At 31.7% G+C, this 58,550-nt stretch overlaps 3 protein-coding genes and 1 pseudogene across 5 annotated transcripts; 1 reads left to right on the forward strand and 3 right to left on the reverse strand.

Annotated features, from left to right (window-relative positions):
* Positions 1–2,999: 2,999 nt before the first annotated feature.
* LOC123217417 (lipase) lies at positions 3,000–6,288 on the reverse strand. 2 transcript variants are annotated; one of them, XM_044638448.1, is made up of 8 exons: positions 5,759–6,280; positions 5,573–5,667; positions 5,372–5,475; positions 5,133–5,233; positions 4,930–5,033; positions 4,151–4,588; positions 3,776–3,907; positions 3,000–3,523 (listed from the first exon to the last, which is right to left on the reverse strand). In XM_044638448.1, the coding sequence occupies exons 1-8, from the start codon at positions 6,017–6,019 to the stop codon at positions 3,364–3,366; spliced, it is 1,395 nt and encodes a 464-aa protein (XP_044494383.1). In that variant the 5' UTR covers positions 6,020–6,280; the 3' UTR covers positions 3,000–3,363. The 2 variants fall into 2 exon arrangements, with proteins under 2 accessions (XP_044494383.1, XP_044494384.1); XM_044638449.1 differs by lacking the exon at positions 3,000–3,523 and having other exon boundaries at positions 3,892–3,923; positions 5,759–6,288.
* A 4,467-nt stretch (positions 6,289–10,755) lies between these two features.
* Positions 10,756–15,328, forward strand: LOC123215542 (annotated as a pseudogene).
* A 3,949-nt stretch (positions 15,329–19,277) lies between these two features.
* On the reverse strand, positions 19,278–23,220 carry LOC123215872. The gene is made up of 7 exons (XM_044636143.1): positions 22,354–23,220; positions 22,185–22,271; positions 21,885–22,097; positions 20,984–21,148; positions 20,645–20,698; positions 20,375–20,521; positions 19,278–19,730 (listed from the first exon to the last, which is right to left on the reverse strand). Exons 1-7 carry the CDS (start codon positions 22,717–22,719, stop codon positions 19,356–19,358), a joined length of 1,407 nt encoding a protein of 468 aa, XP_044492078.1. The 5' UTR covers positions 22,720–23,220; the 3' UTR covers positions 19,278–19,355.
* Positions 23,221–39,410: 16,190 nt separating this feature from the next.
* LOC123215760 (alpha-glucan water dikinase, chloroplastic) lies at positions 39,411–52,021 on the reverse strand. 2 transcript variants are annotated; one of them, XM_044635984.1, is made up of 34 exons: positions 51,792–52,021; positions 51,125–51,423; positions 50,311–50,352; positions 50,079–50,188; positions 49,844–49,922; positions 49,638–49,729; positions 49,398–49,551; positions 48,558–48,782; positions 48,040–48,381; positions 47,835–47,942; positions 47,611–47,709; positions 47,344–47,484; positions 47,158–47,246; positions 46,746–46,880; positions 46,307–46,469; positions 46,114–46,203; positions 45,849–46,034; positions 45,378–45,440; positions 45,236–45,298; positions 45,072–45,131; positions 44,825–44,977; positions 44,616–44,699; positions 43,432–43,608; positions 43,137–43,243; positions 42,738–42,951; positions 42,547–42,650; positions 42,230–42,368; positions 41,947–42,072; positions 41,459–41,569; positions 40,794–40,892; positions 40,521–40,694; positions 40,331–40,423; positions 39,988–40,103; positions 39,411–39,821 (listed from the first exon to the last, which is right to left on the reverse strand). In XM_044635984.1, exons 2-34 carry the CDS (start codon positions 51,392–51,394, stop codon positions 39,617–39,619), a joined length of 4,413 nt encoding a protein of 1,470 aa, XP_044491919.1. In that variant the 5' UTR covers positions 51,395–51,423; positions 51,792–52,021; the 3' UTR covers positions 39,411–39,616. The 2 variants fall into 2 exon arrangements, with proteins under 2 accessions (XP_044491919.1, XP_044491918.1); XM_044635983.1 differs by having other exon boundaries at positions 50,311–50,355.
* Positions 52,022–58,550: the final 6,529 nt, after the last annotated feature.

Below are 58,550 nucleotides of genomic sequence, written 5' to 3' on the forward strand. Positions count from 1 at the left end.
TCATCTAAAATAATTGGCACTTTTGTTCAGTGAAGCTCATAAAGTAAATAAAATCTCAAATTTCTGCACTCAAAACTCTATAACATAAATAAAAGATAAAAAATTGCACCTCCAACTATGTTCCAGTAGCTGCCAAAGAAGAGAGTAAGCCAACGAAAAACATAGTGTCCTTTCCCTAAAACACATTTGCTACAAGAATTCCCTTCTGCATTGCACTGTTCACATGATCAACAATGCCCCTAAAAACTCCAGGAAAGCCACTATTATAACGGCTTGTCTCAGAGTCCAGGGTTCAAGGCACCTGATCTCACCGAAGTCCCCATAGCATTAGCTACATCATTGGTTCCAACATTCCTAGCCATATTAAAACCAACTAATAGTGTAGTATTTGATAAAACTTTGTTCTTCAAGTCTAGCCCTGGACCTAAAGACTTCATAAAAACAAGAGTTAGAGCTGCAGAGGCTATGCATATAGAAACAACAGAGGCAATGCTTGAAGATATGTTAAAGGCTTGAACCATTCCTGGCAAGTAAGCATTTTTTTCTGTTGTTGCATTTCCATGATGATGGTTTTGAACTTGAAGCTCTTCTTTTTATTCTTCACCTCTAGCAAAAGAGGAAATAATTGCAAAAGAGTGTCTGAGTCTGGAGTTCTTAAGGCAAAAACGCGAAAGAGATGATTTTGAAAGTGATAAATTGGGATTGAAATGAAGAGTCTCTCTCTTGAAGAAGTGGGTGTCATTGTTAGCAAAAGAAGAAGGATATTTAGGTAGATAAAAATAAGATTTGGTGTAGAGAAGTACTTCTGGTGAAACAATAGAAAGTGTTTCATCTCAAAACATAACATTGGTGATTAATTCTTATTCAATTGGCATACATCACCAAACATTGGCATGCATCACCAAACATAACATTGGTGATTAATTCTTATTCATTATATTCCGTAGGGATCATCCAGTTAATAGAAATAGCTCTTGTTTGAAGAGGTTCATATATATAATGTTTTGAAATAAATTTAGGATGGAGTAGGGATGTGCATAGTTAGATTTAGTACGGTTTGAGAGCTTTTTTAAACAAAATTGAAAAGAATGGTTTGAAATATTTTCAAATTAAACTAAATCATTTTAAGCTTCAAATCAAACAAAAAATACAGTTTGATCCAGTTTGAAATACAATTTAAACCTATTTAAATCATTCGCTTATATATGTTATTTAATAAAATTAATTGAATTATAATTTTCTAAAACATAATATAAACATGTAAAATAAATATAAAATATATGTACAATATACATATAAAGAAAATAACAAAATAAATATTAAAAAACAAGTTGCATACCTAATTTCTTATTGGAAAATTTTGTCAAATATGTTAATATATATGGATTTTTTTAAAAAATACGTTTTACATTTAGTTTAGTTTGAAAATCACCTAAACTATAATCTAAACTGAAAACTGTTTTTTTTTTTAATTTATCAACCCAATCTAAACCATTTTATAAATTAAGTTATAATTTTAAATGATTTATTTCGATTTTACGGTTTAAACCGAATTATATACACCTCGAGGATGGAGAATCAATTTATTTGAAATAGAAATTTTACCTCAATTGTCAACAATAAGTTCAACAAAACATTTATTACACAACCCCATATGTCTCATTTGGTGGCATATGAGCAATTTTTTCTATTGCATTTGCACTTGTATCATCAAGCCTTTACTAGAAATGGTAATTCAACTCGTGAAACCAAGCTTTGGTATGCTCTTTCCCATTTGAAGAGAGAATTCTCTGATAAAAATTGAGATAAAAATGACTGAAAGTTTTATAGTTGAGATATGATAGGAATGACTAAAAGCCCTTCATTGGAGATGAGTGTGAGGACGGAGATATATTTATCCTCAACCTGTCCCCTCACAACAGGTCCATTTTTCTAGTTTGTTTGTTCCTTTATATATTTTTTGAACTCTTATATATTCTTTGAATCTTTACATATTGAATTATCCTTTAAGAGGGTGTTTTAAAGATTATTATAACAATTTTTCTTTTATCACTACATTAATTTGTCTAATTTATAGATGGTAAAAAATTTCGATAATTTTCTATTATCATAACATGAAGAAAATAAGGATTTCTCATTATCTTCCTATCAGAATAGCGTGAAGATAAGAAAATATTTATCTTACAAAGATAAAAATCAAGATTAAAATATTCGCTCATTTATCTCTAACCTTCACCCATTAATACAACGTCAACATTATTTGATTCCAAACTCCTGGAATTATACGCCAACAGAACTGGAATAGTGATGGATCTGTCTCTAGAAGTTGGCTTCCAAGTTCTGGTCAAAGTCATACTTTGAATTAAAACCTCCGGACAAAGTCAAACTTTCAAGGCATAAAAAATGGTAAAAGTCCTGGGTCTGTCGGCTTAAAAAACGTTTGGCTCGCCACTCTTCGTCGAACAATTAACAGTTAGCTGGTAATGGTGGCGTTGGGGTAATTACAGGTGTGCTTCATTAAATCCCAATGTTGGTTTCAATAAAACTATATATGCGTATTTTTATTATACAATTTATATATACAAATAATATAATATCACATAACTTCATAATTTTGATTTAAAAATAATATGATATTTAATCATATAATAATATTAAAATTATATATATATATATATATATATATATATATATATATATATGTATGAAATTACTCATCGGTCTTTTATTCTCAGCCATACGTTGCTTTAGAACCAAGTCTTATTTCGTGCACGTTATCTTCTTTTGTCACTCCTATTCACACAGCACTTTCCAAATTGCATGGCTTAATCATACCATACCCTACCCATTTCTTATAAATAGGATACATGCGTGCAAGTCAAACCAAAAACCCCATTGATACCGCATACGATCACAACAAATCTTTAAAGGTGAAATGCCATGAACACTTGCAAAAAGAGGCAAAGAAAGTTTTGAAGTCATAAAGAATTATATGCACATGATCAAATTAAATTCAATGTATTCATGTGCAAAAATCCCCTTTCCAAAGGCATCACCTAACATTGGTATGGAAAAAATAAAGAAACTGCTACCCCTCAGTTCTAAAATCTACACAGGTTGACCAATGGAGACGAAATTAAGAGCAAAATGTAGATGACCGCAATTATTTACATCATTAAAACTATGTGCGCCTATAATATATTCTAATTTGAGCACAAATGATGATGTCACATTATCATTAATGCCCAAATTGTTTCTCACTATAAGTGTACACAAAAAGACAAATACGGTAAATTTAACTCTGTTTTCCTCAGAATTTCCTCTTCAAGTTATAGGGTATGTGTGAGAGAAAAAGATCCTACATTAATGGTGGGTTTGGTTGGGTAAAGTTGGTGGAGTCCTCCTAAACACATGCTTTCTGCATCTTTCAAAAATACTATCATATATCATATCAAATTGAACACCTGCTCTTTCCCGATTCACTATAAACAATATGTGATCAGCTTCAACAATCTTGTAGTACCTGCATTCAGTAACACAAGTCTCATTGTAAGCTAACATCACAACACATCCTCAATGCTAAATTCCACAAGCAGAAAGGGTAAAGATTTTCAAATTAGTATAAATTTGAATGCTTATGAGTGTGTGTGTGTACACTGACAAAAATGATGAAGATCCCATTTAGAACATATAACTTATTGGAAAATGTAAATTCAAATGTGAACATGTTTTATCAAATTCCAGCAATTTGTGCATTAAGCGAAGGTGAACTAACCAGATGCCCGGCTGTAAAGGGTGACAGTCTTTATCATTTACTACAAATTGGCTGGGGTGTTCAACCGGGAGACGTGGATGAGTCATTGATATGGTGTTCAGTGCTCCGTCATTTTCCCACCATTCCTCATCCCTGCACATGATTCACGCTTCAATTTATTTTAGTTCCGTAATCTCCAGAAATTGAAAACGTGTTATGCACTCTTTTAAGAAACGGTCAAAATTTTGAACATCTAGAGACTTCTATAAGAATTACCTTGGAAAAAAAATAGTAAAAGATTTCAAAGAGTTGAATTTAGTCACCGTCCAATAAAACTTTACACGATTATATATTTATCTTTGTTTACAGGATATTGAATGTTGTTTAAAAGCATACCTGTAGCCTTTGTAAGGTGGACTAACATCTGGAGGATGACGCCATTGACTCATCTGCAACACTCTGATAAAGAGCAATGGATGGATTCCAAGTATACTAGAAGGAACTGTGACACCCATAATCTTTCTTGTACGCTTGGTAGCGTAACTGAAATAGTATGTGTTGGGAAAGGTACGTAGATGAGAGTTGAGCTGCAATGAACCTTGAATTGTAAGATCAGGGAGAATCCAGTCTCCTGAAGCAAACGGACCAGCATTTCCCATAAGGCAGTCAACAAGACCCCGAATACCCATTTTCTTCCATGTGATATTATAATGATCAAACCCAAAATTGTAATATGCCTTAAGCCAGGGAATATCAAGCCAATCATAAATTATAACTCCTATGCGGCACAGCTGAAGCAGACATATGGGTTTCATGGTTCTCCCATCTTCTGGTCTGTAAAGAATGAAACGACACCACAGCAGCATTAGGAATTAGACATTTTTAGCTGTGGTGAATGACTTAAAATAAATACTATTCAACAATATCTTTTATCATGATCTTCAGAAGTTATCAAAACTCATTAACGAGTAAAGATTGTTGACATATAACCTTACAACTAAATACAGTTTAAATGTAGTCTTCAATCGTGATCCTCAAGCAAAATTTTTCTTTTACTAATTTAACGACATTGTACTTCATTTACAAGTTGCAGGTCTCACACTCAAAATTATTATCCTACGTTCAGAAGGCAGGAAATTCAATGTAATATTCTAAGGAGTTTGAAACAAACTCACTGTATCCCATCAAAGTAGGTTCTCGTCGTCCCATTAAATGCACCAGATAAGGATGTTATGCTCACTACCCAATTCTCTGTAGTATTTTCATACCCTTTGAATGCCTAAAAAAATTATGAACAGATAACTCAATACATCAGCCAAAAGCATTAAAATAAACAATTATTTAATATTGTATTATAACATGAACACATTGAACCAACCTTATCAGCAAGCATTTGCTGCAAAACACGAGCAACCTGGGCACCGGCTGAGTGCCCAACAAAATGAATAGGATGATCCTCATCCCATTCAGGATATTGACCTGCACTCCCATTACAACCAAATCAGGGATGACAAAGTAAAAGGAAAGCATAAATTTGTCTAAAACAATATACGCCAGAAAACAAGCTGAGCCGATCAAAAAAAGAAAAAAATAGACAGAGAGAGAGAATTTGTTAACCTTGCTCGTAAATCCGTCCAAACTGCGAGTGGCCACAAGCCTCACTATGTTCTGCGCCATAATCAACTTGCCCGCCTTTCAAATAATAGAACAACTCACGAGCCCTGAAAAAAAAAAAAAAACGCTTCAGAGAAAAGGGGAACTTACATAAACAGACACAGAATAAAGACATCAATAATAAATGAATCAGAAACGACAAACCTATCGTATATGCTGGTTAAAGACCCCAAATCAGGCACAAGAACTCTCTCATCCTTTTTCTCCGCCCCAGCAAAGTACGATAAACCACCCAATCTCTGTTATCAGAGAATAAAACGCACCGTTTAGTAAATGAAATGAGATGAGTTTGGGCATGTATCATGTTTGAAAGAATGAATAACAACATACCCCTTTGCCAAATCCAAAGATTCCATGGACTAAAACAATAGGAGGCAGAGTATTAGGATCAATTGTTGAGTTTGAATCTTTTGTTTCTTCTTGTTTTAGCTCAAGAACATTGACTTTAGACTTGAAAAACCATTCATTCAAAGCCTGGGAAAGATCACCGGCCACGGCTGAGCTAAAAATATAAAACCCATACAGCAAATGCACAATAGAACTCACAAACAACTCCGTTAATTGCAAAGCAGATATCCACCATCTTATCATCTTCTTAAAATCAACCAGACTAAAAAAACGAAACAAAATACGATTACTATTAAGAAGAAGAAAAAGAGCCTTCTTTGAACCTGAAAACACAAACAAAGAAGGCTCTTATATGAACAAAAATCCGACCTAAAATCTTCTCATAAGAACCCTCCTATGACACTTCTCGTAGAAGAGAAAATAAAAAAGGATTTATTGTTTTTTGCTTTTCTCTGTTGTTGATCTGCTCTTCCGTCAAACTTTGAAAATGGTTTCCCACAAAATTCTAATTTCTACAGCCTTGAAGGTTACTGTTTATTCCATTCCAATTAAAGTTCGGCAGGAAACTGATGACATGTGTCCTTGCGTCTACCGCTCCCAGATTTCATAAAATCTGTCAAGGGACCCACTAAATATAGTTAATAAAATAAAAATATTAAAAAAATAATTGCACTTTTGGATAAATAAAATTTGAACAAAATAAGGTAACTGATGTTTCTAGGCGCTTCTTGGTCTTGACAGGCATTGTGTGCTGGATGTCAGCTGGAACGTTGTCCATCGGGCAAATTCTTATCCAATTAGTTTGTCCTCGCTGTCGTCTCCTATTAAATGCCAATTGATTTGATGCCCCAACAAAATATTAAAATTAAAATTGGCCCGCTGAGGAAATGTCGTCAATTTGTGGCACATGCGCATCCACCGTTGGCTCTACTTAGTAACCTGCGTTTGAAATTTGAGTGCTTTCCCTTCAATGCAACCAAAGCCGTTAACGTCTTCCTACCGACTTTTCACCTTGATTGTCACGTGTTTAACCCTTAAGCTTTCGAGTTTTATTGAAAATGTGATAAGAAATATCCACGTGTCATCTGATAAATAAAGAAAGAAATATAATTTTTATGTTGCATTGTAAATGACGTGTGAATAAATTATGGTTGTACAACCCAACATGATGTAGTATATTTATTAGTAAGCATATAAATTCTATTTTGCCCAAACCACCCAAGATTTGATGTAATTTAAATTGTCATTTGTCTAATTTTTAAAAACTTAAAATCTTATTCATGAGTTAAATTCTATTAAAATTTTCAATAATATTAAAAATTTCCCCTAGATTAATAACTTCATCCTTATTTAAAATTTTTCAATTTTAAAAAATCACATCTCTCCCCCTCAAAACCTAGAGTTTTTTATCTTCACTTTTTCGACTACTATCTCTAGTGCTCGTGACCTCCCATTTCCACTATAAACCATCGTTGTCTCTATCTCACCTCTTCAGCCACGATACTCGTTGACAATGACGATTTTCATCTAAATTCGATGAAGTGGTTGGAGATCTGGAAAGTGGTCTAGGTTGTCCATACGACACAATTAACCTAAAACAATCATGTTGATGTGACTTCCTAAGTGATAGAGGCTTGAACAGAGAGAGGCAGTTGGAGACAAAGGGAGGTGATGGCCGAAAGAAGGGTAGTTGACTAAAACTTCATGGGGAGGGGAGAAATTAACGTTTCAAAAAGTTTTGGGGGTAGTTGAAAAAATATAAACTTGAAAACTATGAATCCTTAGAGTTACAAGAGAAAATCATTTTTTAAAACTAAAAAATATGAAGTTAGAGTAAAATTATTAGTTTTCAAAATTAAGATGAAAAAATAAGATAAGATTCTAATTTTTTTTACTAAATGATGTTTTTATTTTTTTATTTAATAACAAATTTTAAACGGATAAATATTTAAGTTTTTAAATTTTACAAATAAAAGTTTAAAAATATAGTAAACCTTAGATAAAAATAACTTTTTGGCCTTCTATTTTTATCAAATTAAAATAAATAAATAAATAAAAGGAAATGCACATGGTTTATAGAGATGCGGCTACTTAATTTAGGAAAAAGAAATATGATAATGGACAAATTCCTAACGCCACGAACTTTAATTTCTAGACCGCCTCGCCTAACCGTTTGCGTTTACAATTTTCTTTGTAAATATTAATTGTTTTATTAAGAGACCCCCCAAAAAAAAAAAAAAAAAAAAGAGGGAAATGACATTATTGTGATGTACGTAAAGTCAAAAAACAGTGAGGCAATTTTAACCGTTGCAGAAGCTTTATTAAAAGAAAGACGACCTAAGCGACAAGCTCTCTACAGTTTGCTTTTTGTGCCACATTTTTCTCAACCATAGATGTCTTCAATGCCTACCTTTATCTGGCATATCTTCTGTCCAATTTTAGCCAGGATTTTGTGTGACAAGTTCTTTTACATTATAGATTACTATTTAAGGTTAAAAGCTATTATAAATATATGTTTTAATTTTTTACGGGGATACCAGATAACCTTACTCTGATTTAATAGTTATAAGATTGATCACTAGATCTAAGATTTATCTTATTCGATATAATTGATTTGATCCTGAAAGTGATGATTCGACTTTGGTGGGATTCTTAGTTACCACAAAAAAAAAGACTTTGTTTTCCTTTCCATATAAAAAACTAAATATTTTTACTACTCTTTATGCATTTCAGTAAATATTAAGCCCTATAATAACACTAAAATTAGATTCATTTTCAACATTTTTATAAATAGATTAATATTTAATCATTAAATATATTAGAATTTGTTCAACTATGAATCTAGTATTAATTTACTACAATATAATAATAATAATAATTATACATCAAGTCAAATATTGGTCCAACTTCTATAATTTAAAAACAATTATTTCTAAAAAAAAAAATTGTTTTATAATTTTAGTTTAATTTGATTCAATTCTCAATTTGAATAAGCATGATGGAGATAAATAGCAATAGTGTAGTTAATATACTGAAGTAATTAAATTTTTAAAAAAAATTATGAATTTTTTGAAGCAAAAATTGAAATATATAAGGTTTTATAAATATAAAAATTATTTTAAAATTTTCTAAATGGGTATATTGAAAATAATTTTTAACCCCATCTATTTTATGAGTATTTCCACTTTTAACTATATATTTTTAATTTTTAACATTTATGTTATATAAACCTTATCCCTATTTTTTCATAACCCTAAATTTTCACAATCATTAAAATCTTTTAATGTGTCCTTGTGATACGCCCCATCTCAACTCTTTTTCCGGCCTAAAATCAAGTAAATTCAAACAAATTTTATTTTATTTAAAAATTAAACTTTTTTTCCTTTATCTCTTATACTTTCCCAATCTTTTTAATTTTATCTTCTTTCTTAATCCTTTTAATTTTTTTGAAATTTATCTTAATAAACCAAACTTCTAAATTTATCCCATTAAAAATGTTTACTATATTTGAATGTCCCCATCCATTTAGAAAATAACCTTTTACCTATATATTTTTACTATTCATGCATAATTATCAATATTTATTTTATATGTATTTTTTTTTTTTAAATCTCTGTTTAACACATCCATTAGATATATAAGAAATTATGCATATTAATATCGTATGTGTTTTTTTTTTTAAATTATAAATTTTTCAAATGTTGAAATCATTAAAAAAATAAAAACAATAAAATATGATAAAATAAACTTTAAAGTAGCCTTTATAATTAGCACTATAAATGAGTCAAACTGTTTACGAACAACTTATAACTAGGATTGAGTTAGGCTTGCTAGCAAAGTTTGGGTTCGAATTTAATGTTGGCTAATTTGGAGAGTTCTCGAATTAAAATTCCATTAAAGTGAAATATCAATAAACTTTTAAAAATTTCAAATATTATACTTATATTTTTAAAATTTTATTTCCTAACTTTGAATTTAAGGTGATATTTGGATAATATATAACTATGAGGTTTAAATTAATTTTTTGAAAATTAATGGGTTAAAAAAATATAATTTTTAAGAGTCAAACTTGGATCAACCATTTGGTCTTTAGCTCGACTTTGAATCGAAATCTTATTGACTAGACGACCTTGAGTTGAAATCTTATTTTCTAGGCAAATTCAAGCTTAAACTTTGTATATAAATAATCAAACTGAACTCAGATGAAATATTATTTATCTCTACTTGATTGCACCCTCATTTTAAATCGTATTTTTTTTCTAGTACATGTTTCTAAATCATGAGCTTTTAAGAAATAAAAAAGTTAAAAAAAAAAAAAAAAGGAAATCAAGAAGTTGAAAAAGATTACAAAAGTTGAAAGAAATTTTAAAAAAAAAGTAAATTTCAAAAATATTATTTATTTGTTTATTTTAATTGATTTTGGGCTCAAAAATAAAGATGTGTATGGTATAGTTTGATGCGATTAAAGAGTTTTTTCAAATTAAATTGAAAAAACGATTTAAAATTTTTTTAAATCAAACTAAACTCTTTTAGGCTTCAAATTAAATCAAACCAAATTAAAAAGATACGGTTTGATTTAGTTTGAATTACGATTTAAATCTATAAAATCATTTACTTCTAAATATATATTATTTAATAAAATTAAATGAATCTTAGTTTTATAGAATATAATATAAATATGAAAAATAAATATGAAAAAAATAAGTTGTATATCCAATTAGTTATATATATATATATATATATAGAGAGAGAGAGAGAGAGAGAGAGAGAGAGAGAGAGAGAGAGAGAGAGAGAGAGAGAGGTTTGATTTAAAAATTACAACCTAAGCTAAACAATTTTACAAATCAAACTATAATTTTTAGTACGATTTGATAGTTCGAACCAAATTATGTCACCTGAATACTGAACAAATGAACATACCCTAAGGTTTTGACTTCTTTTAACTCTGTAGATCAAAGTAGATTGAAACTAGTTTTAAAATGGTGACACTGCAACAATATGGATGAACCAAAAACGTAGCAAAGAGGTCCAACAAGTACTTGGAAGAAGCGTTTTATAACATACTCTTTAAAGATGACAGCTTCGAGGTTAGTGTTTGACAGCAATTGAATATGTTTCTCAAGAGTTCCAAAAGTGTCTACAAATGGGAAGTTGGTGACACTATCAAGAAGCTTCACGATCATAAGCTCTATTACCCTGCCCTCAAGGTTTCATTTCTCTATTTTGTGTTCAAAAATAGTATGTAGGAAAAACCACTATTATATAACCCAATTGCAGAATTATAAAACTTGATTATTTTGCCCAATTTCAATTCAAACATAGTAGGTCATAAAATATTATAATTTGAAGATAAGGGACATAGACAAATCTGTTTTATGCCATTTTGTTGCAAAAAATTATTGCAAAAGGCTTGATTATCAATCCTTTGAGCAGGTCCTTGACGAAATCTCTAACTATCAAATATTTTATTTTCATATATTTTGATTTACTACTAATTTTGTTATTTTTAGAAAAGAATACAACTACATTATTATTACAATAAATCATCAAAAGGCCTAGAGATGAGATCAATTACCTGAAGCTCAACAATAAAATTCTTCTTTCAACCACATTGCTTGTATGGTTGCTTCATAGCAAACAACAAATTCTACATACATGGTTCAAGATATTATCAAAGTTTATTTTACACTTTTTCATGATGTGGCCCCACTAATGATCATGAAAATGAATCCCAAAGTAGACTTATAATCATCCACACAATCACCAAAGTCTGAATTAAAATACCTTATTACTTGAAGATTCTCAACCCTTCTATATACTAGCTTGAAATATTTTGTTTCATTGAATATTTCATGACTTTCTAAGCTACAATCTAGTGATCAGTACCTAAATTAGAAAGATAATGACCAAACACATTCACAATAAATGCAATGTTTGACATAATATAGACTTGAGCATACATTAAGCGCTCAATTGCACTAGCATAAGGAACATGAGACACAAATGCACTCTTAACATCAGTTTGAGGACATTGTTTAATACTAAATTTATCTCCTTTCATCACAAGTATCTCACCACTCTTACAATTGTGCATATTAAACCTTTTAAGGACCTGATTAATGTAAGTTTTTTTGTGATAATTTCAATAATCTATGATACTTGTCACTATGAATCTAAATACCGAGTAGAAAATATGCTTCTCCATGGTCTTTCATATCAAAGGCCTTAGACAAAAATTGCTTCGACTCATTAAACAAATTACCATCATTGCTAACCAACAAAATATCATCAACATAAAAAACTAGGAAGATGAATCTCCTCCCACTAATCTTGATATATACACACTAATCAATTTTTTTTTTAACAAACCTATATAAAGTTATTACCTAATCAAATTCCAAATATTACTGCCCATATGCCTATTTCAATTCATATATAGATTCTTTAGCTTGTATACCATATGCCTTTTTTCTTCAACTTTAAAACCTTCCGACTACTTCATATAGATTTCTTCATAAATACTTTCATTCAAATAAATTGTTTTCACATTCATTTGGTGAAGCTCTAAATTAGAATGAGTCATTAAAGTCATAATAATTATGAATGAATCTTTAATGAACACGGGAAAAAAAGTCTCATGAAGGTCTATACTTTCTTTTTGAGTAAAACCCTCAACAACCAATCTAGCTTTAGATTTATCAATCCTACCTTTAGAGTCTTTACTAGTCTTAAAAACCCATTTACAATCAATAGTTCTAACCTCATCAAGTAGCTTTACTAGATCTTATAAACCATTGTCACTCATATACTACATTTCTTCCTTCATAGTGGGCAAGAAATGACTTTTTTAAAATTCAAAGGATCTACAATCTGACTAATATCATAATCAAACTCAGTAAGATAGACATAATTAATCATCAAAATAGTTGGTCATCTTTATCTAGATGATTTTCTAATTGGAATTACAATTGCAAAACCACTATTATATAACCCAATTGCAAATTTATAAAACAATATTACTTGGCCCAATTTCAATTCAAACTCAATAGACTATAAAACACTGTAATTCGAAGAGAAGAGATATAGACAAACTTATTTGCATCATTTTGTTGCAAAAAATTGTTGCAGAAAGGCTTGATTATCAGTCCTTTGAGCAGGTCTTTCTTCCTAGTTTCTCTGTTACGAGACGCAAAAGGGGTGCCAAGAATAATTATGTAACTGGAGAAGAGGACCTAACTTCTTTTTTTAATTTAAAACTAAAATATATAAATTTGACTCTCCCATTAAAAACCTAACAACCTATATTAGTCCAAACTTATAATCCAAATTTGATAATCATAATATGAAATATATCAGCCTATTTATGCATAATCACATTAGACCCATAAAATAAATTCTTTTTAAAGTATACATTCATCCGATTTTATTAAATGATCAAAAAAAATGTAATCAATGTATGTACATATTATTCCAACATAACACTCTTCATTACTTGAGCAAATGTCAATAATTGCAGTCTCTGTTTCTAAAATTCAGTGGAAAGTGCTATTATTTAATGCATCAGTAGTTTTAGAGAGTCTCTGTATTCATTTGTAAATTGTAACTGAACTAGCAGCTTTTTGATTTACAAAACTTGGGATTCTTTCTAGAGTTGTTTAATGTATCAGAAGAAAGTTGAATTAGGTTTTTCAGAAGATTTTGAATCAGCAAAAGATACCAATGGACTAATACCCACGTCATCGATTACAAGGAGGGAATTCTAATAGAAGTGGTCTCAGGTTGTTAGATCGTACTGCTGATCCCATATTGTCTGTAGAATGCCGGCTACAGATCTTATTTTGTTGATATGTGTGTTATTGTGCAAAATAATCCACAGGACTTCTATTTTCACTCGGAAATTTGGTCGGTTTTTATAAAGCAGCTCTTAGTATGTGATAAAGCTTGGAGTGACAACTTTTAGACTTTGTATAGAAACAAAGCATTTAGAATAATACTGATATTGATGTTCATCTGGCAACCTCCTATATCCTTTATTTTTGACTAGCAATTAAAAAAATATTATCTTTTGTGAAACAGAAGCGTTGCCTCATTCCATGTTTGAGAACACGCTCATTTAGTTTTTCTGGCATCGTTGCTGCTTGTCTTAGAATTAATATCAACAATATACTTTAACCTGTCCTTATTGTTTGGGGAGTTGAGATGCCTGCATTTGCTTGAATCATTTCGTTTTGCGTCTGCTGGTTTTTTAATTTATTTTTTGAGTTTTTTTTTGGTAAGTAATTTATATTTTTGAGTTGCACATTGCTAAATTTTTTGATTCAGAGCTCTCAGAAACCATGGCATAAGGGGGCATGAACAAGACAGTCAGTGATGAAGCTATGCACCTTGATCTAGTTGCAAAAACTCGAGGCATTGATGCTGCAGAGAATTACTTTGTTGATCTTCCTGAAACATCAAAGAACCATCTAACTTATGGTGCTCGTCTCAACTGTTACTGCAAGGAATTGATGACTGAAAAAGCAGAAGTTCTCATGGAAAAGATGAAGGAACTCAACATCTGTTTAACTTCCATGCCCTGTAACAGTCTCATGACCTTTTACACGGAAATTGGCCAACCAGAAAAGATACCGGCCATTATATAAGAAATGAAAGCCAATGGAATAGAGCTAGATTGTTATACGCACAATGTCTGGATGAGGGCTCGGGCTGCTGCGAATGATATTTCTGGGGCTGAAAGAGTCATTGATGAGATGAAGAAGGATGGCTGAGTTGCTGCAGATTGGACAACATACAGTAACTTAGCAGCAATTTACGTTGATGATGGATATTTTGAGGAGGGGGAAAAGCTGCTTAAGGAATTGGAGAAGAAAAATGCTTGTCAAGAGCTTTCTGGTATTCAGCTTTAATTACGGTTTATGTCGGATGGGCAGCTTGCTTGAAGTTTATTGAATATGGTGTTCTCTGAGATCGGCATTTCCTAAAACTGCAAACATATCCTACCTAAATATGATACAGGTGTTAGTCAAACTGAAAGATTTACCAGGTGCAGAGAAATGTTTGAGGGAATGGGAATCTGGCTGCCTAACTTATATTTGAGTTGCAAATCTTCTCATTGGTGCTTATGCTGAGGAGGGTCTGTTTGAAAAGGCTGAAGAACTCAAGGAGAGGGCTTGCAGGAGAGGAGCAAAGCCTAATGCAAAAACTTGGGAGATCTTTTCAAAATATTATTTAAAGAATGGAGACATAAAATTAACAGTTGATTGTTTGGCCAAAGCAATAGATACTGGTAGAGGAAATGGTGACAGGTGGGTCCCATCATCTGAGACTATTAGGACTTTGATGGGGCATTTTGAAGAAGAAACGGATGTTGACAGTGCAGAACGATTTGAGGAGATTTTGAAGAAGGCTGGGGGTGGAGGTATTGGAATCATTGATAAGAACTTATGCAGCTGTTGGGAGGGCAAGTCCTATGATGCTCGACGTCTGAAGATGGAGAATCTGGAGGTTAATGAAGCAAGTAAGAAGTCGCTTGAGAAGATTTGTGAGGAGTAACCTAATCTTGGGATTCCAATTCCACGGGAGCCATTTTGAGTGATTTCTATCATGTTTTGGATATAAAATGGTCTTCATATGTTTTTCATACTGATGACATAGGTCAATCCAGGCTCTCCATTCTGATTTGGATATTCATATTAAAGATACATTGTCTAAGTCAATATAGGTGTTAAGAGGACTCTGCCAAGCCTCTTCCGCTTCTGCTTCTCTTCTTAAATCCGATCCAAATGATTTATTCACTACCATACCATACCAATGAATGAATGATAGTTTTGTTTCTAGAGCCTGTTTTAACGCAGAGATCTCTTAGCATACACAATAAATGAATAAATGTGACTTGCACAGAAGTTGATTAGATGGTTTAAAATCTTCATATGCTGTTGAACCATATGACTGAAAGTGAAGGTCCTGCTCCACACTTTTTAATATACTTATCCTCCTGCGAATAGTATCCTCAGAGTGTCATTGCCACCATTATTATCATATTCCCTCAGGGCCACCAAATTGTGAACTCATGAAACAGACAGCTTTCTGATACGTTGTCACCCGGGTTGGGGAAGTTATTGAAACAATTCTTCCTATATGTTCAGGTTTGTGCGGAAATCAGGTAGAGGATTACCTCCACTGCTGGTGTTGAACCACCACGGTTTCAACTCATGCTCATCAAGACTTGAAGCTCTGAGCTGTCCAATCTCCTAAAGAATTTTGTTATTTTAGTTAGAAGTATGTCAGTTTCCAAGTTACCATGCTGATCAATCACAATTAGAGGCATTAGAGGGTCGTGCCAAGCCGTCTTCAATCCTTACCCACTGGGCAGTGCTGAGTTAAGGCCTGTACAGTCGCGGCCCTTTCATGCCAGACAGGCCTCCTAAAATATGTAGGCCCGTGGCATGACTCTATATATATAGAGTGTGATGTGTTGTGTTGTACTTTTAATGCGCTAGCTTATGCGCCAACGTATTAATTAAATAAAACTAATTTTTTTAAATTTAAAAATTAAATGAAAATCATTTTCCAATTACTCGAGAGTAGTACCTTAAGAGCAATACTATGTGTATCCACTTTAGGTACACAAATGTATACACACTTATATGTGTCATCAAATGATTGGTTATTATTTTATTCTTAATTCAAAATCATCTAATCACATGATGACACATATAAATGTATACACATTTGTGTATCCAAAGTGGATACACATAGTTTTATTGGTACCTTAAATATTTTATTGATATTCTTTCACTTTTAGTGGAGGAATATCATAGTTATAGATATAATACGACAAATGATGAAAAATATATTTAAAAAAAACGATCATAAAATTTGAATATAGAAAAGATACGAAATATATATATACGAGTTTAATATGACATATCATCAATAATACGTTTATAAAAATAAGATAATACCAATAATAATTTTAGTACTTTTTTATATATTTCTTTGTTAAAATCAATAAAACTGTTCAAATGTAAAATATCTTATTGACTATTAAATTTAATATAATATAATATATAATCAAAATTCAATCATTACAAAAAATTGTCATTTCATGAATCATTTTATTAGATATAAAATTTCTAATTCACCATAAAATAGACTTTAAATTATCATTTCATGAATTTCTTATCAAATCATTATCAATATATTATGAATTTTTTATGTTTGCGCTAAGAAAATTAAATGTGTATGAGAATTAAATGTGTATGAGAGATCTATAAAATACCTTCATAGTGCCGTTGAAAATGTAAAATACGTGTTAAAGATAGGATGACAAAAAATTGAGTTTTTTTTATTTTATATAGTTATGATATTATAATAATTAATTAAAAATGTAAAATACATTTTCGTACTTTAAAAATTAAAAAATGGAAAAACATATAAAACAGAAAAAAAATACTCGTTTAATACAATAAATGTATAAAATACACATTTAATATGTTTTAGATTCAAAAATTCAAAATGACATGTTTAAAATTTGAATTAAACAGAAATACAAATTAAACGTGAATAATTTACGTTTTTACTAACTATGATTAAAATAACACAATTAAAATTACTAAGTTTTCTTATAATTTTTAATTTAATTAATTCTTAATTTTTAATAATATCTACCTTAAGAGTAAATTTATGAATTCTTTTAAATGTAGATTAAATACTATTCTGCATCATTTATTTTAAAATTTTATTTTTAATATAAGAAAAATATTGGTTAGAAGCGATAATATACTTGGCCATATAGTCTATTGTATTGACACTATCATAATATTCAAACGAATTGAACTCATTTGAATTTGAATCTATTTGTTATATTTTGATTAAATGAAAAATAATAATTTATTGATAAAATTGAAATAAAAATTAAATTTTAAATATAGAGAAATATTAATTACGAATTTAGAAAGTTTGAAAATGAGAGATTAACGAGAGGATGTAAGATTGAGAATTGAGAGTATATAAATTTCGGGAAGGGGAGGAAGACTTACACAGACAAATTTTGAAGAAAATATATTTTAAAAAAAAGTTAATGTGGCCGGGGCCAATAGCCATTGACCTGGCCAAACCATTGCACCTGTGCAGCCTCTTAAATTTTTTTGTTTTTTCTAAGGTATTACTACAGTACTAGGTTGGTCCGCCACCTGTACAGTAACGGATAGTACCCTCCCGGAAATGCCAAAAACAGGGGGCCTAGCCCCTTTGAGGCCTCTAATCACAGTCATGAAGTTGCATATTATATCATGTATCACAAATTATCATAAACAAACTCACTGCCATGATTCTTGTTCTCTTTCTGAAATATTAAATCATTGTCTAACATTTGTGGCCTTCTTAGTTAAAGCGCTTCATTGCGTGTGGGCTTGACCTCTTGCCACTTTTATGTATTGACATTCATTGCTGCATAGTCGGCCATGCTATGTGGTGGTTGGTTGTATAGATTAAGAGGGAGCAGAGAACAGCATTCATTTCAACTCTGCAATTGAAGGCTTTGCTCACAAAAGTCAGCAACACAAGCCACTACTTGTGGTTCAAGTTAATATAATGTATCAAAGTCTTAAATGCTTTAGACTCCTGAAACCACCATCGTTGCTTCCAAGTCAATTCTATTTCTCCTCGTTTACATAAAAGTTTCATTATATAAACGAAACTGGTAGAATATTAAAACCATTTCTCCAAATCAACCCATGTTTACTCATCCAAATAAATATGAGCAGAGTTTTCGGTTATAAATAATAATAATGATAATAATGAGCCATAAATTGTTGCGTAAACTTGAAGAAAGGAAAAGGCTGGAAAATCATGTATATACAACTACAAATTCATGTGGGAAACATAGAAATGTTTAATCATGTATCGACAACATGAGGACTTAACAATTTTCATTAGTCTTTGAGTTCAAGTAAAACATTATAATTTCTACTGATTATTCCTTATAGTAATGACATGAATGACATTAATTAAATAAGTTTTTTATGCTTGTATAATCATTATAACCATTAAAATGATTTATATATGGATATATAGCTTCAATTATATGAAATTTTGAAGAATAATTGATTGAGATTAAATTATATAGGTGTTATTCATAAGAGACCCCATTGCATTTATAATAATAAAGGCAGGTATCTGGAGGGTGAATGCATGTATAATGATAGTGGTTAGATTTAGATGACGAGCTGGTGGCCCCTTCAATTCGTTATAAATCAAATGCCAACTTTTCTAAAATCTTGAATGAAACTTCTTTCAAACAGGGACAAGAGAAGGAATGAAATCATAAACCATAGTATTATAATAATAATATTCACTATTCCTTTTTCCGATTTACAGAAATAAGACTCTAAATTTCTATAATTAATGGACCGCCCGTTAGTAAATAGATTAACATAGAAAATAATTATAAGAATATCTCAAATGATCTCGAGAAGAAACCCAAATCACCCAACCAAAAGGAAAAAAAAAGAATATATATTAAAAATAAAATTAAAAAGAGAAAAACCTTCCCACCCTATACTTATTATTTATCCCATTAGGGACATCTAACATTTCTTCCAGGTCCACCATAGTAAAAATAATTACCCCAAACTCTATTAATTCCTCCTTGAATATCATAGCAATTGGGGTGATCAGCCAGGACTCTTAGATTTGATAATGGGATTAAATTATTATCCCAATCAACAACTTGCAAATTTCTAAAATATGATGCTTTTCCAAATCCTTCTTCCGCAAAATGTCCACTGCCCATTTGTGTTGATGTATGCCCATTTATCCTGGAATTGACAATTTCTCCTCCAAATTGTACCATGCTTGCATGATCTCTAAGGTGAGTAAACAAGAAGGATGGCCAGTACCCGACTAGAATCCCGGATCCGAATTCGAGCCACCAGTTCCCATGCTTTGGATCCTGCAAATTTTAGAATTATAAAAGGGAAGGCCAAAAAAGATGATTCCTTGTTCACTGTTTGGGTTGTTTTCTTGGAGAATTTTATCAAAAAAATGACAAAGTGAAAATGAAAAGAGTGGAGGGGTCTGTACTGAATGTTCTTTAACTTAGAAAAGAAGAGAATCTTATAAAGCAGAAAAGTAATATGAAATTGCAGACATTATTTGAAGTAATCAGTGCATGCGGTCAATATACCAATCCTGTGCCTATTTTACAGCCATGTATATTGTATAAAAAGCATTTAGTTGCTGAGTAATTATGCTGTCTAAACCTTATACCCTTAACAATTCTCTCTACCACTTTCTTTCTTTTTTTTCTATTCATTCTTCTGCCTAGTGGGGAGGCTCCACCATTTTGCCATTGCATCTATATTAAGCTTTATCAATAAAACTTTTCCGGGTTTAGGAAAAAGCTCATAAATTTCTAGGCATAATGTATAGTATAATGGATTAGTATTTAACATAAAGTCATGGAAGTTTGACTTTGCCCATTAGCATTAAAAGGGGACCTTATGTTTGTGAAAATATGAAATGGGATCGGTGGTATTTATTGAGATTTAAATGAGGATGAGGTGTAAAGAGATTTGATGTTGTGATTGAATTTACCTTCCAAACCAGCAAACTAATGTCAAATTGACCACCATTATATGATGATGTTGGAGAGATTGCAGCCCCAATTGCAATCCTATTATTAGTCTGCACGAAGCCCGAGCAGAGCAAATTGTAGCACCCGGTTGCTTGATAAGCATCGCTCTGTAAACCGTTATTACTAAATTATTACTGCTCAAGACAGATAATTATGTACCTTTTTCTTCAAGGTACAATTTGGAGTTTACGTAAGGACAGAAAATACGACAAATTTTGTATTATACTTACTGTCCAGTAAGTGAAGAACCTGGGATAGTTGTCACCGTACAGCTCTGGACTTACCTGCAATTATAGAAAGGAATTTATATTCATGGCTTTATTATATATTCTGAAACTGAGAGGTAGGGAAAGTGATGAAACAAATTTCAAAGAGTTTACTGGGTTTGTAATTGTTGTTCCTTATCTATTAATTGACTATGTAGGGCTAATCCACAGGCCTTGGCTGTTGAGTGGTTGGCACCAGCCATGATATTAATATCCAAAACATAATTGATTCTGAAGCAATAGCTTCTTTAAAACACGATTTGATCAGTTTGGGGAAATTAAATAGGAGAGTTATTTTCATACCTGCCAACCAGCTTCAATGGTGTTAAGGTCATCTCCAAATGAGCCCGAGATTACCCACATCTGTGATAAGCTAAATTCATACTGATTAGCCACCCTTGGTGCCCACACATTGATACTAGCTTTTGCTCCGTAGTATTGATCTCCAGTCACATATCCTACTGCATGCTGTATTCCAATGTTTAAAGCAATAGAAAAAAAAAAAAAACATAAATTCATTGCATACAAGAAGAATGTAATATTTCTATCAGAATGTGATATTCTTCAGCCTTTTTGTTTAGTTTTCTTCAAAGAAATATGTGAAATTCCATTCTTTAGAGTATCTCTGTAACTCATCTGCAAATCCAGCTCACCAGCATACATGGTGTAATTTTAAGGAATGAAATGTTTCTGAAAAGTTAGATTTCGATGGCCTGAACCAAGAAGAGAAATACAGTTCTTCTGTACTGAAACAATTATTTACAGCGCTCAGAGAAACCATGAAATACTGTATGCAAATAGTCAGTAGTTTTTGTTTAGTTGTAGAATAAAGAACAATGTAGTTATTAAATTTTTTTCAAAGAATTTGATGTTGATTTTGATGGAGTTGCACGCTAAACTCGACCAGAAGGAGAAACATAACAGAGAATCAGTATAATCTGTTCCATGTTATAAGTGTTTACTTGTAAAAAAGCTTGAAAAAAGTTTAAAAGCTGTGTTTTGTAACCTCACTCTTTAAACTTATCTTTTTATATGTTTAAAATAAATGGTTTATCTTGAAAAAGAGAGCTAAAGCAGGAGACAATTAACCAGCCACATGTGCCATTTTCTTTGACCAACTTCTTTTGAGTTGTTTAGTTGATTACGAGTAATAAAAGAGTGATATTTCTGCAGTGTTTTCTTTTGCTTTGTTTTAAACTCTTACCTCATGGCCATTGCTGTTTGTGTCTCTTCTAATATGTCCTCTTAATTTTCTCCCAAATCTTCGAAAGGAACTGGCTCTTAACATGTCCTGTTCCGTTGTTCTTCTGATTGGAACTGTTCCTTCCGGACATGATTCACCAGACATACTCCACAACTGAAAATCTTCAGTCACCGTACCAGTTGGATTATGGCTACTGGGTCTCGCTGGTGGATCCTTTTTTTTTCAACAAAAATTTATCAGCAATTCTCTTATTTAAGTATACTAAAAGAGTAGTTAAAAGAATGCTATAAATTTATTTACCAATGGCCTCTTTCCTTTCAATTTAGGATGATCAAAAGCTGGTTGAAGATGAGATTCAACACAGTCTATAATATCACCATCCGGACTCTGCAGCAGAAACAGAGGAATGAAAGTCAATTAGTTTCTTGTATATATAAGAAGAAGAAGAAGAAGAGAAAAGAGAAAATGCCTGAATTGTTTTGAGGGCAGGCTTGTTGAGTTTATTGAGATGAGCTCTGATAATCTTCAACTTGTGTAGCTCTTGCTGTGGACGGAGAGTTTGATTGTCGGTTGAAGTTGCATGTTGTTGATAGACGGTTTCCAAAGAATAAGCAGGAGAAACTGAAGAAGAAACAAGAAGATACAAAACAATAATGGAAATGACTGGCGAGATCTCACGCCAATTACAACTCATGATTGAGAAATATCCTTGGCACGTTTCTTCTGAAATATCCGTTTGTTTTTGTGGACATTGATGTTGTCTTCTTCTGTGATCAAAATCCCACCGTTTCAGCCTAGTTTTTGTACATAAAAACATACCTCCCATCAAATCCATCCAATACTAAATCACCCTCCAACGCAAACAAACTCGATTCAATTGAATTCAATTCAGTTTCTCACCATTTCCCAGGCTCTTAAACTCCAAGAAGGGAAAAAAAAGAAAAAAAAACTTGCTCTTCTCTCTCTTATCTCACAGCTTCTCTAATATACCTTGGATATCTATTCTGACACCTTGAACTTGTAAGCGAGGGACTAATTAAAAACTGAGAAATGGGTTGGATTTTCTTAAAGCTATAAGCATGTGGGTGTGGTGATTAAATACTGGGTAGTGATGAAATCATGTTAAATGTTTAAAACTTTGTGAGAGAGGGAGAGAGAGAGAGGTGAGCGGGGGTGTGTTTCCAGTCTCCAATACAAGGACTGAAGCTTTAGCTTTTTTGGTGTTAATTTTATAGGGCAAAATGTCACTGATTTCTGTTATTCTTTGCTTTGGTTGTGAGGACAGAGAGGAATTACGCTCGACTCTGGGTTTCTAAAGTTCTTTGCTTTGGTTGGTTCTCTTTCTCACCTCCCTAGATGTTCTTTCTGTCAGCTATTTATAATAACACTAAGGGTTCCATTATCTCTCTTTCCCACTTTCAAAATTTAACAGTTGGTTTCGGGTGATCAAATATTATCCGATTGATCTCTTAGTTAATAAAAGGTTTTGATGAAATTTTTGTTAATATCAGATTTTGATAATATTTTTTGTTAACAGGATGATAATTACCAAGATAACAACTTTATCCTTATTAAAATTACAAATAAAATAGATAATATTTAAAAAATAAAAAAATAATATATTATTAATATAAAAAATATTTAAGAAAATACATAAAATAAGCTCCTTAATATAGGACATGTTTGTCTAACCAAATATTATACTAATTTATATGTATTTAAATAAAATAAAATTTTAATATTTTTTAATACTATTATAAATGATTTCCCACCCTTAAATATAAAAGCTAACCCACTTTGTGAATCGATAGAATTTGTTCTAACGAGTACACACTATCAATGGTTGAACAAAATTATAATTTATGGTGTATTGGGCCTGCTGTGTTGGCACGCGCACCTGGTTATTTGCACTCTCTGCATGCCCATGCCTAACCATGCATGCTGCTCCTTATGGGCATTTCTCAATTCTCTTTTGTTTAGTTGGTCGCTCGCTCTATCCTCATTTTCTCATTTACATTATTATGACCACCTAACCTCTCTTTCAATTGCATTGTATTTGTATATCAGAATATGCATTTTCCTCCTCCTCATTTTGCTTACTTTACTACAAATATTCATCTCCATCAATGTTTTCTGAAGACTTGATTTCATGAGAAGTGCAGATATATGAAAGACTAATTTTTTTCAAGTTATTCCAAGGAGTTAAATTAATTGGGTTGATTTGGTTAATTAAGCAGTGTGACTGCTGGGAGAGAAGGCAGGTTGGGTAATTACCTTTGATAGCATTGTAGTAGGTGTCTTTTTAAGAGTCTGGCAATGATGCCTGCCACTTCCCCAGCACTTCACTTTATTTCTAATTATGATTTTATATATATTTTTTTAAATTCTAATTCTCTAATTCTATTACATTTTCATGTGTATATGTTATAAAATCTCTAACTCACCCACCTCTGCCACCAATGAAATAAAATAAATGCCCCACCACCACCTGTTCTTCTCATTACAAACCATTTGCCACATATATTTAAGATTTCTTTCTCCCCCCAACCATCTACTCAGAAGACCCTCCGATGGCTTCATGTTTCTGTCTTTTTAATTTCTTTCTTCTGCACCTTAAATTATATCTGGAATTTGATTTATCACCGTAGATTAAACGCACGTATATATGCTTGCTTTTGTAAAGATTATGATAGAATCTAACGTCAACTCAACTTGCTCTTGATGAGATTCCTGTACCTTAATGCGATGCATAATTCATAGCATTCATGGATTACATTTTTTTTTATATAATTTAATAAATTGCATGCATGGGACCATATCATGTGGCTTATTTTTATGGTAACTGTTAAATAGCAATACAACGTAGCCTACAGAAGACTAAACACTCTGCATTAATCTGTCTATGGCGGAGACAGGTGAGTTTTTATTATATCAGAAGAACTAACTAAATTATGTCAAATTCAGCGTAAAAGGCTGGTGGTTTGTATGCTTTTTCAAGGAGATAACAACAACATGCAAACATTTTCAAAAGAAAAAGTTAGTTTGGTTTCATATAATTATGAAGAATTGTTACAGTGGAATTACAAAAATTTAAAACAACAAAGACAAAGCCTTAGATAGTCATCAATTAATAGACCAGGCGTGTGCAGTTAACCAGGCATGTGTCTCACTGTATATATAATATATGCCATTTGGAACAAACATCAATTATTATGACGTAAATTTGTTTAACCGAAAAGATTAAATAATCCTGTATATTACACTCATTAATAAGAACTGTGCATGGGGTTTAACTAAGTTCTAATAGATAGCTGGCATCATGCAAAACCAACAGCTGCACATGAAAGTTAATTACGTTACATCTATTTTCTTGGAGCTGATTCAAGATCTTTCAAAAGGAACCCAATATGGTTCAATACTTTTTGAGGGTGGGAAGAAGAGGAATTGATGTTAAATGAGAGCAGGTATGAAATAAATAATCTGCTATTTTGAGGGAGAAGAGCGTGATGGGTGATGTTATAGCTGTTGGAAACCATGTGGTGTCTTTTTAATGAATTCAGTGTTTCCCTTTACGTCATCTTGATAGATGTAAAGCTGAAATTGAGGAAATGTCGTCAGTGTTCATATACATATTCTAAATATTAATTACATCATAATAAGGTGCAGTTAACATGCCAGTAAAGCGTTAATTCGCAGCTGTAGCCCTTATTGAAGAATTAAAATTCCTAAAACTGATTAAATTAATACACCTTAACACTGCCAGACATAAGCATGAATGGTGTCAGCGCCTTGATGCATCTAGGAAAACGAAAACAGGAATATTTTTGTAACCTAATCTGTTAACATAAGACGGCAACATAGCTATGTAATGTAAGTTGTAATTGACCCTTCATAGTGGGAGCCAAAGTTTCCCTTTTTTGACATGTTTGTGTTTCGTTGCATTGACTCTAGATAGTGAGTTGAATGACATGGAAGGTCACTTCAAAGGATTTGTTCATCCATCATTCTTCTTTGTTTGTTTGTTTTTTTTAACATTTAGTAAGTGATTATATTGTAAATTAGTACAGTGAATGGTCTAGAGCATGATGTGCATCCTGGAGCAATTTCTGATCAGAAAACCAGAAAAAAGAAGCTCAAAAGTTTGGAGCTACAGTTGCTTTTGTCGGCAGAAACGGCCCATTCAACGCATGTATTGATGATAAGTCCATGTAGGCAAATGGGTCAGCCGAACTCCTCAAAATCTATAAAAGTTGATGTTGTTGAGGTCCGATTAATCAAGATGCTTTTTCTGTTGGTGTTGTTTTAGAAGCTGGTTGACCAAGACTATTCAGTATATATGAAGAATTTATGAGACAACATGACTAAGGCCACCCAGTTCTTCAGGTACATTGAGAACCCCACCGCAAATGACCAAAGCAAAGCTTTCTAGGATTCAATTCCTAGAACTTGGAAAAAGGGTGAGACATGGAATGTGAAAGAGAATAATAATACAAAGTGGAAGCTGATATAAGGTTTCAACACCGCACAATACACAATTACTAGAATGCTTGCTCACTACTTGTCATGCTAATGGTATAGTTTAAAATTCCTAAGGGATAGTTTGAATAACCAAATTGTGAAATTCCTAAGAGATAGGTTTTGGGTTTGAGATCTATTGATTTATATTAAGATAAGACTTTGAATTATCTGATTTAATAATTATAAAATTAATAATTATATTCAAAATTTTACTTATTTGATATGATTGATTTGATCCTGAAGAGAGAATCCAATTTAAACGGAGTTTTCCTCCCAAAAAAAAAAACTATATAATTTAAATATTCGAAAGACTTGTAATCACGTTCCTGTTGTAAATTCTTGACTTGATCTTTCAACTTTAATTGGCTTCTGCCTCTAGTAATTAAATTCATATTCAAAGTCTAAAAGAGCAGTGCACAAACTTTGACACCATTAAAGAGAATGGTAAAGTATTTAATTTAATTATATAGACTTTTCAGGAACCTTAAATTCAAATAATGCTTTGCTAGGTGGTTAAGAAGATGAAAAATTTACCAAATTATGTAATGACACTTGTACTTAGCTTCAAAACATTCTTGTCTTTTATTTGGGATCAAATTTAGTTGATTGAATTTCTTGACAGAAGAAAAATGGCATCAAACAAAGCATCTAATCTAACTTTGGGATAAAAGTTAAAAAGTGGAATAAAGTAAAGAGAAATTCCTCCTAGACCCACAGGAGGAATTTCTCTTAGAAGAGAATCGAATCATGAGAAAGAATGGCATAAATCAGGATTAATATTATAACGATTAGACAATAAGCATAAATAATATAAGTTATAAAATTCATTCATAATAAAATATATGAAACTTGATGAATAACTCAATGGATAAATAACACAGCACTTTCTCTATAAGTGTGAAGCATATTTAAATAAAAAGGGACTCTTAAAAGTGGAGAAAAAGGAATGTAGTAAAGGAGGTTTGAAGCTAAGAGCAGTGAGGGTGAGCAATCATTTTGTCTCTGCATGGTCAGCTTTGAAGGTTAATTTAAAGATACATTCAACATTCATATATGAGTCAATATTCTAAAGAGAGTTTGCAAAGAGACACTGGCTTTACAAAGATGTTGCTGACCAGTGAACAGATATATATGATTTCAATGATTTGGGTTTATTGTTAGCATGCTTAGAGAATTATATTATGGGCCAACTCTGTTAATCATCATCATGTTCATGTGGATTATGATGATGTTTGGGAAGTTAAGTACATGAAGTCACTTAGCCATGCTTCTTCTGGTGATGACATGTGATCATTAATGGAGTTATTTAAATACTAAGCTTAGGCTCATTTGTTTTTGTTAATAGTTTCAGTAGTAACAGCCGACTACGGAACCTCTCTTGAATTAAAGTTTCTTTTGCTTTGTATTGGATCGTATTTGTCTACAAGATTGAAATATGATTGAAATGCTTATCTTCCATATGACTAATTGAGTCCAATTCGTAACACACAGACAGAATTCACAAAATGGTCCAAAAGCTGTAAGACTGACTTTGGGCACCGATGTAATACTGGGTCGAGCTCAATTGAGCCCAAGTTCAGAAATTCTGCGCTTTAAAACACTTTTGATTTGACAACTAACAAGTAGTTTTTTAAAAGAGAGTGAAAAATTAAGTGAATAAATATTAGATGACAATTACGAAGCAATGTTTTTAAATTCGGATAAGATATTGATCTGATCAAAGATGTAATTTGATATGTTTGATTGATCAAATAGAACGATAACATCAATATGATATCAACAATATAAATAAAATTATATAATAATCATAAAAACGAATGTAATCTAATAGTATGATATACACCTCAATAGATGAGATTAGAATCCCGATAATTACAAAATTTTATATTGATATTATTATAATGGTTTGACTTGACGATTGAATCGCTATCTAATGTAATTCACCTAATTCAACAATGAATTGATTCAATATAAAAATATAAAATAATTAAAAACATAACCTGAACTAGATTTATCATAAGATACTAGTTAGACCGATTAAACTAACCTATTTGATCTGGTCTAAGTTTTAAAACACTAATGATAAGTTAATATATTTTTTCCCTTTTTATCTTTTAATTTAAGTTGTATCTTTAATTTTTCTTTGTCAATCTTTCTAAAAGTGATATTTTCTATACTTATAGTTTAATAGAAGTTCTTGTAGGGTGATGTTAGTAAGCAATTAATATGCATAGATATATTCTAGGGGTAAAGGGTGAAAAGATTTATTACGAAGATGATAAACCTTATACACTTAGGATAATTCTTACAACAAGATAAATTAATTATTAAATAAATTTCATAGAATAATCAGAATATATATATATATAATAGTTATGTGCTGGAAAATGATAATATCTTTCTTCATGGTTTATAAATTGGAATAATATTACGTATGTACATTTTTATTTATATAATTAGATATATAGATAATATGTCATAATTCTCTACTAAACTTGTATGGTTCTTCACTCAACTTTGAACTTAAGTGAACCATTTGGATACTCAGTTTGTTTACATACAAATTAAATAAATAAAATAAACAAATAAGAAAACTATATGAAAGAGAGGTAATGGGAGGAACTATGCATAAAGTCAGTTGGTTTGACTATTTTAATTGAGAATTGTAAGAAGAATGAGTTTATGAGGTGTCTAAAAATAATTGTGATTGAATTGATTGATCATGGTTCGCATAATCTTAACTAGGTGCATATTAGGAACTTGAGAGTGGCTAATCACATTCATCCCAAATTTCATGAATAGAGCTTATTAGAATTGATGTGATAAAACTTATTGGTTGCATTCTTAATATTCTCTTAGGGGTAGATGTGAGAAATTTTTGAGATGTCATGTGAAAATCAAATTGAGATTGGATGAGTATAACTTTGAGCTTTGTGTATACTGTTATCACTCTTTTGCTTGAAAACTATCAAAACTTAGTTTGAAGATAGTTGATAAACTCATGTTTATGCTATATTTTATACTCATCATTGTTTAGTTTTGTTTAAATTTAGTCCATCACAACCTTAATACGACCCTAAATTTGGTTATAACCATTTTTTGAAGAAAAAAGAGTAAAAGTAAGGCAAATGGGAAGTTTGCCCGTTGAATTCGATTAATTGTAACAAAAGTGGTGGAAGAAGGCAATCATCATGATGAGCAATTGTTTCAAAGTCTTGAACAACCATTACCCAAAAAAAATAAAACTCTAGAACCAAAGGAACGAGGTTGTTCAAGGTTGAAACAGAAAATTAATTGTTGGAATGAGCATTCCAAGAAATGGATTGGGCATTCCAAACTTCACCCACATATCAGAAGAGATCTTGTGACAATCTCTGAAACGACAAAAAAAATCAACGCACAACATACATTATTTAAGTTTAGAATGGGTGTTCCAAAGCCAAGAACATGTATTCCATTGTTTATACATTGAACTTTGTTATTTTTTTCATTCAAGTCCAAAACGTCCTTAGATTTAAGACATTTCCCTCAAATTTTGGTCATTTTTGGGGGAGATTTTGAAGACTAACAGTGCTATTTGATAGAAAAAGGGCTAAATCTTGTGACTCCATCTCCTAGGCAATTCAGGAATGTTTATTTTATTTTGCTATTCAACTTGATTGATATGATATTTAATGCCATAAATAACTATTTTCTTACCTTGGGGCCATGTAATAACCAATTAATGTAATGTATTATTGTCAGTTTTCATTTAATTGATTGGTTATGTATTATGTTAAGTTGCATGATAATGACTTTAATACTTATGTGAGTGTTTAATCATCACTTGTATAATTGGATGTATTATTTTGATGTATAGATTTATCATCATTTGTATCATACACCATGAAGTAATAAGGTGACTAGATATAAAATTCAATTTCTTTGTACGACTTTTAGTAATAAGGTCACCCACAAATGTTATCATAGGCTTAGGAATTTCACAAATTTTAAAGTGTTTCAATTAATACAATCTCATAGAGATATGGGTAGTTGTTAAAAATGAATAAATTCATTATACCCTAGGGATACAATAACAAATGTATAAGGAAAGTTCATTGTTGCATACTCAAAATTGTACATTTGATTACATGAAATCTATAATATGCATTGCATAATAGGTTAGCGCATGTGTCTTAGTGATCTATATCATCATTTTCATTTGAATTAGTTGTGACTAATTTAGTTTAGTTAATTTAATTTGATTTAACTAGTTAGTTAACTTCTTTATCCATTATTGTTAGGTTTAACTTAGGATAGATAAATACATAAATGCAGTACTTAAGTCAATTAGTTTTTATGGGATCAATATTTGAACTTTTGTCCATTATATCACTTGGTACAAACTTGTATACTTACAAGAACATATATATAGATTGTGTATTATTACTCCACCTCATTGAATTTGAAAAATCAGACATTATAAGTCTTAGTTGTTTTCCAGTCTAAACCTATGTTGCCTTTTTTTTTTTTACCTGTATTTAACTCACACATTAATTATCAAAATAATGGCAATAGTATCCATGGTGTGTGGCTAGAAAAATGGTTCCCACCGCTACTACTATATCAGGATGTCGATCTTAAATTACTACCAAATTTGGCATATTGTCGATGCAACCCCTAATTCTTCCTAAAAACTATACTTAGAATTTAGTTTCCTCGTCTTCCACATTGAAAACTAATGATATATTTGGTTCCTTCGCCTTTTCATACAATGATAAATATAATTCTAAGATAACTCTCTTTTAAGAATGCATTATCGAGGTGAATCACTTGACAACAAATATGAGTTTGAAGTGCTCTTATAGAACACCCATCAAAATGAAAAAGTAATTGTAAGAATATGTCAAATATGTGTAATAGTGTCTAGATTACAAACTTCTCATAGCAAAACCTAAGTACTAACATGAAAGACTCATTGAGTAGACCTCATACATTTAGTGCTCATTTTTAGCCTGCCAAACTTGTATATAAGATATATCAATTTTGTATCATTTGAAAAAATCAAATGTAATTTCCTTAGGCCTATACATCCCATCTAAGATGATAAACATTATTTTCAAGATGTTCTAGTGTCATATGTCTTTTTGTCTATGATAGACATGATTTGATCTCTAGGACATGTGATAAGTATCTAAACATCAGAATTGAAAAAACTCATAATTTTCCAATTTTGTCGCCCTTGCATATTATCCAAATTGTTTATAGATTACTCTTTTCCCAAGTTCTCACCTTTTATTTTTCATAAACTTAAATACTCGTTCATATATTAAATTTTGTTGTTAAGGTTAAGAGTAAAACTATCATTTAGCTAAAAATATTAAAAAAACAAAATCTTATCACATTTTTCCCCTTAGTTTAAAATCTAACAATTTTCGCCTACCTAAGGTTGAAAAATAACAAATTTCCCCATTTTGAAACAGTCATCGGAAACTACGAACTCTGTCGTCTCTAGTCATCTTTGTCTATAGTCTCTTTCCTTCCTTCTCTGGTGAATTTATCGATCTCTTTCCATCCCTCCCAAATTGTCTTCATCAAAGACGAAGACAAAGATGGTCGATGATGGAGGGAGAAAGACTGAGAGAGAGAAAGAGAAACCGAGAAACGGAGAGAACACAATTGCTGATAGAAGGAGAAAGACCGGGAGGGAGAGAAAATGCGATTGAAGATGACAAACTTCACTGTCCCCAGTGATAGTTTCAAAACCTTAGGGGGAATTTGTCACTTTTTAAACTTGGATAGGGGAAAATTGTTAGAATTTTAAAACAATGATAAATATAGTTCTAAGGTAACTCTCCTTTAAGAATGCATTATCGAGGTGAATCACTGGACAACAAATATGAGTTTGAAATACTCTTATACAACACCCCATCAAAATGAATATGTCAAATATGTGTAATAGTGTCTAGATTACAAGCCTCTCATGGCAAAACCCAAGTAGTAACATGAAAGACTCATTGAGTAGACCTCATAATACATTTAGTGCCCATTTTTAGCCCACTAAACTTGCATATAAGATATATCAATTTTGTATCATTTGAAAAAAATTGAACACAATTTCCTTAGGCCTATACATCTTATCTACAATGATAAACATTATTTTCAAGATTTGTTCTAGTGTCATATGTCTGTTTATCTATGATAGACATGATTTGGTCTCTAGGATGTGTGGTAAGTATCTATACATTAAAGTTAAAAAAACTCATAACTTTCCAACTTTGTCACCCTTGCATATTATCCAAATTGTTTATGTAGACATTTAGTTTCCCATTTATATCTTGTTGACTTATAAACTTTGAATTGATAACTACTCTATAAAACATGTCTATTTAATGCATCTTACAAAACATCTTTATTAAAAAAAGGCTAAATGACTTATTCCTACCCAAAGATTACTCTTTTCTCAAGTTTCCACCATTTATTTTTCAAAAACCCAAATACACACCTATCTATCAAATTTTGTTGTTAGGGTTAAATGTAAAACTGTTATGTAGCTAAAAACATTTAAAAAAAAAAGCTTATAATATTTTCTTCCTTAATTTAAAAATCTAATAATTTTCCCTTACCTAAGGTTTGGAAAGTGGAAAATTTTTGCCTAGGATTTTGAAATTGTCATCGAAGATGGCGAACTTTGTTGTCTCCAGTTGTTTTGTCCATGGTCTCTCTCCCCCCATTTCTGGTGAATTTGTTGGTCTCTCTCCATCCTTTCCAAATCATCTTTGTGAAGATGAAGATGAAACATCTTTAACTTAGATGAAGATGATTTCATCTTCATTTAAGACGAAGACAGTTGATGCAGGGAGAGAGATCGAGAGAGAGCGATAACGTGGTTAATGATAGAGAGAGAGAGAACGCGGTTGGAGATGACGAACTTCGTCATCTTCGATGACAGTTTCATAACCCTAGAAGAAATTTCTCACTTTTCATGCCTTGGGTGAGGAAAATTGTTAGATTTTTAAATTAAGGGAAGGAAATGTAATAAACTTTTGTATTTTTAACATTTTAGCTAAATTATATTTTTACTCTTAACCTTAATAGCAAAATTTAACATATATGTAGATATTTGAGTTTTTGAAAGATAAAGAGTGAAAGCTTGGGAAAAAAGTAATCTTTAGATGGGAATAATTCCTTTGGCCTTTAAAAAATATTTATGATATGCAGACTATCAATTCCTCATGTTGCACCATTGATAAGAGGGGTTAGCAAAAAAATTAAATTGGAACTACAACCGTAGATACCCAACTTTCGATTCCATTTCCTATACAAAATTGGTCTACCATAGGTAAGTTTGGTTTTAATTTTGTGAAATCGGTCGATTCTTGTTGCAGTTTCACCTTATAAAAAACTGGAAACCTGGAACTGGGATTTAAATATAAAATAGGCTAGTGTTCAATTGAATAGAAAAATCTTAGAAAGTGGAATAGAAAAGCAAAGAAATTTTATAAAAAAAGACATGACTCTTGCTTTTCTTTTTTTGTTTATATATATAACTTTTGAAAAATTCAATCAAACAAAGTGGATAAAAAATACTTATGTTTGTATCTATAAACATTAATTAAATTTAAAAGAGATAAACTTTTAATATTTTAAATATAATACCTAGACATAACTTACCAAAAACTCAAAGGATATCATACCATTTGAAGTAATAATTCACTTCACCTAACCCACTTTGCCGATTACTATCATTATCATAATTTATGTTTAATAGAAGTTTGTGAATGAGAAAGAAGCACTAGAAAAGAGGAAGTGGGGAGGTTAAATGAAAGGGTTGGCTAGGTGAATGGGTTCTGAAATGAAGAAGGTATAAATCCAAACTTAAGGTTCCGGGTGGGAAGTGAAACCAACAATGTTGGTTCTAGGTAAGAACTGACCTTATAGATTCCAGGTTCTGATTCTAATTTTTAAAAATCAATCAATTTTGGTTCTTGTTTCAGTTTTGTAAAATTTCACAAGATATCTAAACCCGCTCACCCCTAATTGATAATAAGGAGGTGATGGTTGGTTAGAGAAGGATGATAACCAATGCATTGGATCACATATTGTTTGGTTCTCTCTATTAACAATTGGTGGTACTTCAATCATTGTCTCGGGTGTCATGTACTAGGTAATTATACTTGGATGCTAAGAACATCAAATACCTTCAACACTTAGAATAACATTGACTGTCTCCTTAAAATCAGTTTCATTAATCCAAATATCTTTTGTTTCTTCACCATGATTGAATGCACCCCAATTTTTTTTTAAAAAAATTCCTTTAGGCCACAACCCATTCCTTAATAGTTACCACTAAGTCTAAATCGAGTTCATTCACAAGATCATCTATATTAACAATAAGATTTGCATTACCCTTTTCATATTGATTCTTTTGGTATTCATCAACTTCTTTTGTACACCTTTGATAGGGCTAAGTATGATATTAGTTCTTAAAGGAAAAAAAAATATTGTTTCCCTTGAACTTGAACTTAGGCTTGGACTTGATTGGAAGATTTAACGGTAGACACGTCAATTGGTGGCTCGGCTCGAAGCATGAAAAAAAGCCCGGGCATGATAAAGCCCGACCCGACACCGTAGAGTATCGGGCCAAGCACATGGGCCCATCCGTCGGGGCTTAGGGCTTTAATATTAGGCCCATAGGCTAGCCTGACCCAACCCAACACTGTTTATAAATTTTTTTTTTTCTGCTTCTGTTGCAAGGCAGTAGAAGCAGAAAATTTGCTTTTGTTGCCTTGCGGCAGAAGCTACTTCTGCCAAATGGCAGATTGGCCTCTGCTTAATTTTTTTTATTTTTTAATTTATTTAAATAAATCTATTCTATTTTCCTTCATTTTCATTTTTATTTACAAATCTTTTAATATTTTAATATCAATTATTTCATTATATTTTCAATCTTATTAACTCTCTTTCGAAAAATATATGAATTCATAAATAATAATTCTTTATATTTAAATTTCATTTTTATTTTAATTTTATCATTACAAAATATTATAAAATATCTGAATTCACAAATAATAATTCTTTATCTTTGAAGAATTTAGAGATTTAGATATAGAAGATGAGTAGATAAATGTTATATAGTAGATATATTTTATTTATGTTTTGTAATTTATACAGTATATCAATTAATTTATTTGTATTATGTTATTAATTTATAATATTTTTTATTATGTAACCACGATATTCCTTCGCCACAAGTGAGAGATTATAAATAAAATATTCGGGATACTGTCATCGGTTTTAATAATTAAAAAATAATTTGTGTTTAAAAATTTTAATTAAATTTTTTTAAAAATATTGATTAAATGGGCCGGGCCGACCCGATTAAAGCCTAGTCTGGCCTGATTAAAGCCCGACCTAACCCAATTAAGGCCCATTATTATATGGGTCAGGCCTTGGGCCTTTATATTTCAATGGGTCAGCTCGACCCCGAAGGCCCATTACTGTTTGGGTCTCAGGCTCGGCCCGACCCGACCCATTAACCCAATGGGCCAAGCGAAAGCCAGCCCGACCCGCCCGATCCGGCCCATTGACATCTCTATTTAACAGTCACATGTATTTTCTTGTTATAGTGGTTATGCCCATTCTAGATCTATGCGAGTAAGAACCAAGCAAGACCTAAGATTTTTGTTCTCAAATTTAAGAGTAACCATTACAAAATGAGGAAACAATTGCATCCACTTCTAGGAATAAACAATATAAAAAACAACATTATTATCATCCTAGACGTCATTAGACATCACATTAATTAGAGTTTTGAGTTTCATTGTTCTCTAGATATTATTCAATCTACTCTACGATCAATACACATATTATCACTCAATAACTTAATCAATACATAATATATCATGTCAAGATGGATTATCATTATTTTCTGTTTTCTTCCAACATAATTCATTGCATTACCCTTTGACATTGTCCACTATCCTTTGTATCAAACTAATTTAATCACATTAAACATTTTGATCAATCCTAAAATAGTTATATATAAGATACTTTATTTTAGAATTTTAAAAAATAAAAATTTATATCAAAAGATTTTTTTTTTTTCGAGATTTTATGCAATATGCGTATAGAGTACTTACACTGATAAATTTAATAACCTCTTATTATTCAAGGATGTTTGCATTAATACCCTAAATACTATAAGAAAAATAGTAACCCCTCTTACTTTTAAATATTTACACCTACCTTTTAATTATTTGTATTCAGGCCCATACTCGAGATTTTACCCTAGTTAGTAAATACAGGAATGAGAAAAAATAATACCCAAATTATACAGATATGTTACAATGAATAATGAAAAATACTTTTATAAAAAAAACACTTCTAAAATTTACATATGAGAAAAGTACGGAACGTGTATATACGGGTTTAATATGATACATAGTCAATAATACGTTTATAAAAATATGGTTGTATCATAATAATTTTAGTATTTTTCACGAATCTTCTATTGAAAATCAATATAACAATTTAAATATAAAATATTTAATCAATTATTAAATTTAATATAACACAATACATAATCAAAATTCTTTATACAATAAGTAACGTATCAGTCAATTAGGAAAAACAAACAAATTAATTAGCTTGGATTTTAAATTTTAGATCAGAATAAATCTTTGTACATGTTACAAGGGAGGAAAATGTAAAATCAGGGTTGAAAATTAAAAAAGAAATATTATTGAGTTTTTTTAAAATGATAGTGGTATTTTTATAAATAATTAAAAATAAAATAGATAATTTGGTACTTTAAGTTTAACAAAAAATTCAAAAATACAATAAATATAAAATACAATATATAATTCGTGTTTAATATAGAAATAGTGTAAAATACATGTTTAATATGTTTAAAAATTCTTTTGAGTATGCGTATTCACTAAGAAGGACTCTTTCGCATATTGATGGCTTTGGACCCCATTTGGCATAATAAATATCAATAATTACCCATGGTAAAATCCTTATAACTCCCCTTAAGTATGGAAAATTTTCAAGGACCCCCTTACTTCTTAGTAAAATTTCACTTAACCTTATTCAACATTTACTCAATATGCATATTGGGTGACAAATACATCCACTGAAAATATTCAATTGACAATTGACTTTGTCAATAAAGACCTAGTAAATTAGTCTAATAATAATAAAGACAATCAATCTATAAATGAATTGTGGAATTTAAAACGAAGATTGATATCAATATGTGAATGTAATGATTTTTTGTTCGATTTCGGATTTTATGTGAGAGATATTACCCATGAGACATTGAGTTCCATTGGTTAGGATTAATTTCATGGTTTAATTTGTTGGAAAGTTTGGGACGAGGGCAATACTGTAACAAGCTATAGGTTGTTGGGTATTTTTATATCCACCTTTAAAATGTGACTAATGTAATTAATTAACCTAAATTAATCAATTAAATTATTTGTTTTTCATATTTAAAATAAATAAATCCGCCTCAGTTATTTAGCTGCCTTTTAAATTTAAAAAGTTTTAAACATGGATGAAAAGTCACGTATATCATTTGTTTGATATCCTTTAGGCCAAATGAGTATTACCTACCTAAGTTTTGATTTTTTTTCAAAGTTATATTCACCGGGTTTAAAAAATTTAAAGTTTCACTTATAAGTTAACTATAATTAAAATTTTCTGTTAAAGACAGAGATAAAATTATTATTTTATTAATAATATTAAATTTATTATTTAGGGATGTAGTTAAAAGTTTTGGTGCATTCACCACAGCTGTTAAATTTAGGGATGTTTTTGTGAGTGAAAAATCATTGGTCCCTGACTATTGTGAATCAAAACAGTAGGGACTAAAATGTATTCCACTCTTTTTTCAAGCCAAAAATGGTCATTAAAGGCTATTCCAAGAACCGTGATGGCACCCACATATACAACACTAACAATTCTCCTCCCGTCAAAGGTGCAACGAGAGTATAAATCCCTTGAGAGGCTACGTCGTCGGCATTTGCCAATATATTATCACCAATAAAATTGTATATATTTAATTAAATATTTAAATAATAAATTATTATATAATTTAATGATTTTAAATTAAGAATAAAATTTAATAACAATTAATATTATTTAAGTGATAATAGGAATAACAAATATCATTCGGTTTAAACCTCTCATCTCATGTAATTCTATTTACCCAGGTTAATTTTTTGCATAAATACTTTCTATGGTAGCAACTCTTGTATGATCAGACTTAGAATGAAAAATAAAAATTACAAAATGAACATTATTTTGTTTTATCTACATCTAACCATTATAAATTAAAAAGAAAAAAAAAAACAACCATGATATATATAAATTATTTGCTGCCACCCACAAATCGAAGATAATGGCAGCATCTTGGTGAGCCACTAATTGGACGAATGCTTATGCCTTATGGCAGTGAGCCTTATGTTGACCGTCTTCGTGTTGAGGAAACTGCAGATAAGAATGGAGAGTGGATAACCACAGATCTTAGAGTTTGGATATTTTACAAGACTTTTGGCACATCTTTGATTGGATAAATGACAAATCAACGTTTGATGTTTCGAAGTTGTTTTAGCATGACGAGATAATGACTGAACAAGCAGGCAGTTGACAGTTAGTCCTGAACAATTATGAGAGGCCCATCTGGAATTAGAAATTAAATAATCATATCAAACAAATAAAATTAAATATTCTCTCGAATGCATGAATCTCCTCCGTTCCTAGTCAAGGTTTTATCAATACATTCATTTCATGGTGCTAACTTCGAGGCTTTTCACTTTGCAATGACTGCGCCAGTGGTGACAAGTGTCTGTTCGGTGAGACTTTTTCTGCCCATTAATAGATCGTCTCCACAGCCAAATTCCCAAGTCATTCTGTAGCGGTTAGTAAGGATGATAAGGTTAATTAAAAATCTAAAGCTCTTACATTATAGTGTCCATAAAAATCTTTTATAAGAATAATAAAATTATATATAATCATTTTAAATACACAAATATGTATTCTTTATTACATTTATAAATGAATCTTATATGCGATTCACTTGCATAAGTTTGTTCCTCCCACCAAATACTATCTCCTAATTATATGTTTTATTCCTTTTTTAGGTTATTTTTTTCACTGATATATAGCTTTTTCATTAACAGTTTCACCAAGAAAAACTCAAACTTCTGAAACAACAATAGTAATTGGTGTCACATCTGAGGTCTTGTCTGGACGACATAAAGTTTCCCTTCCTTAATGACACCTTCAATGTCTTGTGGAGATCCATAGAGTTCCTCAATTTCATGTCCTGCACGGGCAATGGAAGAGAGGATTGATTGTCGAAAATTGCCATCCATGATTAGAGGATCAGATGAGTAATCAAGCAAAACTTTCTCCTCTTCATCCATTGGCACACTGCATACACACAAGTTTAAGAATCATGAACATTATTTATTTGAAATATCAGTGAATAAAGCAGAAGCCATTGACAACATCACTCATTGGCTTTTGCCAAAAAAAGATACCCATAAAACTCTCAACCTAACACGCCCCTAGTCAGCGGATGAATTGAAGAATTTACCTATCATAAAGTCCAGCCCCAGCATATCCCTCTAGATCTTCACCGTTGGAATCAGATCGAAAGATGATAGATGGCCTGATAAAGAGTCCAATGGGTTTGCTCGGATAACCCAAAACCTGAAAAGTAGCCAACACTTAGAACAAATGGCGAAAATTGATCTGCTGTGTTTCTCATTCTACATAATCATGAACAAAACCATCAATTCTTCATGCAAAAATTTCATGTTCTGCGTTAGAAGTTGAAGGGAAACAAACAGCTCTTGAAGATCAAATGAGCCAAGCAAGTAGTTCCATATTTCATATCCTTCATGTGCAAAATCAGCTCTTAAATAAAGATGGTTTACCTGAGGAGCATTCAAATTGCTTTTCTTGGTGACAAAACTCAGAGCACGGCCTGGATAAGCTCCAACTAAAGTCTCTCCAAGTCCCTTCACCACCTAATCCACCATGGATCAATAAATTAATGCTTCTTTCCTTTTTCTACTGAGGGATTAGTTTGTAGACCAGTAGGAAAAGCATGCTAAAATTAAATACCTCAGCATATATCTCTGATGAGTCTCCTGTAGATGGATTAGTTGTGTGGATAACAAAAGCATAATCAGCATTGATTACTTCCTGAACCAGGACAGCCATGCAGAGATATTCATGATCTAATTTCACTTTTCTTGTGCTGAAGTAGGCTCTTTCATTCCATTTTGAAGCCCAGACCTGGAATACAAGTACGCAGAACATTAAGATAAGGAAATTAGAATACTTAATTGAATGTTCAAACTTATATTCCTCTTCCAAGCAGACAAAGCGCTATACCTTCTTTATAGCCATCCAAGCTTGCTCCCATCTCTGCTCACCTTCATCACCAGGCCAAGGCATTCCAGAACTTCTCATCTTGGTCTTCAGTTCTTGCACCTGAAACAACCGACTTATAAATCTTCCAGATTTTCTGATGAAAGTACTAACTTCTATGTTTACCAAGGAACAAAAGAGATGAATGATTTTTAGACACTATGAACTTATGTGGGAGATCTAGATAAAAGGGAGCTCTCTTGTGGGCAGTGTCAACCCTTGATTTACCTACACCTCAATCACAAACTACTAATTATTGTCATGTTAATCCCTTTCACTTGTTCTGCCCAATCCAGGGCCATTGGCAACCAAAGAAGTAATGAATTTAAACCCATATTCTGTAAATGATTATAGTACCATATATAGCCTCAGCCCCTCAGCATTCCACCTTTCTTTTGGTAGGAGGGAGGGGAGAGATGAAATAGTCAAGGAAAATCCCCCCACACAGAACAACTACTCACATGCATATTGCCGCCTAATAATATTCTTCTAGACAATTAATCTAAACTTACAGGTTCGGTGAACCCTTCATATATCATGTATAAAAGATATACTTGCCTAGAATTATAGTTATCTATACAAACCTTGTTATGAAATATAAATTATCCCTCACAATAAAAATGACATACCAGCTGGGGTGGTGCTTCCAGCTGTAAAACTGTCTCACGAATCTCTCTGAGAGCACTATACTCATCTTCTCCTAACTTTTTCTTCAATACAAGCAACTTCTTGGCCACTGCCTGCCAATTTAAGAAGAGAGAGGACACATTAGAGAAAGCAAGAATTTTTTCATCACTTTTTCGAAGTTGATAATGGTGTAAATATCAGGACAGCTGAACAAAATTATCATAGAAGTATTTTTAACTTGTTCGCTACAACTATTAAACATAGAGTTGTATCTCCAAAATAAGCTCTTGTAAATCTTAGTACAAATTAAGGTTCTGAAGGAAGTGCAAGAAAAATTAAACCACAAAATGCAAATGTATGATCAGATTTCTCAATGCTAGGTTTACATAAACAGTACATCTCCAGAAGATAACTAATTACATGGTTGCAATTAAGAGAATTATAATTTCTCAGGCAATTAGATATTTTTTATTTCAGAGATGCCAATTACCTGATTTCTATTATCTGAAAGAACCTTCTCAAATACTCCAAACGGTAGAGCAACGGATGTCGGAATCCCAATCCAGGATGGCAATTTTCCTTTTAGATATGCTATATTACGGGATTTAGCACCAACCTGCAGAATGATCCATAGCAAATTATGCATATTTTGAAGAACTTAGCTGAAAGTGTTTCCTATCTTTTCACCTCATTTAATATCCAAAAAAGAAAAATGCCAAGATTTCCCCCTTTTTTTTTCCTTTGAACAACAAAATCAGAGTTTTAAAGCAAACCATTTTGTTTGTGAACTCCTCAGATGTTATGGCATATCTACCAGAGAATTGCTTTTTGACCAAAGTTATTGAAGATGAAGGACTGGCTTCTTTCAGTTTAGCTGAACTTGAATCTGTTAGTTCAGTCTCCTCCACCTCACTGTGATAAAAGACAGAAAAATAAAAAGATTAAATTTCACTCATTTTCACTTAAGTTTACAGGTTGGAAAAATGCAGTAGATGGAGGTTCACAGTGAATTAACTCAAAATTTCCTAATTTCTATGATTCATTACAGTGCATATAACCATTTCCAGCACTAAATTGCAAATAGAAATACCTGTATACTACATCTGCAGATGTAGGTTTTAGGCGCAACATTTTCCCTTCATTTGCTTGGAGCTCAGCCAAAATATTGGGATCAAAGCATGTGGCAAAGCAAACCTGCAAGCAATAATTTACCACCCACAAGATAGTCACCCATCTAAATGGTAAAAATGCAGACAAAAATTTCAAAAAGTAGTTGATTACCTTGCCATTTCTTGCTCGCACTGAAACATGTGATAGAACATCTGGCATATCAGGTGTCAACACAGCAACTGTACTGTCAGGTATTTCTTCCTCTCCCTTAACATGCCTTGCCACCAAAATTGTAGGGCGATCATAAGATTTATCCTGTACAGTGAGCAATTCATCCACTACAGCAACATATCCAACAACTTCAACTGGGCTGATAACCTGCCAACTGTTCCAGGACAGCTATGTTTAGTTGGAAGATTACTATCTGGAACTAGAAAACAATCCTATGTCCAACACTTGTTATACAACACCAACTTCAATTTTAATTCATTCCATCATCAGTAACAGCAATTAACATTTCTAACATTGTACGGCAGGAGGCAGTTCATCAGCCCATAATGAAGTACCAACCTTCCAAGATTTGCTGTCTTGCGAAGAACTGGATCAAGTCGATTAAGAAGTAAAGATAAAGCCGCAGCTGATCCAGCACGAATCATTTCCTCTGTAAATATGTCCACCTGCGAAGGTGATTGATCAAGATTATTTTATTATTTTCTTGGTAATGATAACATGTAAATATGTCCATCTGCAAAAGCGATTCAGATTATTTTTGCTTCTCCTATTTGGCGATGATAACAATAGCATAGCTGCAACATGAAACATAATATGAAAGAGAGTTTTTTTCCTAAAGCTATATATGACATACAGCCCAGTGGTCAACACTTAGTCGAGATCCAAGATACACTGCTGATGGTTGCAACACTCTCTGGTACCAGTCAGCCTTGCTGGCAAGTGAAAGGCGAGTTCTATCAAGAACTGATTTCGCATATAGTGCCCAGTGATCACTTTTACTCTTGGACATGCCTAAAGCCTCATTCCATCCCTGCAAACAGAAAGGAAGCCGTATTAAATGACTGAAATAATGTATCAATAATCTGGAAAATTAAGATAAAGTAGTATGCTGACAGATAACTGATGACACAGTATTTTAGAATTCTTTTTTCAATTTTTAATGAATAAACTAGGGACTCTGCCTATTGAGCAATATTGATTTAAAGAATGTTATTACACTATAATAGCTTGAGTCCATTATGATTTACAAAATAAGTTCAACCATGATAGCATCAAAATGCATGTTAAAACAAATCTAATGATGCAATAAATATTTGTCTGGTAGTGAAGATAGCTCTGCATTTGATATCATGACTTTCACTGGGAAGATAATAAACTGAATAGGCTTCTGTAAGTACATAGTAATAAAATAATTTTTAATCGACAAAATTCTATGGTACTATGGTGCAAAATGCAGTAAAGAATTAACACTTCTTTAAGTGTTTTCGCAGGTATGGCACTTTTACAACAGTTATATTTGCTTAACCCAAATAAAGGTGCAGATACGCAAAACATCTTAAACAGAGTTTCTGCTACTGGCTTGCTGACTTAATATTATTGTCCTGAAACCACCTTGCCATCTGGGTTCTAATGCAGTTTCTAATGTACCATTTGTGTTGTTCCACATGAAAGATACGTCAAGCTGAATGAAAATGATGCAGCAAAATTGAAGTCTTATTCAGCAACATAAACAAGATGAATCATGTCATGACAGACCCCAGCAAGAAACCAAGTAAAAAATCAAAAGAAAACCTAAAAGCTATAGAAAAAATCTAGTATTCATGTCAATTCCCGTTTAGATAGTCAGAACAGTTGGATGTAGTTATTTTTAATTTTAAAGATCAAGGTATACAGATAGATTTATGGAAGAAGCTTCGAGTAAGTAGATGGATATGATATGATTGCCCAATTGCTTCGTTTTCTAAATAAGACAGGTGCTCTACCTGTATGAATTTCTAAAGTAGTGAACAGGATTAAAGAACATGAGAAAAGGTTTACCTTCAAACAGTATAAGAAATCCTCATTGTCATCTGATGAAAGGGCAAGATTTTCGAGAACCAGAGAGATGAAGTACATGATTTTCTGCAATGTGCACAAGTTAAAATCATGCTTCACAGATACAAAACCAGTCAGTAAATAATAATATGTATTAGGGAGATACAGTGATAGACTTGAGAAAATGAAATGATGTTATCGACTGGAAGTACCTCTGGTCCAGCATTGTTCAATTCCTCGTATCCTCTTTCTATTGCTGTCCTAACACTTGACTCAAGGGCAATATCCAAAAATAACAGATCCTTCAGACGATCATTAGACTTGGAAAGCAATGGCCGAATCTCTTGCCTTGCCTCCAGCAAACCCTGTATTAATGATTGAATCAGATATAAGACAATCATAGAACATCAATGAGAGCAGTAATTACAATTTTAGAATCAGAAGTTTCGCATGTCTTACCTCAAGCAGTGCCTCTACATTTCTATCTTCAACATGTTCTAAAACAAAGTTAAGCAACTCCTGTTATGAAGATATGTCAAATTTACAACTGGTTCCCACAACCCTCACATATAAATGACACTTTTGAGTCACAATTATGAAAGAAATAAAGTTCAAAATATTACCAGAAAATCTGATGGCAAGTTTGATACAGGGTTTATCTGCACCCCAACCATGAAGCCTTGACCCTGAAAAGAATTAAAATTCTTATCAAATTCTAAGAATAACACACCATGTTTTGCAACTTCTGTGAAATTCTGGCATTACCTCAGATCTGTAGCCCATGCAATTTGTAATAGCAGACTCAAGATCTGCACCTGAATGAACCGCCTAAATAAAAATCAAAACAGGGCCAAATTATCGTATAAGCCAATTAATAATTTATAATTAAAAGTGATGGGAATCAAAGGAAATTCACTTGAGAACAGAAAAGATCATTTAAGTTAAAAGTAAATTCTTTCTAATCACAAACAAAATGGAACCCCTAGCACTAATCCTTCCAATGCAATCATCACATATGCCTACATGTTCATGGAATTAGCTAACCAACAACCACTTCACGTAAATCTATCTTCTTATGTAAGAAGCAAATGCATACTGTAGGCCTATTTAACATAAAATATGTAGCAAAATCATATATATGAATTAAATGAACCAGCTGCAGTTTTCTTGCAAAACAGGATTTATACAAACTCAATAGAACATAAAAGTTTGGCCACAAAAGTTTAAGCAACCAACCTTCAAAGTTCTCATGTAGTTACCAAGATCACGCAAAAGACCATCCCTTTGGTCTCTTCTAAAATTTGGTTCAGAATGGATGGCACGATCATAACTTAAAAGACGTTCTTTTGTAATGCCATTCTCATTCAAAGTCTTCCAATAAACATTGATGTCCATATCACTTTTTATATAATCCATTAAAGCCTGCAAGGATGTTCTTTGGTGAAGAACTTCAGAGTATGGAGCTATTAAAGTAGTTATCCCAAATTCACACTTTTGATACCTGACAGATAATAACATCATCAGGACTAGTGTTATTATGCAGTTTCTGATGCCATTCTTCCATCATTGCACCCTTGCAATTATTATTTCTCTGAAATCACAAATAATAGTTCACATAATTTCAACCTATAACATGCAGAAGAAAATAAATAGAGGGTATACAACAGGAAAGAGGAAGTAACAAGTTATTTTACCTGGATAACCAAGATTTCATCACGAATTCGCTGTCCCACATCCCCTTCACCTCCACGACCAACAGTAGACATAATCATCCTTATAAGTTCTCGATACTCTGGATGACTTGTATAGATACTCTGGAGCAAGTCTGTAAGCCTATCCTGGGCTTTACTGATCTCACTGTGTCAAGCAAGTGAATAGTAATTATATGTCACTTGTAAAAACACAGTGTAAGTTACAGTCGACACTTAGAGGAATAGAAACTTGTTCACAGAAGAGAAGCAAACCCATTTATTTTTGATAGAAAACTGTGCATAAAATAAGAAATAGTGAATAACATTAAAGTTCAGTTGGCAAGTTGGTGAATAATCAATGTAATTTGGCAAGCCTTATATGATGATAATTTGTCATCGAAGTACATTAAGAAAAGTCGACATGAGTTTAGATCATCCATACCGTGGTTTGACATTGTAGTTTTTATTCCATATGAGCTGCCTAGTGGCCATAAACCTCATCCATACCAAGATCCCTGCAAAACCCAATTCGCCAGCATCTTTTGCTTGTTCCACTAAATCTACGGCAATGTTAAACCTAAAAGAAGAAGGGAACTGTGATTTATTACTTCAAATCAATAGGAAAAAAACAAAGTTTTGTAATTAACCTTTCCCTTTATCCACTTTAGCATTAACATAAATGTGTCAGTAGCCCCTTGGGTTATGATCCATTATTGTTTGTTTCAGTTACAAACAGACAAATAACTCACAGGTTCTCATTCTAGGTGTGGTATAGATATAATATACTAAAATTTGGCAATGATATTGATATAGAGTCCATGAGTTCAAAATATGGAGGTCAGCAGATTACTAACCGATGCATAAAAGACTTCTGTGCCTCACTCTCCATCTCTGCTGTTTTATCCAACAAAGCTTTAGCAGTACCCTTCCCATCGCCAGCATCCTTTAATCAAGAAATTCAGTCAATTGACTTCGCAGATATGAGATGAGAAAGATAGAAAGTGAACTAATTTGGTCACCATAACAAGAAATCTGAGCACCTTTTGGACTTGCTTAGATTTATAGCTAAAGTCAATGTAAAAGTCTGAGCCTTTATTCTTTATCCAATTTCCATTTGACAAAAGGACAAATGGCATTCCCACAAAATTGTCATCTCCAACCTCTATCTGAAGGGATTGGACCTGAAAATTGAATGGGGGATATGAGTGGATGTTTGAAGATCAAAGAATATGTTATTTCATAGAAGTGCTATTTAATGTAAGACTTAATGGTCCCAAAGCATGCTAATTGAAATCACATTTGCGCACCTGATAAGGAAGATCAGCAACATAGCTTCTTGTTAATTGTGTTTCAGCTGCTCCATCTAGAGAAACTGAACCTGGAGGCAATACACTTGAAGATGGAACCTGTAACATATCCATAAATTTCATATAACTAATGCACAAAAAAACTGTCATAATTTATATGAAAAGAAAAATCTAATGTCTTCTGCTGGACAATATCAATCATTATAAATTTTAAAGAATCTTACCAACCATTCTCCAGCCCTTTTAGATAATGCCCAATGAAGGGTGACTGGCTCTGTGAAATCCGTAGCTAAGTAAATCCTCAGTTTTCCAGCAGGCTTGGTTACAAGTACCTTTTAAATATGTTGAGATATTGAATGTTAGAGTTCTTCCTGCAAAGCAAAAAAGTAGAGTAGCAGAGAACAAGATTAAGAAAACATCTTATCTCACCATAAGCTCCTTATCAGCAAGCTTGTAAGTTTTCTTGTTGACAACAGAATTACCATCCTGTTCTTCCTTTGCCTTGATGAAAAGTTCAACTGCAGTTGATGCTTTTGTTTCAACTGAAATCTCCATTTTATCCAAAGTTTTAGATGAATGTTTATTGAGAAGCTGCATTAAGTCCCTCTTCTTCCGCTGAATCCTTTCAGCACTAAAATACCTTTTTTTTTTAAGTTGATCTGAGACCTTAGTCTGTATATCTCCTTTGACAATCTTGTTCCGTATTTCATCAAGAGAAACACCTTTCTCTAGTTCAGATTGCAACTCTTTTCTTGCTTCCTCAAATTCCCGCTAATTATGGAAAATACAATATTCCAATAAGCATCAAATACAAGCAAGGACTAAATACAATAATCACTTAACTATCAAAAATAAGAATTTAAATAATGTCCATTTGCTTATCTGCAAGTCCTTTACAGAAAAATAACAGCTGAAAACAATTAGCAAAATAGAGATTGGAAATTTACAAGCTGTTGATCTGCAGAATAATTGGGCTTCCCAGCTTTTTCCCATCGTACATACGCTTGTATTTGTACAAGCTCCTCAGGTATCTTGTTATTTATTTCATGGATAGATGGGCCCTTTGTTTCATGTCCATCACTTTTTCTTGTTAACTTTGCTCGCAGGTCCTCTATGGAAGTACCCTTCGCAACTTCCTCCAAAAGCTCAAAGCGAGCTGCTTCATATTCCTCCTATGGCAATGAAAAGTGCACCTTATGACTAGAAAACATATGCAAAGCTCCAAAACTAAATCCAAGGAGCTATCGCAAGCGTATTGCTTAGGACTTTAAAGATCAAATTTCACTCTCCTACAATTGTTTGACAAGAAACTAAAATGAAGTATCAAGGAAACAGTGAAGAAGTGAGAATTTTTCCTCCAAATAAAAAGGTTAGACACCAATTACTCAAGACTGCAATATAGTATATTCAGAAGGGTAGAAGTTGATACACTTTCAGATGAGGCATTCTAATTGCTTCCTATCAGAAGAAGGAAAATATATTGCCTCTCCCTAGAGAATACATATTTTACTTAAGAATAACATTTATAGTTAGCTGCTACATGGAAAATAGCATGCTGATCTCTTAGATATTGATTTTTCCAATAATACATGGAACATAAAATTTCAAGAAAAAGTCAAAATTCAGGTTAACATATTAGTAAGGGTCAAACAATGGGAATGGAGTACAAATGAGCATGCAAACCAAACAAAACAGAAAGATCAATATGAAGATAAATGACAAATTTAAGCACTATGTATAAAAATGCTTAGAATTTAGGAAAAAATAATTTAAGCACTAGCATTTACCTTCTCCTGTTCAGGGGAATACATCTGTTTACCCTTTCTTTCCCACCTCAAATATGCTTGAACCTGAACAAGATCTTCAGGAACTGAAATATTTTGAAGCAACTCCTTTTTCATGGGTAACTTTACATGAAAGTTTCTGCCATTATTTTTGATCCTGGATTTTTTTTTTTTTTGAAACTGGTTGCAATTAGCTCATATTCAAGTTATGAACATTGCAAAACAAATGTATAGAAAGCTTACCATTTATTCTGGCCTTCATCAAATATGAGAAACTCTATAGCTTGTATAGCAGGATCATCAATCTCTAGTTTAAGGAAGGAATGGGAACCAGACTATGGAGAAAAAATTGTAAGGACATAAGATAATTATCTTTAAAGATTAGTCAACAAATTATCAGCCAACGGACAGGCCATTCATCAGTAATTCTGCAGCATTTTCATACTTACATGTGAAAAGGGAGTTCTAAGAGCTCTGTTCTTATAATTTCTGGTTCCATCTGGCTGACGTGAAGGAAATACCCATTTCCTACAGAAAAAAGAGTGCCAAAATTGAAAATTTTCTCAAATTGTAAAAGGAAAAACTCAAAATTGACTTGTCTTGGCAAATTATACTAGAGATTATATATATAAAAATCTAAACCAGACAATAGTACAAATCACTTGCAGCTGCATGTGAACTTACTCCTTTCTATCACGTATCCCACCCCAGTGCAGAAGTAAAGAATTGCTTTCATAAAAGACCTGAAGATTTACTTCTGTTACAGATCCTATATTTGAAGGACCAACAGTAACCTGCTCAGTTTAACAGATGAGACTTGTGTTAGTCATGATTTAGTATGAGCTAAAGTACCATAGATTAGCTCCACCAAGCAAAGTCTCATCTCATGTACCTAGAGTAGGGTAAAAACACATACCTGCAGTTCAATATTACCCTCAAGATTGTATTTTCTTGCTAGCTGCTGCAAGGCAAGAGTCTATCAAACGAATGAAGTATTTAAACCAACAAATTGTAGACATGTGAAAGATTATGCACATCATGACACACACAGGCCTTTTAAATCTACAATACAATCTACTGGTTTCAGTAATCAATCAATTAACTCTTGGTTCAAAATATGGGTAAAACTGACTAGAAAATATGGAACTAATCATAAAATATTCAAAATAAACGCAATTCTAATTCAGAAGTTTGCTTAATCATTCTGTGACAACTAAGATAACCACAATCTAATTAATCATTCTAATAAACAGAAAACTCCTGCATTAATGAAATTAATTGCTATGGAAAAGAAAAATTACCATAAAAATTGGATGACGTGGTTTATTTGTAAGAAACTTTGCTGTTCTTGAAAATGGGTAAAGATGGCCTTAGTAACATTTATGTTATTCAATCACCCCAAAAAAAAAAAAAACATTTATGTTATTCCCACAAAGACACCATTTTGCTTACATTATAAAAATCATTTCAAATGTTATGCAATGGAAATCAAGCTCTCTCAATTTCTCAAATTATTCAAGGAAGAAACTAACCAACAACAAATTCAATAGATCAAAATCATCTATGTTACAATGCCATTGTCTTGTTCTTCCATTTATTAAACAACATTGAATAGAAATAAATTTCATCCAAAATCCAACAATAAAAAATTAATTTGAACAATGCACATTCACAAAATTCGAAACTATATTGTATGAAGTATTCATCAATTCCAGTATGTGAAAGATTACCTCAGAAGCCGGATTCATGGCTAATACAGCACATGGAATGAATCTAATAGGGCGACACTTATCCACAGCCAGGCATGGTTTCCTAACGTTCAAACTGGTCCCATAAAATTTCGTGGAAACGGATGATTTTCCCTCTGCCTGATTTACAGAGGCAACTTGATACAAAGAGTTGGCAGGAATGCCAGAAGAATTGAATTTGCTCTGATGTTCTAAAACCGTGGAATGAAGCAAATTATTGTGGAGCAAATTATGGCCAATGCTATTGCTCATATTCTTTACAAAAGATACAATTCTTAGCTCTGAAGAAATCAAAGAATGAAACTACAGTGTCATTAATTAAAAAAAGAAAAAGAAAAAGAAAAAGCAAAAAATATAAAACTCCAAATAGATCATATAGATATTAAATCAGCTTTTATGAGAAGAAATTCCTGAATCATAATTATCAGTTTAAAATCGGTTGAATTATAAAACCTCAGTTCGTTTGCCGCGAAAATTAAGCACAATTCGTTATCCAGAATATTGAAGAGCTCACTTCACCTCATTCATAAACATAAAAAAAATTCTAAACAAACAACAAAACCAAACAGAAGAAAACAGAAAGCTCATCTTTACAGTAAAACAGAGAGAAATAAACAATTATATGGATAACGGAAAGATTGAAAATTACCAGAGATAAGTGAAGCGGAGGTGGAAGCGAGAAATAGTGTGAAAATGCGATCAGATTATCTGTTAGAGAAGAGTATGTGTGGTGCTGGTGTTGGGGTTGGCCTTTTGAATGAGAAATAAATGAAATCACGAGCAGAAGAACTACGTGTGCGGTATGGCGATATATTTATCTAGGAAGAAGAAGTTGTGGCCTGTTGTAATAAGTCCACGATGCAAAAAGCTCGGAAATAGAAACTCCAATTTGAACACATTCGATATTTTTACAAGTGTGAAGTCGATTGCCCTTCCATTTCGAGGTAAATCTCGATTTTAGCCCTCCCACTTTTTGATATTTGTATTATTTATCAGATATTTTAATCAAATAAAGTTAAGTTAAATGTCAAATAATTATTCATGTTTTGTTTTTATATAGCATGCGGTCTATGTAATTACTCATTGACAGATCCAAGATGATTATAAATTATATAAAATTATATTCTATCTAAAGTGATGGATGGGGCGGTTACGTCGGTACTCCATACTCCCTTCTATTAAGTAATTTATTTATTTATTTATTTAAAATTAAAAATATAAACATAAAAAAAGATATTTTTGAAAAAATATTTAAAATTATTTAATTATATAAAAATAATATATTTTTATTTATATAAAAAATTATATATATTATTTAATAAATTATGTATATAAATAATATATATAATTTTATATATAAATAATAATACATCAGAGTAGACAGCTTTAGATGTGATTGAAATGAGTAAAGGAAGAGATAGCAGACAAAGGTGACACTGAAAAACGAAACCGCCCATGACATGGTAAGACAAGCTAACCACGCAACGCAACTCAAGCAATGCTTTTGCTTTTGGACTAGCTGTAACCCTGTGCGTGATGTACGCTTACACATGGGAAAATAAACAAATGATCTAGATTTTTCAATTCGGTGTGGTGGAATTGTACTCGCAGAGTACATGGATTACGCGGCCCAAAGTTTTCCCACACAAGATTCGGACTAAATAAAAATTTTATCTTTAGTCAGTATAAAATAAAATTATATAGATATATTTTTAAATAGAGTTGATAAGTTTATAATATTAATTATATTCGTATCTTATTAATTCAAATTTTATATAAAAAATTTTAAACTTTAACTTAATCTAAAATAAATTAGTGTCAAAATTTTTTAATTTTAAACTGAATTGAAATATTTTTATATTGACTAAACCCGACCTAAATTAACCTAAACAAAATAGTAGGTAAAGTCATTTCAAAATACAATAAAAAATCATTAGTGAAAGATGAAATCTTGAACACAAAATCACCAATTACTTCTTCAATTAAGTAAAGAGAATACAAAACACCAAAGAAAACTGAATATTCCTCTCAATTTTTATTCCTTAAAAAAATAGGTTTAAAAAAAATTATTTATACAACAAAACAAAATACCAGGTTGGCTCACGCCTACCAGATTACATTACAACCGTTGATTGATAACTACCTCACCATGATCTAACATTTAATCTCTAATCACTTGAGTTGAAGTCTTACAAAGTGAAGACAAATGAAACACAAATCAGAACAAAGTAGAGGAGAAGAAAAGTTGTTTCACATAATAGTGTACTTGGAGTCTTTTAGAACATGATTTAGTACATCTTGGAACGGTGCGTTTCAAATTTAAAAATTATTACTTCAAAATGCATAGTATTGGATTTGAACCTCTAGGCTTCAATAAGACAGGTTTGCTTCTTCTAAGCTTAAACACAACTTTGTTTCACACACAATAAGTAACAATATGATTAAGTACAAAACAAAACACTTTGTTAAATATCAAGAAATAACATGATTTGTTACAAAATATTACACAAAAAGATATTTTGACATGAAATGATGTTTTGTCTGAACAAAATTATTTTATTTCTTCATATGATCAATTATAGGGATAAAAAAAAATAATATCATAATCAAGAATTTAATTAAGTTTGCAACTTTAACTTCAAAATAATATAATTGATAACCAACAAGATTAAATATTTAAGAAAATTAATTTGCAATTCATATAATAAATGTGACTGTCATAAATATTAAAATCATTAACAGACATATGAATATGACATACCAAACATAATAAGTTCAAACGAGTAATACTTATAACACACAAATAACAAAAAGAAACAAATAAATTACAAATAGTTTTTTACAAGTCTATCAAAAAGATTTATTAAATTAAAATGAATATCTTTGGGTGATACAAATTTACGATATACAACGTAGGCAGTCCCTAAGGAATCCGAGGGAGTGGTTCCTTAGCAATCAAGGACACAGTTCAATCCGATAGTTATAACATGTAGTCTAGACAATCTCTAGAATATGGTATGAGTACAAAGATAATACATAAGACTCGTCACTATCCATTGAGGAGTTTAATGTCGACTCCAAATTACATAGTTAGTATGGGTTGAGTTTAAACGCATTTTGGGGATTTCAATAAAAGTTATCAATTTAGTCTCCTATTTATTGAGTATTTCACTACTCACTTTTCTAGTTTCATGTATGTAAGTATAAGTGATCGTAATGACTATGGGACAAGTGACGGTCCACAGGCATAAAGCATTGAGGGCAATTCAATTTTTTTAGTTTTTATTTTATTCAGATTTTCATAGATGTTTCAGACTACACATACTATGTAATCATGTTTAGACACCTTTTAACGCTTCCACTTATTTTTAAGTCAAGGGTATATTAGTAATTTTATAAGTTTTAATAAATAAGGTTTTATTCAACTATTTAATGAATTTATTACTTGTTTTAACTTAAATGTATGCTTAAAATAGACAATTTATTGATATTTTCCTATGAAGAGAAGTAATTTTGAAAGGGGGTGTTATAAGAATTTAACGTTAAGGACGAGTAAATGATAGTATATATTTGTAATTGGACATTATGTAAATGAATTTATTTGTAATATGTTATAATATATTTCATCATGTAACCATGATATTCTTCTGCTATAATTGAGAGATTATTAATAAAATATTTGAGGCACTATCTTCGTTTAGTAATTGAAAAATGATTTTTGTTTAATTTTTTAATTAAAAAAAATTTTGTTTTAACAACTTAACACAACATAACCTTATATATATAGAGTCGTGTCTTGGGCCTTGAGTTTTTTACAGGTTGGCCTGTCCTAAATACCTGCAACGATGCGGGCCTTGGGCCCTACACGATCCACAGGCCCGATGGGCCATACTAAAGCTAGCACGACATGACCCACTATTGACTCTTGGTTAGAGGAGTTAACTTAACTAGATTGATTTGTCAAATCTTTATGGGATCTACTATAGTACTTGTATGTTGTACTAACAATTGATTTGTGCACTTGCAAGAATTTAAATTCATTAAAATTATGGGTATCCATTTTCAGTAAACAAATGAATACACACCTAATATGTCATCGTATGATTGAATATTTTAAATTAAAAATAAAATAACACTCAATCAAATGATGATATACATAAATGTATATTTATTTGCACACTTAAAGTGAATATTTATAGTATTACTCATTTAAATTTCTTGACCAATGTCCAACTTTGGTGCACAAATACTCACCACGCATGTCTTATGGATTAATTCATGCCCATTATAGACATAGAGGTGGCCATCACTAAGAAAAATCTTAAAAGTATGCTTGTCATTATGGATCAAATATGCAAGTGTAAGGAAATTATGGTTTACTTTATTGCGAGGTATAAGATTGATATATTTAAAAATTGAAATTAAATGCATTGAGAGATTCTTCAGATCGGTTTTTCATGCTATTACTTAAATTTTGCCATTATATAGACCTCTATAATCAAAAAACTATTATATGGATTGAGAGAAATATGGATAATAGTTTTAAGTTTGTTTATCATGTAAATGAGATATTCTATAAGATCCTTTTGGTCTTACATTTGTCCTATTATTTGTATGGTCTATGCATTATTAAATGGGTGGTATTTGGGACATCATCTATTGTTGTAGCCAAAGACATTAATAACTAGATCTACTTATTAGCTTTTAGTGTGGGTAGTAAAAAAGACATTGACTCATTGAAGTGGTTCATAAGCAAGATAAGATATTGTTTTGTCAATGGGAAAATTTTGATAGCCATTTCATATTGAAATCATGGTATCATAGTTGCAGTCTAAATTGGTTTTTCTTTTTTATGTGCATAATGGATGTTGTTTTCATCACCTAAAAATGAACATGCAAACTAAATATAGAAAAAGAAAAACAACGTAAGGTTTAAATAGGAAAACAGCTAAGACATACAAAGTACCCAATTTTTGATCGACTATAAGATGACTTTTGTAGTGAACTCAAATGTATATGCTTATTTACAAGAAATATGATATTAGAGATGAGCAATGTCTTGTTTCCTTGGTTTTCAACATAACATCATGATAATCAATATTGTCGAGTTATTTAATGCATTGGTATGAAACACTTGTAAGTTGTCAATAACTAAGTTTATTGAATTCATCCATGATAGTTTATAGATGGTTTTACAAGAAAAGAAACTTTACATTCAACAGTATATGTTGATATTAAATTGTAGTATATATTTATTCAAACAATATATTTGTCATTTAATTTCAATGTTTAATTCATATTCAAAGGTGTTAACAATTTGATTTGGTCTTATTTAGAAAATTTTTTAAACTAAACTGAAAAATTACTATTAATTTGATTTAGACTATAGTTTAGACATTTTTTTTTCAAAAAAAAAAATAAGTTAATAAAACAAATTTTTAGGGAACAGAACAAATAAGAAATATTATATCTAATTTGGAAGGCCAAAGGACTATATCTCACCTAACTTTTAATGTGTTTTTAAAGTAATACCTATAGGGTTTGAAAAACTCAAAGACTCACCTATGGACCAACTACTATTAGAATTTTCTATTGGAGACAGGGGTAAAATCGTTATTTTATTAATAATATTAAAAAAATATAAAATTTATTACATTTTCCACTCTAAGTTTTAAAAACTAACAACTTCATCTCTACCTAAAGTTTTCTAATTTTAAAAAGTCACATTCCCTTCCTAAATTTTTTCTTCATCTCTCCGGCCACCATCTCTGACGTTGACGACCTCTCTTATCCACCTTAAACCATTGGTCAATGCATAGAAAACGATTTAGAGCATATCTCTTCGTCAGAGACCAAGAGATCCGGTGATGAAGAGATCTCTAGATCTCCTCATCTCGTTGTCGAAGAGAAGATCTCAACAAATTTCTCTTTGATGAAGAGACAAAGAGATTCCAAATCTCTTCATCAACGAAGAGATGTGGAGATCTCTTCATCCCCAAATATTTTCATCGGAGACGAAAAAATTGCTTCAAATCGCTTTTCCTGCACCAGTCAACGATTTAGGATAGAGAGCAGGGGTCGTCAGCATTGGAGATGGTGGTTGGAGGGGTGAACAAAAAATTTGGAGGGGGGGATGTGACTTTTTAAAGTTAGAAAACTTTAAACAGATGTGAAGTTATTAGTTTTTAAAACTTAGGGATGGAAATATAATAGATTTTATATTTTTTTAATATTATTAGTAAAATGACGGTTTTACTTTTATCTCTAATAGAAAATTCTAATAACAATTGATCCATGGATAAGACTTTAGGTTTTTCAAACTCTATGGGTATGACTTTAAGAACACATTAAAACTTGGGTGGAAAATAGTCCTTTTGGCCTATTTGGAAACGTTATGGCTACATAAGAACCCTATAGAAATTTCAAATCACCAGAAACTCATTCATACATACATTACACTTACTTTTAAGTTAATTGAGTAATTCAAGTAATAATGATAATATCCATCAAAGTGGTAAGGTGCTATGTTGAAATGATCAACATACACCAATACCAGCTCTTAAGGTACTGAATAAAGATATTTAAAACAGCGGAAAATAGTGAAAGAGCCATATCAAGTTACCACCTCACACAAAAACTTAGAAATTATTAATGCCATTTCCAACCAAACACTAACATGTATTTCTAAGAGAATTTCTCTGTTAGCAGTTATAAAACAGTATAGTCAAACAAATCTAGAGATTATTTTCAGTCTAAATGTTAAGACCACTAAAGAATCAGCCAACTTCAAGCCAAAATAAAAGAATTGGAGAGCAAAATAAAATCAGTAAAATAAAAAAAGAGGTTGAAAGAACCAGATTAGCACCATTCATATATGACTAAAAAAAACCTAAATAGAGAGGCCAAATTGTTCCCAAAAGAAAAATCATAACCAGGCAACAACTTGCCTGGAATCAACAACTAGCATTCTTCCAGGTTGATGCCTTGAGTTTCCTGGATTATAAAGTTCACATGTGCCACGGGAAAGCATGAAAAGGTCGTCAAGTTGTGCACTTCATTACAACCACAAATGGCTAAAATAAAGTCAATGAATTAGCCGACGAACCTACTGCGCTTTATATTATGGGCTTCCATGTTTCCTCAACTTGAAGATTTTCTCAATTAAAGAGGTCCCCTTCCCCTTCTCGTAAAACTTTATTATTATTATTTTTTTAATTTTATATTTTGCATATCATACGGAGCCGACCCACAAGTCTTCCTTGCAAGCCCCTCGCATGATCCGTCCTACCCATGGGCCCTAACACGCTGTAAATGTGAGTCATGGTCCTCCGCGGCAAGGTTTTTTTTTAATTAAGTTGATACAATTCATTGATGAGTATATATAACGATAACGGATAATGATGTATCA

Source organism: Mangifera indica, chromosome 5 (assembly GCF_011075055.1).
Source record: "Mangifera indica cultivar Alphonso chromosome 5, CATAS_Mindica_2.1, whole genome shotgun sequence".
Classification (NCBI taxonomy): domain Eukaryota; kingdom Viridiplantae; phylum Streptophyta; class Magnoliopsida; order Sapindales; family Anacardiaceae; genus Mangifera; species Mangifera indica.

Excerpts from the sequence above, each read along its gene's own strand:
- LOC123217417 (XM_044638448.1), bottom strand. The coding sequence starts at position 6,019 with ATGATAAGATGGTGGATATCTGCTTTGCAATTAACGGAGTTGTTTGTG. Across the intron at positions 5,668-5,758 it reads TCTTTGGATTTGGCAAAGGG|AGATTGGGTGGTTTATCGTA; the intron begins GTATGTTGTTAT and ends CTCTGATAACAG. Across the intron at positions 5,476-5,572 it reads TTAACCAGCATATACGATAG|GGCTCGTGAGTTGTTCTATT; the intron begins GTTTGTCGTTTC and ends TTTTTTTTTCAG.
- LOC123215872 (XM_044636143.1), bottom strand. The coding sequence starts at position 22,719 with ATGGATTTGATGGGAGGTATGTTTTTATGTACAAAAACTAGGCTGAAA. Across the intron at positions 21,149-21,884 it reads CAAACAGCAATGGCCATGAG|CATGCAGTAGGATATGTGAC; the intron begins GTAAGAGTTTAA and ends ATTGGAATACAG. Across the intron at positions 20,522-20,644 it reads GGTTCTTCACTTACTGGACA|AGCGATGCTTATCAAGCAAC; the intron begins GTAAGTATAATA and ends AACGGTTTACAG.
- LOC123215760 (XM_044635983.1), bottom strand. The coding sequence starts at position 51,394 with ATGAGCAATAGCATTGGCCATAATTTGCTCCACAATAATTTGCTTCAT. Across the intron at positions 47,247-47,343 it reads AATCTAAGCAAGTCCAAAAG|GATGCTGGCGATGGGAAGGG; the intron begins GTGCTCAGATTT and ends TCTTGATTAAAG. Across the intron at positions 40,104-40,330 it reads GCAATTTGAATGCTCCTCAG|GTTTTGGGTTATCCGAGCAA; the intron begins GTAAACCATCTT and ends GCTACTTTTCAG.